We start from the raw sequence: 68,239 nt of genomic DNA on the forward strand, positions 1-68,239 counted from the left end.
GGCTCCTGTCGCCCTCCCAGAGGCCTGACCAGTGACACCTCAGTCCCTCTGTTCAGATCCTGTGCTCACTGTTGGGAAGTACAGGGGCTTGTGGGGTTTTTCTTTTTCCCTTTCCCAAGCCAAGGAAGTGTCCTGGCTCCCATACTCTGCCGTGTGGGGGAGGCGGGGAAGAGAGGGAAAAAAAGATTTCCACCTTATTGTTCAGCAGCCGGAAAATTGTTGTCATCTGTTCTGCCTTCCATTTGCTGAGAATGGAAAAAAAATGTGGAAAATTTGGGGAAATAAATCTCAGTACCCTCGTAGGAACTCTGGCTTTGCATCCCTGTCTGTCTGCTCCGGGCTCGGTCTCACTTTGCTCCCAGGTTTTCTCTGTCTGCTTCTCCTCTGGGCACTGAAGCTGCCGTGGGTTTGGGACTCGGGATGGGCTGGGCTGGGCGGTTCTGGGACCTGAGCAGGGCTGTGTCGGGCTGGGCTACACTGGGCGAGTGTTGAGCTGGGCCGGTGCTGGGCCGGTGCTGGGTCGGGCTGGCCTGGCCCAGCCCGCAGGGAGTGGAGGGCTTGGGATGCCGCTGTGATGTCATTCAAGAATTGCATAGCTGCAGGATGATAAGTGAAGCCCTGGGGACCCAGCTGGCTGGAATTACAGACAGAGTTTTATCCCACTGGCTTCCGACAAGCCAGAGTGAGGCAGAGTGAGCCGAGGGGGAGAGAGGAGGGAGTGGCGTGTGCGCGCGCGCGCGCGTGTGTGTGTGTGTGTGTGTGTGTGTGTGTGTGTGCATGGGCAGGCAGGCGGCACTGGCTCCTCCCACCCTGACAGTCCGAGAGAGCCTGAGTAGGACACAGACAGGACTCGGAGCTGCAGCCGTGCAGGAATTATTGGAAACTTGAGGCACCAGGATCAAATCAGAGCTGTTTTCCCCTTCTCTTTCTCCTCTCGGTCCAGAGGGTAAGTGTCTGCTGGGCAGTTGCTCTGCCTGTGTGTGTCCTTGTGTGGCTCTCTGCTCCATCTGGGGAGGAGGGCGCTTCTGTGCCGGGGGTGGAGGGCCAGGATCTGCCACTACCCACCCCGGGAGGATGTGAGGCTGAGCGGGGCTGTGGCCGCTGTGTTGCCTTTGGATGTGGATGTGCCAGCCCTCACTGTCCTCCCAGAGTTGCTTCTGGGACATATGAGAGCTGCAGCCTTCAGGTCAGAGGGGTAACTGGGTTGGCAGGGGGCGGTGTGTCTGAGTTGTGCTAAGTCTTTTGGGGTCATGATTTATCTTGGGCGGGAATGGGGTGGGCAGAGGGAATGTGGTGGAGGCAGGGATAGCCCGAGCGAGACATTATTCAGGACAACCCCTTCCCTCTTTCCTTGGCCTGAGCTTTGAGCACTCCCAGGGCCGACCATTACCCGCTGGCCGCCCGCGGACTCCCATTCACCGGCTTTGGCAGGGCTCTCAGCAGTCGACTGTCCCCCGGGCCAGGGAGCTCTGAGCGCCCAGGCGGGCACCCTGGCCTGGCAGAGAAGGACTTCAGCTTGTTGTGGGCTCGGAGCTATTTTTACCATCCCGAGTGTGCCCACGATATCTGGTGCCCAGATAGGCTGAGGGCAGGGGTGGGGAGCGCCAGCTCAGGTTATAGTGCCTGGTGTGGAGCGGCAGGCCAGGCTGGAGTCAGCAGGCTGGCCCTGAGAGTTCACATTCGTCCTGCAGGTGTGGGCTGTCGTGTGACCAGGGCAGGTCTCTCACCTTCCAGGGCCCTGGTCCTTCAGGTCTGAAATGAAGGTCACGATCAGGTTTTCTGCCCTTATTCCTTCTCTTTGGAGGGCATGAATTCATATAAGATGGTATCTGGGGAAAATGCCACGCTACTTCCTAAGAAGGGTCGGGGGACACATCTGTCGTCATCACTTGACTGAAGTGCCATATATCATATGGTCCTGAGGTTCTTGGTCTGCAGCCACAGTTGGAGAGTCTTCCAACACCCACCCCCTACAACCCCCCAGCCATCTTCACCCTGACGCACTGAACTTGGAGCCAGAGTCGGTTTTGCACCCCCTTGCTGGGTGACCTTGGGTGGTCCCTTGAGCCTGCAGAACTTCACTGTCAGCCTATAAAACGAGGGGTGGGCAGGGGATTAACTGATCCCCTAGGGCCCTTCAGCTCTAAAAGCCCCAAGGCTCTTAAAAAGCTCTCTTGGCTCAGCCCACCTCCTGGGCCCTGAGAGCTCCTAGTTCTGCCCCCAGAGGACCAGAGCCGCTGGTGGGAGGGGCTCTACCCTTCCTTTCAATCCAAGCTGTCTTCTTCATCTTCAAGGCCTTCAGGCTGAAATTCAGACTGAGCTCCATTTGGACATGGGCCTCAGGCCTTCCTCTTTCTTTCTTGGCAGCAGAATTTGGGAGGTAGCTAGGAGAAGCCCATCTGGGCACCCTCTCTGGGTCTACAGAGGCAGGTTTGTGGGTGACACTGGTCATTAGTATGGGGGACAGAGTCATCTGTAAAACGATTGACAGCAGCCCCAAGAAGAATCTCATTCTTTTTTGTTCACTCTCTGAAAATGCAGGGGGTTCCTTCTGATGTGTGCTATTAAACAAGAAGAAAAGACAGGTGTCAATTTTGCCTCACCTGGACTCATCTGTGCCCTGCCTACAGGGGTCAGGGCCCTTGTGCTTGTCCGTATTCCGTCAGCGGACATCTCTCGACCTGCACCTAAATCCCCTGGGCTGCACCGGGCACCTGCCCGCTTTGTGGTGTCAGGCTGTCTCATCTGTGTGGTGCCCTTCAAAAGTTCAAGGACTTCTCTTTAACCCTTAATTCTGCAGATCTTCCAAGCCCCCCAGGGAGCCCGTTCCCCTTTGGAAAGTTCAGAGCTCTCTGTGGCCTGGGCTGAACAAAGGGCTGCCTTAATCCCCAGCCGGCTGTGGATGGGAGGTCGGCATGGGTGGAGGCCAGGATGTCTCAGGGTCCCCAGTTCTTACTGGAAGCATGGCTGTGGTTCCCCATTGCCCTCTCTGTTCTTATCCCCTCCTCACAGTCTCCTCCCGGGGCAGGTAGAACCCAGCAGTGTGCTCTGGGCTGGGCCACTTCTCAGCTCCTCCAGCTGCGGAGTTTCCGTTCTGTGTGTTCTGTTTCTCCTGGCTGAAGCCTGGCATTCTCCACAGAAGTCCTGGGTAATAGACAGGGACCCCCAGAAGTAGCACCTTAATTTTTAGATGAGTATGTCTTAACTTGGGATCCATAGATGGACTTTGGAGTGTCCATCAACTCCTGGAATTACATGCAAAATTTGTGTTCGTGCATTCTTTTTGGAACTTAGCTTAGAATTTCATCAGATATACCAAAGGGTCTAAGAAAGTTAATGTCTGCTGGACTGAAGTGTGGGTGGGAGGTCTGTGGGGGACACCATGGACTCTGGCTCAACCAAGTTGTAGGAACCTCCAGTGTACCCAGCCTATGCTGCAGAATATGGGGAATACCCCTCTCTCATGTTATTTTGGCTGCATTACCTCTCTTCCCCCTTCTCTTTGAGAGAAGCTTGGGGTCCACCTAGAACCCCTGATTATTCAGTGAGTGGCAGTGGAAGAAAAGTATCTCCGTGGCTGACAGGACTATATAAAGCTCTCTGTGCCACTTAATGTAATGCAGAAACATTTATGGTATACCTAGTATGTGCCAGGCACTGTACTTCCTTGGTTCATCCTGTATAGCCATCCAGGTTATGCAATGGATTTCAAGAGGCACCATTCATGTAGACCATGTTGTGGATGGCACCATCTGGGAACCAGGCCCTAGGGACATAGAGAGAGAGAGAGAAATAAAGGCCATTCCTCAAGGAGCTCTTGGCTTAGTGGGGAATAAGCCAAGGACATGGACATCAAGAATGACCGTTTCTGGGAGATTGGTGTCACAGTAGAGAAATCTACAAGGGACAACAGGAACATGGTAAAGGTTTACTTGAGTCTGGGGACAGTAGAAAAGGGATTAGGTTAAGGCGATCTTCCCAGAGAAGTTCAAACCGAGGCTGACAGAGGAGGAAGAGACTTACTAGGGAGACTGAGAGTTTCATGGGCGGGGTGAGGAAAGGCATTTCATGAGAGGGAACGGCATGTGCCGAGGCACAGAGTAGGAAAGAGCATATAAATAGTTGAGTAAGAATAGAGTGGAGGGTGTTTGGGGTATTGAGGACAGTGAAGGTAAGGCTTCCAAGGCAGGCAGGGGCCAGACGATAAAAGGTCTAGCAAGCCCAACAAGGGGGTTGGGCTTTACTCTGTGGGTGCTGAGAGCTGTTGAGAAATGTCAAGCAGGGAATGGGGAGGGGAGAATATAGAGTGCTTAGACGTGCCAGCCTAGCTCACGTACTTAGCTGCTGAGTGCTGTCCCTCGGCAAAGCTGCAGGTACGCATTCAGATCCTCACCCGACAGGCCTGGAGGCCCGGCTCGGATGGGTAAGTGGTTGACGCAGGCTGACTTGGCCAATCAGGATGGGGACCATTTTCCTGAGTGCGGGTGTGTCTGGCTGCTGAGGTGGTGGGTGGAGGGCACACTTCCCCTCCGTCTCCTCTTCAGAGCCGCATCCCTTGTGGCCTGCCCTGGTCCCTTTCCCAGGCCCTGGTCTCCTGCCTCCCTTCAAGCTGGGGTAGGGTCTGGGGCTAAAGGGCTAACATGTCCGGAACTTGCTTCCTGATGTCCTCTTGGCCAGGCCTCACTTCTGTCAGAGCCCACCTACGGCTGGGACACACATGGCCTGAGATTCCCCACTCCTCCTTTTAAGGAGTTCTGCCCAGGCTGCCTCCAAACTGCCAGTGTCCAGGGTGGGCACGGTGCCTCTTCCTATTGGCACAGCATTGATTTTCCTCCGCGTTGGTTGATCATCACTGCTCCAGGTAATGTATTTTAATGAATTGTTATTTGCTGGACGTGGACCCAAAGGACTTTTTATCATGAAGGGCCCCATCCTGAAAACCTTAATAAATCATTCACTCTTCAAAACAGACCTGCTGGTTGGACAGGGCCTCTCATTGAGTCATTGCCAGTGGAGAAGACGTCTTTCTTATGGTCAACCTAGCTGACACCTTTTATTCTGCATGGTTGGGCCATCTGTCCCAACATCTAAATAAGGAAAATCTCCCCACTTCACAGCAGGATGAGAAGTGGGGGCCCTTGACTTCAGAGCTTCTCAAGGTGCTGTCCACCGTGTGTGTGCCACCACGCCTGGAGAGCTGGCGAAAATGCCGATTCTTGACTCCACCCAGGCCTCTGAGTGAAAATTTTTGGGGGTAGGGCCCTGGGACCTACATTTTTAACAACACCAGGGGACGTTCTTCTGGACGTCAAAGTTAGGAAATAGCAGCCCCGAAGCCATATATCTTTAGCATGCCCTGTTTATTTCTGTTGTTCTTTTTTAAGTGTATTGACGGATGTGTCTCTCTTCCCTCCTGTGTCCTGGCCTCTGCTGTTCTTCTAGTGCCACGCACACCTCTGTGCTATTTACTAGGGGGGTGCCTCAGGGAGTGGGTCCACATCCAAGTCAGCTGGGGATTTTCCTCAGAGCTTTCCAGAAGCATGACTCGCACATCTGGATCACGGCCACCGTGGAATAAGGGCCCCTCAGTGCGATCGGGGCAGCATCAGCGGTGGAGTCTGGGGCTTCCCGCGGCCGCTGAGAAGAGCGGGGAGATGTGCAGATGCAGCACGCAGGGCCCTGAAGAGACCGTGGGCCCTGCAGCTTCCCTAGAGACGTGAACAGGGCGCTGGGCTGCCCAGAGGCAGAAAGGAGGGAGATGGCCCATGAGAGAGGACGTCCAGGCTGACCCGGGCGTGGGGCCTGGGACCTCTCCACCTGGGGCTGCCTGCAGCTGGTGTTTCTGCTGCAGTCTGTCCTTCTACTCCGTTGTCACTCATGCCAGTCCCCAAGGTCCCCGGCCGTGCAGATCCGTCCCATGCCTCCTCCTGCTGGCTGTTCAACTTCCCTTCGTCTGAGATGAAGGCTGTTAGGACTTCGACAAGATGGCTCTGGTGACCCCTTAGCTTATGAGCCTTAAAGCGACCTTCCCCAACCCCCTTTAAGTCTCCTCTCCACCCTCCCACCTCATTTCACTCCTCGTCCGCTCTGCCTGCCTCTCTCTTTTGCCCTTCCTGCCTTGATAGATTGAAACCAACATCATATTCCGGCTTCTTGTGGTCCCGGTAAATAGCTCTTAATGTGGCCGTGGTGGACGGGGAGAAGGCAGTGACGAGTGTGTACCGGTGTGGGGGCTGGGGGCACGTGCCTTCATCTCTGATGGGAGGAGGAGGGGAGCGTGCCCCACAGGTCATGCCCCTATGCTAGGGTTTCAGCAGAGCCCCCCCTGGATGGGCCTGGGACAGGCCTGGGTGTCCTCAGAGTCTCCCTTTGACACAAAGAGGCAGAAAGCTCAGCAGGGCGCAGATGGCCTGGCCTTAGCAGTCCATGGGGCCAGCACGGCAGTCAGGAGCAACTAGCTCCTTCTTTGAGGGCAACAAGAGACGTTTCCACTTGTAGTTAGCAAACAGGATTTAATTAAACAATTTATACCTCTTCGATTTTCTAACTGAGCCTTAGTGGCTTGGCTATTATCGTTCCTGATGTTGTTGCTGCAAACGGTAGCCCATGTGGGGATACATTACATGGCAGAATAAGTTTCATATTGACATTTTCAAAATCGATGCAGAGTGGGGCCTGGCCACAGGGCGATGAAGGGCCAAGATATCAGGTACTGGATTCTCCCCCTGCCTTGGGGACGCTTCCATAGCTCTCATGCTGAAAGCTCTTCTGTGAACCACTATGAGTCGGGAGGGCAGCCACGCCTGGATCTACATCTGAGCAGCCTTTGGGGGTCCAGGCGCAGGGCCAGGGTGGTGGAGATGCAGACAGTTCTCAGCCAAAACCCCTTTCCAGTTCAGAATAGCACCCAGCCCCAAGAGCTCTGGTCCTCTGCAACCTCCTGGCCCTGTGTCACTCTGAGCTGGCTGCTGGCTGAGGTCCCGAAGCCTCAGGAAAAACTAGGGGCAGAGAGGTGATTCTGGAGAGTTCAGTGACTGGGCAGAGCACCTAGCGTGTGCGCGTGCGTGCGTGCGTGCGTGTGTGTGTGTGTGTGTAGGGGGATGCACGTACCTGGTGGAGCATCTCTGTGCGCCCTCTTGGTGACGTAACTTGGCTGCCTGTGGTTCATGTGTGTGTGTTGATCAGGATATTCATGTTTCGTGGTCGTCTGAGCACTTGTTTTTGGCGATGGGCTTCTGTATGAGTGTTTATTTTTGGCGGCTGCCACATCTGGCCTAAGGGCTAATCTTTGCACGTGGTAGGAACATTTGTATTTTCTGAAATGCTTGTGGCTTTAAGTTTAAGTATTTATTTTGGGGTATTCCTGTCTTTTATGTGTTTATTCAACTCTGTGTGTAAGTGTGTGTGATACGAGAGAAAAGTAGCGTGATAAAAATTGCATAGTCTTTGAAGTAGACGAGTCTGATTTCAAATCTCGGCTTTACCAGGTACTATGTGTTTACATGTAAATAGTTCCCCTCTCAGAGCCTCATTTTCTCCATCTTTATAATACGTATAATCCTGTCCGACTCACAGGGTTAGAAATCACGCGTGTGTAAAGTGCCTAGCACCGTGTGTGGCACGCAGGAGGTCTCACTGCATGTTGGCTACTGTCATCACTGTGTGCACGCACACACCCACGCCCGTGCTTTCTGACCGTGGCTCTTGGCGTTGTGTGGGCACTCAGCGAGCGCACATGTCTGGGTGTTTCTGATTTGGGTCGGTGTGCGTGTCTGACCGTCTTTGTGTCTGGCCCTGTGTGGGACTGCTGGTGTCTGGGCTGGAGCTGGTGCAATCTTTGGAAGGGGGCTTTTTCCCTTGCCAACTGAGGGCTGGATTGGAGAGAAGGGAGGGAGGCGTGTGTGCGTGTGTGTGTGTGTGTGTATGCGTGTGTCAGGGCTGGGGGCTGGGCTGCTGACTGCACAGGGTGTGAGGTCACTGAGTTCCTCTGGGCGGGGGAAGTTCTTCGCTCCTGAGTCAGCCCTTTGGCCCCGAGCCACCCAGCGCTCACTTTTTCCTTTCAGAGAAAGTGCAGCTCACGGGGGTCCCCAGAGCTGTCTACAGACAAAAAGACACCTCTCCCTGACAAAGACCTCTTGCTTCTGTGTTTTTGATCCCTAAAGTCCTTCCCCACCGCCCTGGTCCATGAACCCCCTGCATCAGCACCCAGTGGGCCTCCCGGCGTAGGGACTGCTGGTTTGCTGAACCCCGCCATGGCCCAGCCCTTCAGGGGTCCTCGGCTGGCTGGGAGCAGCAGCGCTCTGGACTCCCCTTTCTGCAGGCGGGCTCCCATCCCACCTGACTTACCCGCCTGACCAGGGCCCCTTCCTGGGAGGCTTGGGTGGTATGGGCAGTGCTGAGGGAGGAACTGGGAGAGGCCTCTGAAAATGTGGCAGTGGGTGGGATGAATGGCATTGTACGTCTGAACAGTTCTAGAAAATTCTTTGTGTTGAACCAGACAGACTCAGCTGTGGAGGCGTGAGAGCAAGTTTGTCTTAGAGAGTCTTAGCCCGCCCCAGCCTCCCCCCACCTACCTTGGCCGTGGTGGACCTCTCATGGCACCCTACTGCCCTCCCAGGCTCCCCGCTGATTTCCCTGTGCAGAGGCTGTTCCCAGGGAGGATGGATCTCCACACTTACACCTTCCTGCACACGCAGGGCTACGGCTACCTCTCCTGGCGTTCCGCCCCTAACCCAGGGTGGGAAGTCCAGGAATCAGAGCAGGGGCAAAGCTTTCTGCGATGGGGTGGCAGAGGGGACCTGGGATGCTTTGGAAATCACCATTCAGGAATTAATTATACTCACGATGGCGATGGTTATAGCTCCTAGCTGTTGAGCTGTCACCATGTGCCAGGCACTGGTCTCAATGCATGTCACGGGTCAACCCTTTTAAACTCAAAGCATTATGTGTTTAATGATTATTGGCAATTTCATATAGTTCAACCAGATTCTATTATTTTCCACATTTTACAGATGAGGAAACTGAGGCCCAGAGAGTAATCCACGCCTCTGTGGTTGGGGAGGGAGATGTGGAGCTAAGCTTGGACTGCTCCGTGTTGGGCTCCACTGCCTGTCTCTGAAGCCAGTGGGGGTGAGGGTCCTTTGGTCCTTGTCCCTCTCCCCCACCTCTGAGTGGTGAGAGGAGGTTTTAGGATCCAGGAAAGGGAGCTCTTAGCTCCTTCCCTTGGGAGCATGGATGATGTCCCTGCTTCCCACTGACGTCTGCTCTCTCTTGTTTCCCCTTTGGCTCTGCCCTTGCAGAGGTGGTGGGACACACCCAGGGGCCGTTGGACGGAAGCCTGTATGCCAAGGTGAAGAAGAAGGACTCCCTGCACGGCAGCACTGGGGCCGTCAATGCCACGCGTCCCGTCCTGTCAGCCACCCCCAACCACGTGGAGCACACACTCTCGGTGAGCAGTGACTCGGGCAACTCCACGGCCTCCACCAAGACTGACAAGACCGATGAGCCTGTCCCCGGGGTCTCCAGCATCCCTGCTGCCCTGAGTCCTGAGGAAAAGCAGGAGCTGGATCGACTGCTGAGTGGCTTTGGCTTAGAGCGAGAGAAGCAAGGCGCCATGTACCACCCCCAGCACCTCAGGTCCCGCCCGGCGGGCAGCCCAGCTGCGCCCTCCTCGGGCCGCCATGTTGTCCCAGCCCAGGTTCACGTCAATGGCAGGGCCTTGGCATCTGAGCGGGAGACAGACATCCTGGACGATGAGCTGCCCAACCAGGATGGGCACAGCGTGGGCAGCATGGGCACTCTGTCCTCTCTGGACGGGGTCACCAACACCAGTGAGGTGGGCTACCCAGAGGCCCTGTCCCCGCTGCCCAATGGTCTGGACAAGCCCTACCCCGTGGAGCCTATGGTCAATGGTGGGGGCTACTCCTACGAGCCCGCCAGCCGGGCAGTGCCGGCCCATGTCAGCCACACGGCCCCCATGCGGCCCTCCTACTCTGCACAGGAGGGTTTAGCTGGCTACCAGCGGGAGGGGCCCCACCAGGCCTGGACACAGCCAATGACCACCTCCCACTGTGGTCATGACCCCAGCGGTATGTTCCGCTCTCAGTCCTTTTCGGAAGCTGAGCCCCAGCTGCCCCTAGCTCCAGCCCGTGGGGGAAGCAGCCGGGAGGCTGTGCAGAGGGGGCTGAATTCATGGCAGCAGCAGCAGCAGCAGCAGCAGCAGCCTCGCCCACCTCCTCGCCAACAGGAAAGAGTCCCCTTGGAGAGTCTCGTGACCAGCAGGCCCAGCCCCCAGCCATTAGCAGAGACCCCCATCCCCGGGCTCCCCGAGTTCCCAAGGGCAGCCTCCCAGAAGGAGATCGAGCAGTCCATCGAAGCACTCAACATGCTGATGCTGGATCTGGAGCCGGCCTCGGCCGCTGCCCCCCTGCACAAGTCCCAGAGTGTCCCAGGAGCCTGGCCAGGGGCTTCCCCACTCTCTTCCCAGCCCCTCTCCGGCTCCTCCCGCCAGTCCCATCCACTGACCCAGTCCAGATCTGGCTATATCCCCAGTGGGCATTCCTTGGGAACTCCTGAGTCGGCCCCACAGGCCTCCCTGGAGTCTGTCCCTCCGGGCAGGTCTTACTCTCCTTATGATTACCAGCCATGTCCAGCTGGGCCCAGCCAGGGTTTCCGTCCAAAGAGCCCAGCCTCCTCCTCCTTGCCCGCCTTCCTTCCAAACTCCCACACCCCTCCAGGGCCTCAGCAGCCCCCAGCCTCTCTCCCTGGCCTCACTGCTCAGCCACAGCTCCCACCAAAGGAAGCGACTTCAGACCCCTCCCGAACTCCAGAGGAGGAGCCATTGAATCTGGAAGGGCTGGTGGCCCACAGGGTAGCAGGTAAGAGCTTCAGGGACCATCAGTCCTGGGAATTCCTTCCTAACCCCTTGTTTTTTCTTGCTGGGGGGAGATGTAGGCACAGCTATGACCCCTCAGCAGACGTGGCTTTGGCCCGGGGAAGAGGCTGTCAGGACCCCATGTGTCATCCATCCCTTACTGCATTCATTGTCTATTAAGGCACCACCAAGCCAGGCACTGAAATTCAAAGATCGGTGTCTATCAATTTCTGCCCTCAAGGAATTTACAGTCTGGTGAGGGGATGCGTACCCAGACAGATAATTCTAACAGAGTGCAATGTGTGCTATGACAGAGGTAGGGATGCAAGACGTCAGAGCCTGGGAAAGCAAAGCTTACCACCTAGGGCAATCAGGGAAGGCTTTCTTGAGGAGGTGACTTTGGGGTTGGTGTATACATTTTCTAGACAGAGAGGAGAGTCTGTTATTGTCTGCTGTGCTGTCTATCCTCAGACTTCATTTCCTTGGGGAAAGCGTGAAGAAGACTGGGGGGGTGGGTTGTACACTCAAATTCCCTCTTGTGCTCTCCCAGAGGCCATAATGAAGATTTGGCTCTTCCTAGGGGCCTTTTAGGATATTGTCTTTGAGGGGAGGCCAAGGTCCTCTGTTGGCTTTCCTGTTAGTGCTTGCTTCGGACCAGCTGTGTATGGGAAGCAGGCATTAAGAGATGAAGCTCCTTTTCCTATCAGAGAATGGGCTTATCTTTCTGGAGAGAGGAGGGAGAGGGGACAACCAGAAGAACTTATTGTGAGGGACAGCTGTGGGGCTTCCTTCCTTCCCACTGGCCTAAGCCTCTGAGCATTCCAGAGTCGGCAAAACTGGGTGGGAAATCGTGTGGGTTGATTTTATTGTGGAGGTGAAGCCCAGGCAGGGATGGACCAGAGACTGTGGGGTTAGGTGGGCCTGTGCCCAGCCACTCAGCTGACAGGGTGGTGGGAGCTCAGTGGGGAGAAGAGCAGCCTGGGCAGCTGACTCTGTCCTCCACCCTTTGTCCTAAATTTAGGGGAAGCTGAATCACCATGCCAGCTGCAGGGAGGGAAGGAGACACCCTCCCTGGGGATGGGCTGTGGGTTTGGGGAAGCAGCTCAGGGCAGGCCAGGCTGGCTCAGGACCTGGGTGTGGGGACATAGGCACCCTGCTCCTGTACTTCAGAGCAGAGCGGAGTCCCCAGTTCCACTGTTGACATTGGCCATAATGGGAGTGTTTACACCATGGAAATTGGCCACCAGGGCTTCTCCTCCCTGGGCCAGCTGGTCTAGTGGTGCGTCATTGCTTTTACCTGGGCATCAAAACATAGCATGAGCAACTCTGTAATCCTAGGGGTGAAATGCACCATGGGGTGGTCCAGATGGAGCTTCAACTTATGCTTTCTCCCACACCTGAGCTCCTGAGATAAGAACACCCCCTGGTTGCTCTGTCAGCAGAGATCCCTTTCCTTTTGATTTCATTGAGGGGAGAGGAATAGGGTTACCCAAATTCCCTGGGAATTTAATTTCCCTCCCATTATTTTACAGAGTTGGGGTGGTGGCCTGGACACTAGTGACACTCTATTCTAATGATGGGCAGGATCTGGGAGACTCCTCTCTGGGGAGCTGAATGAGTTTCCCTTCTTTCCTCTCCCTACTGGAATCCTTCTATATAGCTCTCCTGGAGTTTACTCAAGAGGAAGACACAGCCCTAACGGCCCTGAGAGAATGCCCATCTTGTAGTGGACCTCCCTTCAGCCCTTTGTCTTCTACCAGCTTCTGAGGTCTTGACTGTCAACTTCCATATCCTGCAGCCTTTCAGGCTTTGGCTGCCATGAAGTCATAGGGAGGGAAGGATACTGTTGGCACAGGGTCTGTATTCCCTAACCGTCTTACCCATCTCCTCCACCAACTGTGAGTGACTCAGTCAGGAGACAGGATGAGATAGTATAGAGGGGGAAGTTATATTTGGTTCCCAGGGCTATGAAGTGCCTATTTAGTCCAGGCTCTGTCATGAACAGAATTTATTATGTCAGCAGGTCCTGCTTATATACTTCCTTAGTAGCTCTTTAGGGTGTGTCTGCGGTGCTTAAAGGCACACAGGCAGGATCAATGTGTAGAACAGTCTGGGAGCCAGGGAGGATAGAAGTCCAGTACTACCTCTTTTTGCTCATTTTGCATTTTGCTACAATAAGCTGGAACATAAGCTTTGACATGAGTAACCTGGGAAGCTCAGATCTGAGGGAGAACCTCTTCATGGCCATGAAATTGATCTGGTTTCTCCTGGCATTTCTCCCTCAGGTCTGCCCTTTCCTCCTTGGCTATTTTCCATACCTCAGTACTGTGTCCCTGGTTCATTTCACTTTGATCCAACCACCAGTCTGATTTCAGCATAAATCTTAGAGAATGTAGGGACAATTTTCTTAACTTGATAAAGGGTAGGTACCAGAAACCTATAGCACACATCATACTCTCTTGTGAAACATTGGAAACATTCCTGTTATAGCCAGGGACGAAATAAGAATGTCTCTTATCACCACTATCATTTAACATTGTATTGGATGTCCTAGCCAATGCAATAAGATAAGAAAAAGAAACAAGAGCCAGAGTTGGAGAGTCTGATCGAGTTATCTTATGTTCCTGATTCTGTGACTGGACTGATCTCAGATGTCTCTAGAGGTGGATATTTCAATGCATGTTGGAAATAAGATATGGATCTTATCCTTAAGAAGTCTAGAATTTAGTAGAGGAGAAAAGAACTGGAACATTAAAATGAAGTCGTTTATAATAAGAGAGGTATGGAGAAAGTTCTGTGGGAGAGAACTGAAGAAATCACTATGAGCTAGAGAGATTGGGGAGGCTGTTTTGAGTGTGGGTTTTAAACCAAGCCTTGGACGATGGAAAGGATTTTGAGCATGGGTGAAGTCACCAGACGGAGAGGGTTCAGAGTGAAGACAGGAGAGCATAGGAAATATTTGAAATTGATTTGACAAGAGGATATGGGAATAAAAATTTAAAAAATAAATACCAAAAGGAAACGTTTAAAGAATAGTGACTAGATCGAGAGCATATAGGTTGTGTAAGGGAAAGTCAGGAAAGGTAGCCTGGGATCTGTCTCAGGAGGGTCTTAAATACCAGACTAAGGAGCTTGAATTTTACCTAGCAGCAATGCAAGAAGTCCTCACTGTAGGTTAGTCAGGGGAATATGCCATGATCAGAGAGGTAGTTTAGGAAGATGTGTCCGGTGGGCCTGGGCAGGAAGGTTGCTACATGGGAGAGACTTAGAGCCAGGAGATGCTAGGAGCTGATTAGCTAGGCAAAGTGATGGGGGAATGGATTAGAGCACTGTCCATGGGAATGACAAAGAGATGATGCTGAGAAACTGTGGGAGTAGACCCAGTGTGCTTGTGTATTGGTTGGCTGTAGTGGGTGAGGGAGAGGGAGAAATGGAAAATGAATAGAAACAGAGTGGTAGTTCTGTTAACAAGCAGGGTGTTGGAGGAGTGGCTGGTTTGGTGAAAGATGAAGCACTGGTGTTAGGTACGTTGAGTTTGTGGTGGCAGTGGAGCCTCTAGGTAGAGATGGATGGGGAAGATGGTTGAACATCTAGAACTGGAGTTTGATGATTTGGGGATCATTCTCACAAAGGTGAAGGTTAAAGCTTGGGGTGTGGTTGAGATCTCAATGTCAGAGGGCGTGGAGAGAAAAGAACTGAGGATGGAATGGTCATGAGGAGAAGTGGAGGCTGCAAAGGGGAGTGAGAGTGAATGGTCAGGTGGTGGCAGGACACCAGGACAGTGTGTCATTGTAGAAGTCAAGACGGTAAAGGGTTTCAAGGGGGAGGGGCAGGGAGTTAGCAATGTCCGTCTGGTGGGAGCACGAGGAGGAGGACTGAGGAAAATCCACGGGCTTGCCAGTTAGGTGGCCCCTTTGAAAATCATCAAAGGCATATTTTCAGTGTGTGGTGGTGACAGAAACCAGACCGTGAGAGATTGAGGATGAGTGGAGAGGGAATGCAGATGGCAAACTAACTATTCTTTTGAGTGGTTTTGTGATAAAAGGGGGGAGAATGGTTGTTAAAGAGGGTAACAAGGGATTGGGCACCACTTTTTTTGTAAATATAGTAATCATGAGGATGTTTTTAGGTAGAGGAGAAGGAGGGGGGAGGTTGAATATGGGGGGAGGAAGGAGAAGAGAAAGATAGAAGAGAAAGAAAGAAATTGGTGAAGGGTAGTTACCAGAAACCTACAGCACACGTCACACTTTCTTGTGAAACATTAAAAGCATTCCTGTTCCAGCCAGGCACAAAACAAGGACAAGAATAAGGTCTCTAAGGAAATAAGAGGGTGTAGGTTTTGGAGCCCAGGGGGATAATTTAGGCTCAACCAGGAAGTGTGATACCTCTTCATGAAATAAGAATAAAGGATAAATAAAGATGTGAGGAAATATTGGTGTCAAGCTTTGGGAGCTTGAATTGAGAACCCATTATTTACATTTTGTTAAGAGTTCCGGGCTTACTCAATCATTCGTTCAACACCAGCTTCTAATCTATGCTACTTGCTAGTCTAGGTTTTGGGAAAATGGTGGCAGACAAAACAGGTAAAAGTTCTTGCCCTTATGGCAGAGATGGACACTAAACAAATAAGCAAATACATATGTGACTTGTCAGGTGGGTGGTAAGTGCCATCGAGAGGAAAGAGTGAGGGGTGGGGCAGGTGGCTGCGCTTTACATAGAATGGTCAGGGAAGGCTTTACCGAGCAGTGAGGGGATGCGCCATAGGGAGCAGCAAGTGCAAAGGCCCTGAGGCAGGAGTGTGCCTGGTGTGGCAGGAGCAGAGTGACCGAGGGGAGCCTAGTGGGGCATGGAATGGGGGCAGCTCGCAGAGGGTCTTGCAGGTGGCCATTAGAACTGTGGCTTTTACTCTGTGTGGCATGAGAGGCCTTAAGAAGGATTTGGGCCCAAGAGTGGCATTATCTGACTTGTTCTAAAACAAGTCAGGCCAGGATGACAGGCAGGGGGCCAGTGAGGAGGCTGCTGCTCTTGATCTGGATGGGGGCCGTGGAGGTGGGGAGAGGTGCTCAGATTGTAGACAGATCTTGGAGATGGAACCAGCAAGATTTACGGCAGACTAGATGTGGAATGCGAGAAAGAGAAAACGCTCAGGTTTGGGGCCTGAGCAACTGAGGAATGGAGTTGCCCTTTGTTGAGACGGGTAACGGCTGGGAAGGTTTTGCACACACGAGGTGTGGGATGCTCACGAAACATCTGAGATGGCTGGATACTGAGCCAGCAGTGTAAGGGGGAAAGACTGGAGCTTAGAAATGTGGGAGTTGTCAGCATAGGTGTGCCACATAAAGCATGGTGCTGGCCGATTCCACCCGGGGGTGAAGCTAGGTGAGGAGAGGGCCCAAGTTCTGGGTCCTAGAGCCTACTACGTTTCAAGGTTGCAGACAGAAGGAGAAGCCAACAAAGGAACGGGCACGGAGCAGCTTCCGAAGGAGAGGAAAGGTGAAAGGCCATGAGCCCTGGGAGCCAGGACAGGGGCAGTGTTGGTCACTTGTGGGCCCCTGTGGTGTCAGCAGGGGGACAAGAGGATGGCACAGCGGTCCTCCAGTGCAACCTGGCAGGCTTGTCTAAAGGACTTTCTGGTGCTGCCTAGCAGCTTTGTGCGGGAGTAGAAAGGCACGAGGGCCTCCCCAGGAAAGAGGACCACTCACGGGTGGAGGGCCAAGGGCCGGGGGGCCAGGATGCTCGGGAGTGTGACCCTGGGGTACAGGCTGAGAGGGTCACCTGGGGCCAGGGAGAGGAGGGGAGGCCAGGGCTGGACCTGCTGCCTGTGACAGCCTGTCTGAAGTTTCCTGGCCCCAGGCCGGCACCTCTTCCTCCGCCCTGGGGCTAGAAAAGAGAGGGACATGCCACCCTGCTGGCCAGCAGGAGGCCCACCTGCCTTTTGGAGAAGCAGGACACTGGATCCCCCCTCTTCCTGTCTGGTACCCTCCCCAGCCCCTAGTGTGTGGCCAGACTCCAGACTCAGAACACCAACTCATCTGGATCTTCTCTTTGTTTTTGTCTTGTTTCGTCTTGTTTAATGCCTCGTCCCCTGCGTTCCCTGTGTCACCATGTGCGTCTGTCCCCTGTGCCATTGGTGGGGTGCCTCCCTTGCCTGCTGTTGTCCCTTCCCGCCTGCCTCCCATGGCCTGCCGGCTCCCCTGGGGTGGGGTGTGCAGCCTACAATGCCAAACTGCAGGGCCTCGGGCACAGCGGCAGCTTCCGGCCCTCACCTCTGCACCGGGCTTCCTCCCTCTCTGGTGGGTCGCTCTCCTCCCCTCTCCCTTCGAGCTCCTCCGCCTGCTTTTGAGCTCAGTTTCTCTCTCTTCCTCTCCTTCCTCATGTGCTATTCCTTCCAGACCTTTGCCCACCATCTTCCCTCTCTGCTCACTTTGCCATTGCTTCGTCTGTCTTTGCCCTTTCCTCTCCCTCTTCTGCTGTCCTCTTCTTTCCATCTCTTTCTCCTTCTTCCCCCTTTCTCACTGCACCCCCTTTTCTGTCCGCATACCTTCTCCCTCCTCCCTCTCTCCAAAGCCTCTCTGCCTCCTTTCTGCATGAGCCAGAGCTCCACTTCTGCATGGACACAGGCCTCACGCTAGCCTTGGCCTCGCCCGCTGGGAACAGGGTCTGGAATAACTGGTCCAGCCTTCAGGGTCCCCCATGGAGACGCAGGCCTTGCAATAAGGGTGCTCAGTGAGGGCTCTGGACAGCCCAGCACTCCAGCCACCCTGGCCAGACCGCCTGGGCTGCAGGGCCAGGTCTCAACAGGGCTACAGGGCACACGACAGTGGTGTGGTGCCCAGGCCCTGCCGTTCTGTGCACTCTTGAGCGTGGTGCACCCTGGGGACAGTGCACCACCTCTGACCCCACCCCTAATCTCGGCTCCTAGGACCCATGGCCGAGAGTCAGAGGCCCTGGGTTTTGGTCCTGGCCCTGCCTGTCACCACCTCTGTGACCTTGGACAAATCCCTTAGCTATTTAGAGCTCAATTTCCCCATTTGAAAAATGGACAGATGATAGCTCTGTCTCGCGTATTTTACTCAGTGGTTTGACATGTCCCAGGCACAATGGACGCTTCGTCAAGGTCATGTTACTTTGAGGATGATGTCGTCCAATAACATCTACCTTCTGTCTCTTGGACATGCAGGCCCACAGGCTTTGAGCCCTGGGAGGGAATTGCCCCATCCTTTCTCTGCTCCTCTGAACCTGGGGGCTGGGTCAGGGAGGAGAAAGACGGTGGCTCAGGCTTGCCCCGCACCATGGCCTTGAGCAGCTCTAGCTGCTCCAGCAAAGGCTTAGGGTGATGGGAACTGCCACAGTGGCAACATGTGGCACCTCTGCAGACTCTCTCCCCAGTCTATGGATGATCAGGAGAGGCTCCAGCACACGCCCCTTCCCCTTTCTTCTTCCTCATCCCTTCCTTAGCCCAGTGGTGGGGAGCGCAGTGTTTAGAGGGGCCTGTGGGGTTGGGGTAGGTTCTGGGGTGGAGGGTATGCCCGGAGGGGAGCTGGCATGGCTTGCTGTAGGGCTGTTAGTGTGATCACCGTGTGGCTTTCTGGTGCCCTGGCCCAGCAGGTGGCCTCGTGGATGTCCTCGCTTCTGGAGCCCCAGGCATGCTGTCGGACACCCAGCCCCGCCACCTGGAGCTGAGGAATCCAGTCTTTTGGAAATCGGAAGGCTGGAAAGAAGAGTTGGGTCTGTGGGGGTAGCAGTGGCCAGTCTGGGGGGTGTAGAGGAGGTGCATGATGAAGCCTGACACCAGGGTATTTGTCCCCGTGATCCAGGGACAGTGGGCAGCAATGCTCTGCCAAAGTGCTCGTACTGATCTGTGTTAGGGCTACAGCTCCCAGAATCACAGGGCGTGTGTGTGTGTGTGTGTGTGTGTGTGTGTGTGTGTGTGTGTGTCAGATGAAGGGGATGAATTGCCTCAGGTCCTCTCACACCAGGCCAGCCTTGGAGAGAGCTGTCACTCCAGCACAGCACCATCCTGGGCTCGGAGCGAGGACTCCCTGGGGAGCGAGGCTGTTCTGGTGCCCTGCTCCCCAGGTCTGGGACCTGTCCTCGTGAGGTGGCAGGGAAGGCCCAGTGTCGGCCCTGAGTGAAGCAGCCCTTAGGGGATGTGCTCTGGACATAGGGTGTGTTGATCCTAAAGACACTTTCTTGCCTTAAGGGCACCCCACTCCTCAGTCTCCTGGGAGTGGAGTGTGGGACTCCCCAGCCTGGCTGCAGGACCTTCCTGAGCCCCCCGGGCAGCTTCTCTTCCTTCCTTTCTTCACTGTTTGCTTCCGACTGCAGGGTCTTCTGCTGTGGTGGGGGCTGGCCATCGAGGCTCTCAGGGCGACCCAGTGGCCCCACTAAGTACCCCCCTCATCCCAGCATCCTCCCGCCCTTCCTGTCAGGCTACGGCTGTGTGTGTGCGCGTGTGTGCGGGCATGTGTGTTTGTGCAAGGCACCTGCGTCTGCCTGTGTGCACGTGGGAGACAGAGGCTCTGAGAGAGGAAATGAGGCCAAGAGACTGAGAAAGTCCTGGGTGGAGGGTGGTGGCGGGAAGGAAGGACATGGGGAGAAGGCCTACTTTTATTATCGGTCCGTCTCCGGGACATGAGAGAGGGGTGTTCTCTCTTTGACACTGGCTGTCAGCTTGTATCCAGACATCCCGGCTTGGCTGAGGAACAATGGGGCTCTCTTCTCTCCCCTCTGCCATGCCAGCCTTTCCTCCCATAGAGAAAGACGACAGAGAGGGAGCATGGCTCTCCGGGCAGATCTGGGCTTGCCAAGAGGGACAACAGTAGGACACTGTGTTCAAAGAATGTGAGTGGCCCTGACTGGCCACTGGTGCCATGGGGCACTCTGTGGGGGGACGGACTGGCCCGTGGGAGTGGAATGAGGGGTCTTCTGCTTCTGCAGAGAGAGGCTCTGCCCTGCAGTGCCTTAGCTTGTCGTAGGCCATTCTGTCCATCCCCCTGCCTCTAGTCAGAACACGTTCCCACGTGCCAGTCTGTCGTGGTGGAGAGGGGAATTGAGGAGGTGGGACGCACTCTCAGGTGGCTGACTGCCTTGTGCCAGGGGCTCACAGCCTCCACCGCTGGCAAGCCCCTCCAGCACCCTGAGGCGCTGCTACTCTCTGTGGCCCCTGACCATGGAGGGTGCTCTGGGCAGGTGGAGGAGAATGTTTTCTGTTCCTCCAGGAGATTCAGTCAATGTCTCAAATGGAAACAGACCCATTTTTCAAGGGCAAACATCAGATGCCCAAAGAGGGAAGCTGGCCTCCTCTTGAAAAGGCAAAGGGATCTGCCAGAGAGAGGCTCCTGGGGGTGGGCGAGCCTGGAACTGAGACCAGCCCTAATGCATCTCTTTTAACCTTGGGGCTGAACTCAGTTCCAAACCCCAAGAGCCTTTCCTGAACCAGCCTCCTTTGTCACAATTATTATTAGAAAATCAATGGCTACGTCTGTTTCTCTGTAATGTTTTTGCCAGGAATGAAACCGGCAGCAGCTCTGGTCCAAGCTGCCCAGGAGGCCTGAGTGGGGCAGGGGGCTCGGTGGCAGGAGGACAGGCGTGGCTGAGGCCAGGGCACCCGCCGGTGTGGTGTGAGCTGCAGGCCGCCTTTCCAAGGCCTGGGGGCCTGGGATTCTGTAAGATTCCGGGGTGCAGCTCGCTCCTCTCAAAGGCACGCCCTTCGTCCCTCCAGGTGGACCCTCCTAGCAGCTTCAGGGTGGGACTAAGGCGACCCCCTATTTTTTTATTCTGAGGCTTAGGGCACTTCAAGGCACAGGGCTTATCTGCTTTAAGGGAAGCAGTTTGCGGATGGCAGAGCGAAGTCAGAGTCCAGTTCACTGTCCCCATCCGGGGCTCTTTTTTTCTCAGCTAAGATGGCAGCAAGGCTGTCTCTGAGCAATAAAAAGCCCAAAGTGGGGACTTGGAGCACCAGCCACTTAATGTGCAAGTGCCAGTCCTGCTTCTCTCCCGCCGGGGCCCTGCTGGAGCCCCTTAGTGTGGGAGAGCATGAGGACGTGTCTCAGAGTGATTGTGCATGTGCGGGTGAGTGTGTGGCCGCCCCGGCTTGGCAGACGGCAGCCTGCTGTCCATGACAAGTAGAAGGCTTCCCAGCCAGCGCTGTTCACAGCAGCCTTTGTGGCTGTGCCAGGCTGGGAGTGCTGGGGGCCGCCTGGGGCATGCAGTCCCCACGGTGGACGGTAGAAGATGACTCAGTCCGAAAGAGGGTGATTTCTGCCTGGCTGCACTGGCATATCCCTAGGGGCTGGCAGTGTGTGTGTGTGTGTGTGTGTGTGTGTGTGTGTGTGTACCCACATGCATGCACGCATATGTGCGCCATGGGACCGTGTTCCCAGATGTATGTTCAGGGCCCTAGTCCCACGTGACTCGAGACCTTTGGTGAAGGCAGGGTGGAGAATCTCCTCCCAGAAGATATTCAGGACTCAGAGCCCACCCTTCTGGCTGGGTCTTGGCCTCTGGGACCTGGGCAGCAAGTATTCTAGGATTCTGGGAGCTGGCTCAATGAAGCAGTGGATTCCGAGCCCCAGCCCAGCTGTGAGAAGAGGGGGTGGGAAGGAAGGAGGGTGAGGTTAACAGCACCCCCAGGCCTGTGGAATGGGATTGGGATGGGAAGTGCAGAAAAGCAGATGGAGCATGTGACTTCTCCTCGCCTGCTCTTCAGCCAGGAGGGGCAGGGTGGGATCCTCGGCCATCTGTGGGGAAAGACAGAGGGGTAGGTAAGGGGTCAGTATAAGGGGAATTGGAAGAGGTTTCAGAGGTGCCCTGGATGAAGGTTGGGGAGCCCCAGAGAAGGCAAGAAATATCCCAGGGCCCGGCTGGGGCTAGGGACTCCATAACAAGACTTGGTCATTTCTTTGTTTCTCCTTGAGAGCACCATTTGCAAGATGATGCAATTTAGCTCTTTCCAAGAGCTCTTCCCCATGGGCTTGATGTTGCTGGTTGGTTGATGCAGTTGCCTTGGAGACTCTCTTCCCTTCCCCGCCCTGCCTTGTCTAGAAGCTCTGGCCCTCCGCCTCCGGGGTTGGAAGGAGTTGACATCTGTTTCTTGTATCAGTCCTTTGTGCTCTTGGTCCCAGCCCTGTGTGGAGTAGATTCCTGTTGGAGGCTGAGTCAATCTAAGCAGATCCCCCACCCTGCAGAGAAAAGTGGGGGTGTGAGCCGAGCTGGGCACAGTAGGGCTGGAGGGAGATGCTGGTGGGGGGTGGGGCGGTGACAGGCCACCCCTGCTCAGCCCCTGAGCTAAGACATGCTGCCTTCTCTGGGGGGATTGGCCTGGACTGGTCATTTCTTGCACAAATGCTCATTGCCCTCCATGCCCTGATTCCTCCCAGGGGTACAGGCTCGGGAGAAGCAGCCTGTAGAGCCCCCAGCCCCTCTCCGGAGACGGGCGGCCAGTGATGGACAGTATGAGAACCAGTCTCCGGAAGCCACATCCCCCCGTAGCCCTGGGGTTCGCTCTCCCGTCCAGTGTGTCTCCCCCGAGCTGGCTCTTACCATCGCCCTCAATCCTGGAGGGCGGCCCAAGGAGGTGAGTCCGTGAGCTGTGTCCTAGGGCCACAGAGGGTAGGGGAGCCCACCTTTCATCTCCAGGAAACTGATGGCCACCTTGTCACTGACCTATCGGTAAACTCAGTAATTCGTCCCTCCCCACATCCTCACCCAGGGGCTCTTCTCCGGCATGTTTACACTTCCTTCCTTAAATAGCTTCATGCCCCCACTTCTTACATTAATACCGAGATCGAAGTTCCCTTCTTGATTCCTAAAGAGAGTCCCTTAATAGGGTGGTAAGGATCTGGGCTGATGTAGGTGACCACAGTCTTCAACCTCTAAACCAGATCATACAGACTGGCAAATGTGTTTTTGAGACCTTTCCAAATAGGAGTTTTCTTGAGAGATTTCATTTTCATGCCAAAGTGTTTGCATTTCTGAGACATTTCAGTAGTTGGAGGCAGTGGGTCTCAAACTTCAGTATGCATAACAGCCCCCAGGGAAATTGTTGAACCCATAGGTTCCCAAATCTACCTCCAGAGAGTCCAGCATGGTTGATATGGGACAGGACCCAGGAATCTGCATTTTAAATGTGCACCCTGGAAGATTCAGGTGCAGCTCACAGTCTATGAGATAATGTACTATCCTATAAAATCCAGGCTAAAGAATCATTCTAAGTATAAATGGCTTTCGGACATCTGTTCTCTCCTGCCTTCTGGCAAGACCCCAGTTCCCTGCCCCTAGACCCCCTTCTCTTTGGCCCTGAAATATTGCCAAGGTAGATGCTCCTGAATGCTGCCCGTGCTTGACCACGGCCTTGCAAACAGTCACTCCCCTACTCTCTCAACTGCAAGGAGTTGGGGCTGTAAAGGGCTGGGATCTCCCTTTGACCTCTGCACTTACCTGAGCAGCAGTGGGGAGTCAGGCTGCAGAGGAGGTTTGTGGGCTGGTTAGCTTGCTGTCCTCCTGCCCCAAGTCATCTGAAGGTCCCCTCTTTCCTCCCTTGTGTTCCCTGCAGCCCCATCTGCACAGCTACAAGGAGGCCTTCGAGGAGATGGAGGGAACCGCCCCGAGCAGCCCGCCGCCCAGCGGGGGTAAGACTCCCTGCTAGCTTCTCTTCCCTGTGTCCCCCAGCCCCTCATCTCGGCCTTGCCTGGGGAAGTGCCTAGGTTTGGGGGTGGGGGGAGCGTGCCAGCAAAGTGGGGTGGGGCTGGATTTGCGGCTCCTCACCCTGTGGCTCCTTCCACACCCCCTTCTCTTCCATTGCTTGTGGCCATCCTCTTCTCGGCCATCCACTCTCACACATCCGAGCGTGCCAGGTCTACGATCCAGACTGACTGACTGTGGGACCCTGGGCTTGTTCAGGGTCTTCTTACCTTCTACGCTCAAAAGAGCCCATCCTCACATGACTCTTTGTGACTTGACTTTGACCTTGTTTCTGACCCCCATTTCTGTCTGCATCCAGGCACCTCTTCTGTTCCAGGCAAGCTAGGGAAGAAAGGAGGAGAGAAAGGGCCAGGACCCTTGGGCTGCAGAGCCCCCATCTTGTCCATCCTTGGCCTCCAGGTGGGGGCATTTAGTCTGTAGCCCCCAGTACGCTCAATGGGGAGGCAAATACCCAAAGGACAGAGACATGTCCACCCAAAGACGAGACCTGAATGATCCCAGGAGTGGGGAAAGGGCCCCTTTACAGGAGGAGAGACGTGAGGAGGAGCTGGAGGAGGTGGTTGTAGGGAATGAAGTGAGGGAGAAATACCAGCCGTGGGGGACTTGCGGTCCCCAGGGGAGGCCCGGTCAGCATGGAGGGAGAGACGGGCGATGCTCAGGGTCATGCTGGCTGGGAGAGGAGGGGTGGGTGAGGAGGGGAGAGCCAGCCCTGGCTGTGCATCCCCCTGGGAGCTGGCTGTCCTGTGCTGGAGAGGAATGTGGCCATGGTACCTGGCCCATGCACCAGCAGAACTTGTGTCGGTGCCACCTTGGGCACGAGGAGGCCGACCCTGGGACTGGTCCGCAGCCCCTGGAAGCCGCGGCTCTCCCTACAGCAACGCTGTCCAAAGGAAATATCATATGAGCACATTCGTCATTTAAAATTCCCTAGTAGCCACATTAGAAAACATAACAGGAAACTGGTGAAATTAGTTTTAATAATATTTTTATTAAATCCAAAATATCCTCATTTCAATGGGCAAACAAATCAATCTAAAAATATTGAGCTATTTTATAATTTTTTTAAAATGTAGAAAGAGATTAGTGAGATTAATTTTAATGTTTTATTTAACCCCAGCCTAAAATATTACCATTTCAACATGTAATCAATATAAAAAATGTTGAGATATCCTGCATTCTTTTTCATACTCAGTCTTGGGACTCTTGTGTGTGTCTTAGACAGCTCATCGCAGGTCCTGCTGGCCGTGCTCCAAGTGCAGCAGCGTGGCTGCCATGCCGGGTAGCACAAACCTAGAGCAGTCTGCTCAGGAGCCGGCTCTGCGGCTCTTGTGGCTCAGTGGGACCTCTCTCCCAGGCCTTCCCCTTCCATCCTGACACCTGCTCCCACTCGCTGTCAGGTCCAAGCAGCCAAGGGCTGGACATCCCTGTCTGGGTTGGAAGCCGTCCGCACTATGTTAGAATTGAGTTTTGCCTTCTTCTCTCCCTGCTTGGCCAGCTGTGGGTTCCTGCGGGGAGAAGGATAAGTTAGAGGTTTCATAAATACACAGCGTTGGGGACAGAAGACAGAAGGCGGAGAAATGCGAGGAATTTTTCTCTCAGGAAGCCGAAGTCTTGCATGGCCTCAGTGCCGCCCACTCTGGTGCCTCAGAGGGGCCAGGCTGCCTGGGAACTGGGGCAGCGAGGACCTCGCGAGCTGGAGGTGGTGGGGAAGGAAACCAGCAGAGACCCCAGCCCTCTCTCGTCTTCTCACCCCCTCCACCTCCTCTCACGGGCCCACCTGCACCTCTGCTGCACCCACTGGGTGGACATCTGCACACTGCGGGCTGGGGCTGCTTCGCGGTGGTTCCATGAACAGTAGCTGCTGAGGCTGGGCACATTCTTTTATAATTAATTATGTTCAACTCTCCATTCATTTGACAAACATTAACAAGGGCTTGATAGGTGTCTGTGAGCAAGACACCCTGTTAGGAAATGGGGCTGTGGAGGTGGTAGAAACTGAATCTGTTTGCATGTGTGTGTGTGTGTGTGTGTGTGTGTGTGTGTGTGTGTGTATAAAGAGGGAGGACAGACAGACAGAGAAACGCAGGCCTAGATCTGCCCTGTACCTGCAGGTATATGTTTGTATGCGTTTGTCCCTATGCTGTACTTGTCCATTGGACATCTAAGGACAGAGAGCTGGCGGAGCGCAGGGGTCGGCCACCCACCTGGACCCCTGTGCTGTCTCCCTGCTCCCCCCGCATGTGGTTATGCAGCTGCCCCTGCACAGGTACGTTTTGTATGTTGCATCGAGAGGGTATTTTGTTGTTGCTAGTTTCCTGTAGGTCTCACTGTCTGCTGGGAAAAGCAGGAGTGGCCAGGGAGGGGTGTGGAGCTGCTGGGTGGTTCCTGGGTGTCTGAGGGCCACAGGTAGGCTGCTGAGGCCCTTGGGAGGCGGGGAGTGTCCCCAGGGGCTGCGGCCTCTGCCGGCTCCGGAGATCACTGTCAGGAGACACAGAGCTCATTTTTTACTTCACCTTGGAGCAGTGTTGGGAGACGTGGCAGCTGCCACCGAGACAGCTCGTGACTAGGCATAACAGCCACCCTGTGGATCAGCTCAGAGTCTGGCCAGGTGCTTGGCTGACGGGAGAAAGCCCGACAGCCCTTTCTGACCTTGTGTGTTATGTGACACTGGTAACCCAGATGGGCAGCCTGAGAGGAGCCGGGCTTCGCACAGGGAATGGGTGCTCCTGGCCAAGGACTGCGGGCTCCTCCTCCTTCCAGAACACTGAGGTTTGGTGGGGACAGAGCCCCACACTGAGTTCTCTCCTCCTGGGATTCACAGGGGACACACATAGCTGGGGGCCGGCCCCAGGTCTCAGGGTTGGTGTGGTCTGGCCCGCGATCTCCGTCTCCTGCCTCTGCCCTTCACGGGGTGTGTCATCCAGAGCCTCCATTTTCTTTTGTTGTCCTCTGAGTCCATCCAGTGCAGGGTTTAAAAGGGCTCTGTGTGTGTGTGTGTGTGTGTGTGTGTGTGCACGCATGTGTGTTTGGGGGTTGGGGAAAGGGACAGGAGGAGGGGAGAGAGAATATGACGGAGAAAGTCAGGGACGGTCTGAGAAACCTGCATCGTATGCTGTGGCAATGCAAAGGGACGGTAGGGAGAAACCAAGGCCCTGGGGTAGAAATGATTCTCTCAAGGCTGAGGCCAGGGCCGGGACAAGGGCTCCATTGCCTGACTCTTTCCCTTTCTCCTTTAAACTGCTGAAATGTGGAGGCCCCTGGAGACAGGACAGGGCAGTGGAGCCAAAGCGGCCTGGCACCACCTGCTGCCCAGCCCTCGCCAACCCGTGCCCTTGCATGGTGGGTCTGGCCCTCCTGCCCCACCGGCCTGCCTCTCACTCCCTGTGTCTCCCGTATTCTTTCTGACACAGTGCGATCCCCGCCGGGTCTGGCCAAGACACCCCTGTCTGCTCTGGGCCTGAAACCCCACAATCCAGCGGACATCCTGCTGCACCCCACCGGCGGTGAGTGACTGGCTGGGAGGGAGGTGGTTCTGGGCGGGGCCCCGGGCCTTGGGATCTGGTCAGCAGCTGGCTTTGTGCCCATAGGAGCTCAGGCCCGGGCGGGGGCTCTCTGTGTAGTGGTTGCGGGTGACAGCCTTTGCAGCCTTCCTTTCTCCTCCGACTGGGAGATGTGGAGGCCTGGGTCAGTGTCCTTGGAGTCGGTCAGGTCTCTGCCAGAAGCCTGGTGCCCCACATCCCTGGTGCTCAGGCCCTTGTGTACACGCACATGTGTGCACACACACACACGTACACATATGTGCGTGCCCCTGCTGCTCTATGCCAGGGCCCTGCTTGCAGCCCAGCTGGCTCTTCCCTGAGCGTCCACGTGACATCAGAGGCCAGGCCACTGGCATTCGGGAGTTCTCTGGTCTGCCTCTTCGAGCCCACCAAACACTGCCTGAGAAACCCTTGACCGGGCAGCAGCCACTACTGTCTGCACCTCCCGGCCCTCTCACCTGTGGAAGGACCTGCCACTCTCCCTTGCCTGTGCTCCCCCTCCTTGATCCGTCCACGTGGCAGCATCTTGCTCTGCTGCTGAGGACAGGAGCCCTAGCTCTGGGGCCTGAGGCAGGAGGGGGACTGGGACACGGCTGCTCAGCCTCCCTGGGGCCACACACGGTCCTGGTTATGAAGTGGCGGGCGAGGCCCTGGGCCTGTCCCGGAGAAGGTGCCCCTCCCAGCGGACGCCACCTGGGCTCACAACTCCTACTCCTCCTTCCGATGGGGTGGGGGAGAGACAGAGGGAGTCCCTGGGCCTTAGCTGCAGGTTAGAGCTGGCTGAGCCCAGAAAGTTCCTCCCTAGGCTGGTTTTAGGGCCGAGTGGGGACTTTGGGTTCAATGTCACTTTTTTCTTTAGTCACCAGAAGAGTGATCCAGCCAGGTAGGCAGGCAATGGCATGCACTGTGACCCACAGAGACACACGGCGGGGCACAGCCTCCCACCTGGAGTGTCAGCATGGCCGGGGACACTGAGTCACCGGGGAGTTGGTTGAGGGGTTTGGGGGCTGCCACTCACCAGCCAGCACACACCTGCCTGAGGCTCGGCCCACGTGGGCCCTGAGCACAGGGCTGCGAGAGGGTCGGGCTCCGGGGAGCCGAGGTCTCGCCTGGGCACTGGACCTCGGCCCTCTGCCCGGGCTCCTCTGTGGAGAGCCCCGCTGGGCCCAGCCTCACCCCAGCTTTCCTGCCTCCCTTTTCTCAGCAAATTCTCTTTCTCAGGAATAATCCCTGTTAATCAACCTCTCTCTCTCTTTCCTCTGCTCTTCCTCTCATCTTCAACACCTTCCTCTTTCCTGCCTCTCCTCTCCCACCTCTCTTCTCGCCTTCCCTCAGCGGAGGACGAGGGGAAGGTGGCGGTCCAGCCTCCTGAAGGTAAGTGCCAGCTGCCTGTGCTGCTTCCGCGGTCTGGGTCAGGGCATGGCATTTCACGTGGAGCTTGAAAAGGCTGGCTCGGGCCACCCTCTTTCCTGGCTGGGTCTCAGGTGACCAGGCACACAGCCTTCCTGTCCCCAACTCCTGGCGATGAGATGGCACTCTGGGCGTGGCCTGAGTCCTGAGTGGGGAGCCAGTAGCCGCACAGCCAGCGTCCAGGGGCTAGTGCAGCGCTGCCTTGCGGGCAAAAGCGCCCCTCCTGCTGCTTCCTCTCCTCTACGCCAGTCTGCGTGGGATGCTGCCACCCACAGAGGTAGACAGGGAGGGGCTCCCATTCCCTTTCTCAGGGTGTGTGCCACAGGTGTATCTTGGAGCAGGGATTCTCAAACTCAGCATTTTGGCCTGAATATCTGTGCACTGTAGGTTGTCTGGAGGTGTCCCTGGCTTCTACCTGCTAGATGGCAGTTACACTCACCCAGTCATGACAATCGAAAGTGCCTCCACCATTGCCACTGTCCCTGGGGGGACAGTCGCCCCTGGTTCTAAAAGCCCCCATCTTAGAGCCGTGATTTGCCCTCTTGAAGCCCCCGCCTGGCTTCGTATCACACAAATTACCACGTCTGTCTTTCTGGGATCTTGGACACAAAGTGGGGATTTCAGGAAATCTATGGACTCACCCCCTACAAAAATGCAACAGGACACCCATGCACATAATTTCGAAAAACAGTTGCCAAGAGTTGGCATGTCTGTGGATCTCAGCGTAACCCCTGGTTTAGATGGGCCCAGCACTGGGCACTGGGGAAGCAGAGAGGAGGTGTAATTGGGTGGAAAGCCTTAAACGCACTAGCAGCAGAGCTCGAGTGAGGACTCAGGGCAGCAGGTGAACAAAGGGGGTGCAGCCTGGGTGGGAGGTCAGTGTATGGTTCTGGGCACCGGTGTCCCCATCTCCACCAGGAGCGGTGGGACGAAGTGGGAGCTGAGGTGTTCTGTGTTAGGCATTCTGACTTCCCACCTGGGCCCGTGTGGCTTCCCATGGGCCCTGGGCCCGTGTGGCCTGGTTTCTTTAAAGACTGGCTTTCTCAGGCCCACTTCCCAGTTTCCTTTGCACTCAGCACCTTGATCTTCCAACCCCCAAAGTGGGCATGGCCTGTGCCTCTCTAAAGCTGACGTCACCCAGGTGAGATGGTTGGGGTTTCCCAGAAGGCTTGGCCTGCTTCTAACCAGCCAAGGTTCGGGCAACAACATCAGGCCGCTTGGGGGTTGTGAAACGAGACTACTCCCAGCAGCAGACCCCAGGACATGCTCCCTCTGCTGGGAACGGCCCTGCCTGCTCCTCTGCAGCCTCGTGCCTGGGGAAGGGGCTTTCTCCCAGGCTGGAAGCCAACCGCTGGCTCCGGACCCACCCGGCAGTGGGGCTGGGAGGGGAGTCTAGAGTAGACTGGAGACTGGAGCCATGTTCCTGTGCTTCCCACGCCAGACCCTGCAGTAGGCTCTCAGCTCTCCTCCAGGCTGGTTCACTTGAACAGCATGGGGGATCTCGAACACTGTCCAGTGGGAAGGTCCAAGGGGTGGAGTATCCTGCAGGCTGAGGCACCCTGGTGATTGTCTCCCACTTTGGGATGACTTCAGAGGTGCGGGTATCAATAGAACTAAGCTGAGATCTACCAGTCCTGCCTCAGAAATGACTCTCAGCCTACAGGGCCCCAAGTCCTCCAGCTGGAGCCACCGAGTTTGGAGGGGAAGGTTCTTAGGGATCAACTCAGCCACACCCATCTTTGTCGCAGATGTGGAGCTGAGGCCAGCATTGTGGGTGGGGGCAGGGGGTCTGCCCAAGGTCACAGTTGGGAGGCAACAGAGCCAGACTGGAGTCACTGGGCTCCTGTCTCTTGGTCAAGTGGCTGTTTCAAAGCCCTTCTCCCGCCTCCAGGCACCATGCCCCGGGATTCCAGCGTGGGTGGCGGAATGGAGTCGGAATCGCTGCCCATGGCCTGGGGACGGGGCCGGGGGGTGGGCAGGGAGCAAGGCTGTGGGCTCCAGTTCCATATTTCCTGACTCATGTGCCCCTCCCGGGTCAGGCTAAAGTGCATTCTTTGCTGACCCTCCGAGGCTGTGCTCGACTTCCCTGCCGACACTTTGATGGGAAATACAGAAAAAGATCTGTAAGGACAAGTGACCAGAGACAGGATTATTCAGCCAAGGGGAAAGAAAAACTGGGGGTGGGGGAAGGCTGCTCTGTCTAAGCCACTGTGCTAAATACTTGACATTCACCCATTCTTTTATTCATTGCTTCATCGATTCAGGAAACATTTTGTGCACCTACTGTGTGCCAGGCACTGTGCCAGACTCTGGGGCTATACACATGGGTGAGGTGGGTGGGGAGGAGGGAAATGCCAGCAGACATTTCAACGTTAGTTAGAAGCACTGAGCGGGGCAGGAACAGGGTGTCGGAGGAGGGGTGTATGGCCCAAACTGGAAGGTTCGAGATTCTGACTGTCGAGCTCCTGGATCTGGTACCCGGGGGTTTCCGTAGTGTGTCTCTTCTCCCCGGTCTCCCTTTTATTTGGGTGGGTGGGGCCCTTCTCTGCAGGCCAAGACCCTTTCCTGGGGGGCAGAAAATGCCCTTCAGGGTGTGGACGAAGAGCCGACCGTGCACGGGGCTGGAGGAGGCTCACAGCCACCCTTGTACTGCAGCTGCTCTCAGCCGCCAACAGCCACTTGGCCTGGGTTTGGGCTCCCGGAATGTTCTCCATGAAGCAGCACCCTCCCTGACCCCACCCTCCTACCCTTCCCAACTCCCATTGCCTCTGGGTGCAGCTGCACTGGGATTGGAGGAGAGGAGGAAAACAGCAGCAGAGAGGGTGCCAGCGAGGGGTGGGGGGTGGGGCAGGAAGGGGCACAGCAGGATCCAGCCAGCAACAGTGGGGCTGGTTCTAAACACGGGCTGGGAATAGCAAGAACGAGTTATTAATAGGAGGAGATTTCCCGTCTCTTCTCACTCGATCCTAGCTGGGCATGTGGGTCGTCTCATTCCCACTTTACAGATGAGAAAACTGAGTCCCAGAAAGGGTCTAGTAAGTGAGAGAGAAGGGGGAGGGGACCTGCAAGAAGAAGTATATTGCCTTGAGGTGGAGAGGAGAGAAAAAGCCAAGGAGTAGACAGAAAAGGAAGCATTTCCAGCATGGAAATCTGAGTCTGAAAACTTGGGAGCACTAATGTCTGGAGAGGAACTCAGGAAATCAAACAACGTCCCAAAGGTCCTGCCTGCTCTGGGTCCTGAGGAGCGGAGATTGCATGGAAGGACTTCCCTCATTTCTAGCTGATCTGGGACTGCAGGGGCAGGCAGACCACCTGACCGAGGAAGAGGATGCAGTGGGAGAGGAAGAAGGAAGTGGGGGTCCAGGTGAGGGCAGGGCTAGGTGGGCTGGGTCTCTGGGTGGCCTTGGCTAGGCTGGCCACCCAGCACGCAAGGACACTTCCTGACATCGTGGTGGGAACGTGTGCTGCTGCTTCTCTCTGGGTAAGCAGTCCTGCCCCCCCAGGTTCAGACTCCTAGTCCTTTGAGAACTCCTCTGGTATTCTGCGGTTTAGGAGCTGAAGGGTGTCGGAAGGGGCCAATGGGACTGCTGCCTTAAGACCTTGGCCCTCCTATAGCCACCTCAGGGTTTCTCATATACTGTCCCATCAGCCTCTGTGCAAACTTATGCTCAGGCCCCCAGGCTTCAGCTCAGGTCACTGTGTTTAGGCTGCGGCAGTTAGTGGGCACTCAGCCCTGACTAATGGCAAGCAGGCCAAGTGGCAGTCAGGTCCCAGGCTTGGCTGTGTCCTGACTATGGGATGGCGTGTTGTGGCCCACCTTATCTCAGTTTTACTGTTGCTAGAAGGGGTGCTTTTTTAAAGGGATAGAGGATAGAGTAATACAAGTTGCTTACCCAATGTATGAGTCGGGGTTCTGCTGGAAAACTGATGGTTCATTCCAATGGGGCAACGAAGGAGAGTGTAATGGATTATTAAAAGGTCTAGACAGACCAATGAGGGATGGTGACGCACCTATGTGCTCCTGGCAGAGCAGGTACCATCCACCTCCGGGCCTGAAGGAACCAGGAGAGAGCTGGAGGGACGTAGGTGGGAGGTGAACATTGACCTTCTCTGCTCTCTCCCTCTCATTTCCTGCCAGTCCCAAAGGCAAAAGCTATCTGAAGCCACCGAGCAAGGGGTACTGGGTGACACAGTGGGTAAAGGTTGGCCCTCAGGGATAGATCAGGGTAGAGAGTGGATCAGGAGGACGTCAGTGGGCAGGAGAGGAGCACAGACCGTCACAGTGTCACCCATGTAGGTTCAACTTGAACTCCGGGGAATGAGAGGGATGAGTGGACTCTGGCCTGCAGTGTCGTTTGCAAGTCTGTGCGTGAGGCACCCTCTCACCGTCCGTTCTCCCAAGCTGGGGCACCGCCCCAGGGCAAGGAACCAGTTCCCCAAGACTGAAGCTCTCAGCTCCCTGATTCTCAGATGGTCATCTGTGCAGTGGCCAAGGGCAGATCTGGGCCAGACTGCTCGGGTTCCTAGGCCCCCTCTGCCACTTGCTAGCTGTGGCCTGGGCAAGGTACTTAAACCCCAAATCCTACTCTCCTCGTATAATTGTTTGCCCTTTTTATCATTACAAATCGCCATATGGAGTTGGCTCTTCTTTGGCTGATGGGCCGGAGTGCCAGGCAGAGCCAGCTCTGGGTGTCCCATGCGGCTGTGGGCCCCCTCTAGGCTGCCCAGAGCCAGCACTGTGAGTCTGGAGACTGTGGTACTAGTGTCCACAGCCACTGATTGCTGTGTGTCCTGGGGCTCATTGCTCCACCTCTCTGGGCTGAGGAGACACGTTAGATCAGGGGTGAGAAAACTATGGCAGCTGGCCAAATCCCCACCACCACCTATTTTTGTAAAGAAAGTTTTATTGCAACCCAGCCTCACCCATTCATTGACCTGTCATCTATGTGTGCTTTCATGCCACAATGGCAGAGCTGTGTAGTTGTGACAGAGACAGTCTGACCCACCAAGCCTAAGATATTTACCATTAGGTCTTTATCAAACATCGTGCCTCCCTGGTCAGAGGATCTCCACATCGTCTTCTAGTGCCACCAGGTCCTTGTGCATGGATGGCGCGGAAGCCATGCCTTTGATGTGGATTTGGCCTCGGGCTTCTGCGAGGTGGGTGGTGGCCTGGACTGGTGGAGGGAGGCTTTCAAGAAGGCCTCGCTGACTCTTCCCACGTGGACTCCAGCTTTGGGTGCTGAGGTGGCTGGTTCTACATCACCCTGTCCCTGGAACAGACTGTCCCACACCTGCCCCTTTGCAGAAGTTCTGCCCCAGCCCCATCCACTGTCCCTGCTGTTCGTTGGAGGCAGCTCTGTGTGGAGGCCAATGACAGACTGGTGGGCTCTGGCTGGAGCTATACACAGACCCCACCGCGGCCCCCAGGACCTGCTCCTTAAAGGGCCCTGGGCTGAAGGACTGTCCTCGCCCCACACCCAGGGTGGCCTCTGGACCTGGTGTAGTATGTCAGGCCTGGGGGCCACCTCAAAAGCCACACCCGGGGACTGTGCTCCTATGCAGTGAGGGCCCGTGACTAGGCACCTTCCAAATGAAGATTTTCTTTGGGGTGAGGGAGGGAGGTTTCATTCTAGCTGGCTAAACCCTGAGCCTCTCTCCCTGAGGGGCCTGGACGAGGGGGCTCTTCTCCACCTCAGCGACCCTCACAGTCTTGGCTTCTTCCCCAGGGCTGCGCAGACTCTGGGCCCTGCTGGATGAGACAGGGACAGTGCCAGGTTTGGAGGTGGCAGGAATGTCATCTCTCTCCATTCAAGTGCGCTGTTGCTGCTGCTGCTGCCTGTTTAATACGGAGTTAGTTTTGAGCTGGCCTCAGAGGCCGTGGGGGAGTCAAGCACTCTGGGTCCTGGCTGAGCCTCTGGGCCTCAGTGTCCTCATCTGTAAAATGGCCTTTCTGGCTCTTGCCCCAGCCCACTAGGCTGTTCTGAACACCTGGTGGGGGAATGTGTGGAAAGGTTGTCTGTAAACTGCTCAGTGCTACAGAAACTCCAGAGGTGGGTGATGGGACGTCTGGCTCTGCGTGGGGACGTGTTCCTGCTGTGGGTCTCTGGAGGAATGCCGAGTGTGTCTGGCAGAGGTGGGTGGGTGTGTCTTGGCATTCAAGGGGCTAGAGAGTGCGCGGTGGCCCTGCTGGCCATACTACACAGGCCTGTTGCCAGGTGCACAAGCCCGTCTCTGGATTCTAGGCCCGTGTCAACCCTAGTGCCAACCCGAGATATGGGCAAGGTGGGACTGGAGCTCTGGGCCCACTGTCAAGTGCCAACCTTGAGCGGTGCCTGGGGAACCTAGAAGGGCCTGGGGGTTGGATAGTGTGGTCATTGAAGGAAGGGAACAGCTAAAGGGGATGCCACCTGTGGACAGACATCCTAGTTCTTGGAGGGAAGATTCCCTGATGGCCCTGTTCAGAGGCAGAGCCTGGGTCTGTTTTGGGGAAGCCCGTCTGAGCAAGGCCCTGGTTACAGGTTGCTGTGGGGCATGGTGGGTACCAGAGGTGGGAGCCCCAGGAAGGTGCTCTTTGCGTCCCCTGGGGGCTGTCCCCGTGCTCCTTCCCCAGCTGGACTGTGTTCCCGGGCAGGTCGGGTGGCGTCGCCATGCACCCCTGTGCACCTGCGCTCACAGTCTCCGTGCCCTTGCCCCTTCCAGAGCCCCGGAGCTATGTGGAGTCTGTGGCGCGGACAGCGGTGTCTGGACCCCGAGCTCAGGACCCTGAGCCCAAGAGCTTCAGCGCACCAGCTGCCCAGGCCTATGGCCATGAGGCACCCCTGAGGAATGGGACCCTGGGCGGCTCCTTCGTCTCCCCCAGCCCCCTCTCCACCAGCAGCCCCATCCTCAGCGCTGACAGGTAAGCCAGGAGGGGGCAGCGGGCAGGGGCTGAGAGTCCAGGGCTGGGATGGAGTGGGTGAGGCCTCTTGGCTCTGCTTAGGGTGTGGGTGGGCAAAAATGACACACAGATCACGGCACCCTGCAAACCACTCCATCAAGGCGCATTGAGAGCGCATCCTCGGAGTGCTGCATCCTGTGTGGGGCGCCCGGGCTGAGTGAGCGTGATTCCCCGGATGCTTGCAATTCCACCATCCGAAACTACGCAGGAAGGAATGAGTGGTACCAAGGCGCATGTGGCGGGCTCCTCCCAAATTGAACATCTACCGACAGTAGTGACTAGTACATAAGTGGGCACTTCTGGGGCGCCAGGCACTCTGCTAAGTGCTTCATACGGTCACTTAATCCTGGCGGCATTCCTAGGAGATGAGCACTATTGTTGTTCCCACTTTTCAGAAGAGGAAACTGAGGCACAGAGGTGCCATAGCTTGCTCAGCGCTAGCAGCAGCGGGGTTCAGACGGAGGCGTGCGGTTCCGGAGCCCACGTCTCTACCCTCATTCCCAGGCCTGGGCTGCGGCACCCACCTGTCACAGGATGAGAGTCATGTGTGCCCAGAGCTCACCCATAAGTGAAGGGCTGGGAGCTCAGAGCAAGGGCCATGATTTCTGGCTAGGGAGGCAGAGGGGATTTCTGAGGGCTGGAGGTGTTTGTGGGGGGTCCAGAAAGACGAGCAGGAGGTTGACAGGGCATTCCGGAAGGATGGCCCAGCAGGGACAGAGGGCTGAGGTGTGGCTGTGTTGGGAGTGCGGGGCTGGGGGCACACAGCCTCCCGGCGAGGGGTGCCTTGGTGGGTGGGCAGCTGGCATCCATCTGTCTGAGTGCGTTGGACAGAGAGGAAGGCCCAGAGTTGGGCAGGGGAGGGTGGATAGTCCCTGCTGATAGGCTCAGTGGAGGGAGGAGGGCCCCACATTTGGGGTGGTGGGGGAGAAGGCTTTGTGCCACGGAGAGGGGAAGACGACATAGGAGAGGGAGGTTGAGATCGGCTCTGGCAAGGCATCGAGTGCCAGGCAGGGGAGAAGGACCCGCTCTCCCCTAGGAGAGAAGACTCTGCCTGGACCATCCTCTTCCAGCCTGGGATGTCACAGGGCCTGCAAACTCCTCAGCCAGGCCCCATGGACGCAGCGTTGAGCCCCCTCCCAGGTGAGGGTGGGGCAAGCGGCTGGGGCGCGGATGAGCAGAGGCAGCTTCCCTCTGGATTCTAAGAATTCGGAAGCCTCAAGCCAAGCATGTGTCCCCGTCTCCAGTCCACGTTGCCCCATCCTCAGCTTCGAGACGGGGCGGCAGCTGCATTGCTCAGGGGGTCTGGACCTGGCAGGGGCTGCGTTCCCTGTTTTAGAGGAAAGATGATTTTCCTAACTTGCTCCCGCTACCCCTTGCTGACGCTCAGTGAGCCCTGGCGTTAGGATGTTGTTCACTGTTCCTCACTCAAATTCTTCCTGCCCTGGTGTGGTTCCTTCCCAGGAAGCTGGCGTTTCTCCTCCAGCATTAATCTTCCAGAACTCTGTTCTGTGCCCCCCACTCCCACCCTGCTCTGCTCACCCTGGCTCTGTCTCCCATCCCTCAGAATCCAGTTTATTCCAAACCAGGGGGCGGCCTTCTGCTTTGGCCCCCTCTGACCTTCTCCCTGCCCTTGGCTCTTGCCTGGCCCAAGAGCACACCCCCACCAAAACCTCACATCACCCAGGGAACCCGGGTGTAGCCAACCTGATGCAGCCGACACGAAACTTCAGCCTGCAGCTCCAGGTTGGACCCATTGGCTATGTAGACTCCGTCCACGGAGGCGCCTCGTGCACAACCTGCCTGCCACCTCCCTGCAGTTGCTGGTTTACACAAGGCCCCTGTCAACCTGTGTATCTCCTGCCCTGTCATAGATGGATAGACGGTTGGGTCTGGAAGGAGTCAGGGTCATCTAATCCAGCCCCCTTATTTTCCACATGGGGAAACATTAAGAAGCAGAATCCAGATTTCCCAACTCACTGGCCATTGCATTGTATGCCATGCTTCCATCTGTCACTCCCTGTGGACTTGGACTTAACTGTTCAGGGGAATCTTTGACTGTGGCTATTACCTGAAATAGTCTTCTCTGAACTGAATTTTGTCAGAGTCTTAGAATTGGGAGTGATCTCTGAGCTCAACTAATCAAACCTCCCAACAGAGGAAATTCCCTATACAACATTCAGCCCAATAAATCTGTCATCCTATGCTTAAATGCTCCTAATGATGGAAGTCTCATTACCATGCAAGGCAGCTTGCTCCATTCGTGGCCAGATCCAATTATAAGCAGACCTTATAATCAACTGAATTCCCCTTATTGGAAATTTCCCCCTCACCTCCATGGTTCCTTGTCTTTGCATTTTTGGAGCCACCCAGGAGTGAAAGCCCAATTTTAGCACTCTCAGTGTTTAAGGGTGATGATATCATACCTGAGGAAGCTGAGTCAAGGCAGGGCTACCCCCAGTAGGAGCAGGAACAGGAAACTCAAGTGGGAGTTCTGTGCTGCTGGAGGCTACCAAAGGACGGGCACCTTCAGTTTGGATAGGAGAGATCTCTTTGCTTTGATGTACGGCTCAGGAGTCAGCGTGGTGCAGTGGAGAAGTGTGGGCTTTGGAATTGGACATGGCTGAATTGAAACCCTGGTCTTTTATGAGCTGTGTGGTCCTGAGCCTATTGCTTAACCTCTCTGAGCCTCAGTTTCTTCTTCTGATGGTTCCATAAGGTAACATACAGAAGCCCTGCCATTTTGCCGTGCTGCCAGGGAAGCTATTCTTGCTGTCATTAGTGGTTGGAAGGAGAGCTGAGTGCCCCCTGAGAATCCCCCCTTCACCACATGCCATCTGATGTTCCACCTGCCCTCTCTCCCTAGCACTTCAGTGGGGAGCTTCCCATCCGGGGAGAGCAGCGACCAGGGTCCCCGGACACCCACCCAGCCTCTGTTGGAGTCTGGCTTCCGCGCTGGCAGCCTGGGGCAGCCCAGCCCTTCAGCTCAGAGAAGCTACCAGAGCTCTTCTCCTCTCCCGACGGTGGGCAGCAGCTACAGCAGCCCTGACTACTCACTGCAGCAATTCGGCTCCTCTCCGGAAAGCCAGGCCCGGTCTCAGTTCAGTGTGGCTGGAGTCCATGCAGTGCCTGGGAGCCCTCAGGCACGCCACAGGACAGTGGGCACCAACACTCCCCCAAGTCCAGGCTTCGGCCGGCGGGCCATCAACCCTAGCATGGCTGCGCCCAGCAGTCCCAGTTTGAGCCACCGCCAGGTGATGGGTCCACCAGGCACTGGTTTCCATGGCAACACGGTCTCCAGCCCCCAGAGCAGTACAATGACCACTCCGGGGAGCCCTAGCCTAGGCCGGCACCCAGCGGGGGCCCACCAGGTTTCCAGCCTCCATGGCAGTGTGGCCACCACTCCCGGGAGTCCCAGCCTGGGCCGGCACCCTGGGGCCCACCAAGGCAACCTGGCCTCCGGTCTACATGGCAATGCAATAGCCAGTCCAGGAAGCCCCAGCCTGGGCCGTCACCTGGGAGGGTCTGGATCTGTGGTTCCTGGCAGCCCCAGCTTGGACCGGCACGTGGCTTATGGTGGCTACACCACCCCTGAGGACCGGAGACCCACACTGTCCCGGCAGAGCAGTGCCTCTGGCTACCAGGCTCCTTCCACGCCCTCCTTCCCCGTCTCCCCAGCCTACTACCCCGGCCTGAGCAGCCCTGCCGCCTCCCCATCGCCGGACTCGGCAGCCTTCCGGCAAGGGAGCCCAACGCCGGCCTTGCCAGAGAAGCGGAGGATGTCCGTGGGAGACCGAGCGGGCAGCCTCCCCAACTACGCCACTATCAACGGGAAGGTGTCCTCGCCTGTCGCCAGTGGCATGTCCAGTCCCAGCGGGGGCAGCACTGTCTCCTTCTCCCACACTCTGCCCGACTTCTCCAAGTACTCCATGCCAGGTGGGCCTCTTCTCCTCCCACTTCCACCTCTCCTGCTGACAGATTAAGTCCAAGAGTTAGGATATCTGTCCTGGTCTCTGTTCTGACATTCCCTCGACAGACAACCTTGGGTGAATCACTGACTTCTGGCCTCAGTTTCCTTATCTGTATAACAGGAGCTGGAGGTGTCCTCAGAATAAGTGTGCATGGTCGTGGGTGCTGTGATGAGGATGTGGATGCAGATGCGGGTGATGATGGAAATAATAACAGCAGTGAATGGTATTACTGTCCTGATTATCACCCCCATTGTAGCCACTGCCACTTTTTGAGCACATGCTATGTGCCAGGCTCTGAGCTAAGTACTATCTCATTTAATCCTCACAGCCACCTGGTAAAGTAGGTACTATTATCCCCATTTTTCAGAGTGAGGCTTACAGAGGCTCTGTCATTTGTTAGTGGCATACAGTTAGTAAACGGCAGAGCCAGGCAGCTAATCCCGGCCCATGCCATCCCAAAACCAATGCTCCCGAAGTGTAATTGGAGCTGTCGTTATCATGTGTCCATATCTTGAGGCTTGTTGTGATTTAGCATAATCTTGACCATAGCATAAACTTGCCTCCCAAGCCTGCACCTCCATATCTTTTGCCACCCCCATGGTCCCACATCACTTGGAATAGACCTGGCAGCCAGGTGTGGCCTGGCCAAGGCTGAGGGTTGGGCGTTCTCACTGGAGTCCGGTTTCTCTAGACCTGGCTTCACTGAGGCCTGTGCAGGTTTGTGCAGTGCATTGTTTACCTATCGCCCAAACTTGGCATCCGTGCCTCTGCTTAGAGAGCTCATCGTGTAAATGCAAAGTCAGGGCTTCAGCCCATCTGCGGCTTCTGGGGCAAACCTCACACCTGACTGAGTACAGAGCGGCCCTGGGGCGCTGGTCATTTGTGGTAGATTTAGACTGTTTCAGGCAGCTGGGATGGGCCCCAGCTACCCATATTGTCCCTGTGTCACTCCCAGTCCTGCCCTGAGCCTGCCAAGCCGGGACACCTAGAGTGACCCTGCACCCCCTGTTTCCTGCCGCCCACGGGGGACATCTGGTTCCCAGCTCCTCTCCTTGAAGGATGCAAAACTTCTAGTAGTTGGGACACTTCCTGTTTCCCACCATCTTCCCTGCTTAAAATAGCCTTTGGAGTCAACACAGGAAGGCACATGGGACTGCAGCCGCCTCTGACAGCTCGTTAAACAGGCCACAGCAGCGGCGGGGCCTGGGGCTTCGGAGCAGGCAGAGGCAGCTTGCGGCGGTTGCACAGCCCAGCTGCCTAACCCAGAAGCCTTCTTCAGCGCACAGCTGCCAGGAAAGGAAGCCGACCTCTCCCTCAGGGTCCTGCAGACGCAAATCCCAGAAGCCGAAATGAGTGTAAATCACTAGTTGAAATTAACTAAGCACTGGAGACCAGTCCGTGTCGCCTGTCTGCTCCCTTAACTATACAGTGTCTCTAGCACAGGCCTCTGTCTCTGAAGACAGGAGAGGAAAAATGCAGAATTAGAATATTCCTTTTTCCCTCTCCTCTTCTTCTTCCCCCAGCCACCTTTCTTTTTGTTTTCTTTGGTACCGAAAGATGAAGGAAGAGGATGAGGGCTGAACGTGCTATGACCTAGACAGGGAGATAGCCGAACTGGGTGCCAGAGCCTCTTACCTGAGAAGGCTTCCCTGGTCACCATGCGTGACTTGGGCACGTCACTTCCCCTCTCTGAATCTCTCCTCATTTGTCAAATCCAGCAGCTGGGCTCTGGCCTGTCCAAGCTCCATCCAGAACCTAACGTTCTCTGACAGATTCCAAGGTCTGTGCATTGGGGGTTGGGGGACCTGTCTGCCAGAGAAGCGGGGTGCGTGGCACACAGCAGATGGCCTCTGGGTTCTGGGCCAGCCGCCTCCTGTGTGTCCCAGGGTGGGAGCGAGTTTTTGCCCTACGTGGTGCAGAACACAGGCTGTCCCCATGGGAACTGAGGAGGGACTGGAGAGAAGGGAGCAGAAATGGATCTTTCTGCCTCATCTTCACGGTGGTTATGCTGAAGTTAGGAAACTGAACCTGTGGAGAAAAGTTCTAGAAGGCAGGTCTCTTAGCCCATGGGAGAGAAGCTGCAGGAAAGACTTAGTCGGAATCTTCTAGGGAAAGGGGGAGGTGGGGTGGTGGAAGGGCTTCCGGTGGGCTCCGCGTCACCAGGACAGTGGCTCGGCGGAGTTAGTGGGGCACTGCCGGTGGACGAGAAGGCCGCTCAGGGCTGCCCGCGCTTGCTCTCGTGGTGTTAGAGAAGACTGGCTTTCTGTGCCAGTTTCCTGGGGCTGCCATAACAAAGTCCCACACGCTTGGTGGCTTAACATGACGGAAGTGTGTTCTGTCCCAGTTCTGGAGGCTGGCAGTCCAAATTCAAGGTGTCGGCAGGGGTGGTTCCTTCCTGAGCCTCTCCCTGGCTTCTCGTGGCTGCGGCAGTCCCTGGTGCCCCATGGCCCGTAGACGCATCACCCCAGTCTCTGCATCCTCACCTGGCTCTGTGCCATGTCTATTTCTTCTCCTCTTCTTAAAGGACACCAGTCATATCGGATTAGGGCTCACCCTCATCCAGCGTGACCTTATCTTTATTTGTTCACATCTATGAAGACCCTGTTTCCAAATAAGGCCACGTTTTCAGGCATGGGGGGTTACAACTTCGACATATCATTTTTGGTGACACATTTCAACCCATAACACTTTCTTTTCCTCCCCTTCTCGTTTAGACAACAGCCCCGAGACACGGGCTAAAGTGAAATTTGTCCAGGACACTTCCAAGTATTGGTACAAGCCTGAGATCTCCAGGGAGCAGGGTGAGTGCGGTGCTCTGTGGGCCATCAGAGGCCACAGCTGGCTGCTGCCCTCCACCTCTGCCCTGGGCAGGGAGCTGAGGCAGACGCAGTCCTCTTTGCAGTAGGTCGTGGTCTCAGAGAGGGGCCGGGACGGAAGTCAGGCAGTAAGAAGCACCGTCCACCGTGAAGTGTGGGCCGGCAGAAGCAGTGGTTGTAGACGCTCCTTGGAAGGGTCCTTAGAAACAGCAAAGCCTTGGTTTTCCTGCGCAAAGTAAAAGATCAGCCAAGACGCTATGAAACCTCAGCTCTCTATCTGCGAGATGTGGGAGGTTTCCGCGTTGTACAGAGAAAAACAAAGCTGGGAATGTGGGGCCGCAGACAAGGCTCACCCCGGTTCCAGAGGGCAGCGTGCATGGGCGCGGGGCGGGCCCAGGTCTGGACACTGCCCATGTGTGTTCATGAAGTCTCTTTGGAGCTCACCCGCACCTGTTGGCTGACATCCTGTCTGAGGCTGCTTTCGTGCCGTGGTGGCAGAGTGGGGTGGTTGTGACCGAGACTGCGTGGCCTGCAAGCCTGAAATACTCTCTGGCCATCTACAGAGAAAGGATGCCGGCCCTAGGACAGGGGGCCCCTTGGGAGTGTTTGAATTCTAACTTTAAAGAATGTCGTCTCACCCAAGACAGAATGACGCTCCATAGCCCCGATGAGACGTAAGCGAAGCCCGTGCCACCGACTTCTCACTTTCTCTCCTCCCCTCGCCCCTGCCAATCCAGCTATCGCACTCCTCAAGGACCAGGAGCCAGGGGCCTTCATCATCCGTGACAGCCACTCCTTCCGAGGGGCCTACGGGCTGGCCATGAAGGTGTCTTCGCCCCCTCCGACCATCATGCAGCAGAATAAAAAAGGTAATCTCACCTCCCGGCATGGAGCTGAGGACAGGTGGGCTTTACAGTGTCGAACCCTGAGGTTCAGGGAGGCCCCGCGTGCTGAGCAGGACGCTGCTCTCACGGGACTCTTTGGAAGAGCATGTCTTGGGCTTGGTGACAGTTGGGGTCGGAGGGAAGCAGGACTGCTGGGCTGCGTTTCCTGAGGGCTGAGGGAGGAGCGGGGGTCTCTCTGTTCCACGGGGTTCTGGCCATGTTGCCTCTTTGACCCTTTCTCTCGCCTGGCCCTGACCATTGGAGAAGTTATGAAGCAGTCTTGGAGATGGTGGGAGGAAGCCAGGAGAAGTGACTGGTCCTCATTTCCTTCTCTTCATCCCAGGAGACATGACCCATGAGCTGGTGAGGCATTTCCTGATAGAGACCGGACCCAGGGGAGTCAAGCTGAAGGGGTGCCCCAACGAGCCGAACTTCGGTGAGTGCCCCCCACCCCGCTCTGCTGCTGTAGCCTGGCTCAGTCTCTTCCCTGTCCTGGGGTCCTCCGGGGGTCTGACCCCAAGTTCCACCATGGGCTCTGCCAGTCCCCCTGTCACAGACTTAGCAGAGAAAATAACAGTGGCAGCTTCCCTCCCTCTGCACTGTGGCTCCTTACCTCTGCCAAATTCCTTTCTGTATTTATTTGTCCTGTCCAAGGGACTAAGACTTATTATCGTTGTAACTGGAGTAACAATTAGAACAACAGCTGCCTTTACTGACCACCTACTATGTGACAGTCACTGTCTCAGTGCCTTACACTGCTCTGGTCTCACAACAATCCTGTATGGTAGGTGCCGTCAGCCCCCAGTTCACACATAGAAACTGAGGTTCTTCGAAGTCAGGCTTTACCCAAGAACACACAGATAAGTGACTGAGCTGGGATTTGATCCCACAACTCCCTGATACTTCTAATGCACTGCTTTGAGAGGGGCTCCAGTAACTGGAGGGACTGACGGGAGATGTTAGGAGGAACTTTCTGCAAAGGCAAGTTGTTAGGTAACCCTGTGATTGCTAGATGAGCCTTTGGAATCTTGCCCCTTGGATCTTGCTAAAAAAGAGGGGGTGAATTTTCTGCTTTGTTGGGGGATCGAGGGAGAGGTGACTATTCCGTATGGCAGGGTGGAAATGGGCTTCCTCCCTGCCCTCCGCGCCCTCAGCCTCCAGGTGCACTCCCCTGATGCAGTCTCCCTCCCCGCAGGGTCCCTGTCTGCCCTGGTCTACCAGCACTCCATCATCCCGCTGGCTCTGCCGTGCAAGCTGGTCATTCCAAACCGAGGTAGGGACGCGAGACTCCTGCTCACCAAGCACACCTTGCGCTGGCCTCCTTCGTGTCTCGGCCCTGCCCACCGCTCCAGAACATGGGCCGGCATTGGAGGGTTATTTTGCCAACCTGGGGAAACTCAAAACCACTCTCCTTTTTTTCCTATTAAAAAAAAAGAAGAAAAAGTTCATTAAGAAGCTGAACTCCAGGAACATACCTCAGTTGACTTGACAGATTGTTCTGGAAAATCCTCTGCAGGCTTCAAGAAATTCATCCTGAGTCCTCAGGCTAAGCCTCATCCCAGGGAGGCATTAGAAGTCGGAGCAGTCAGGAGAGGGCCGAGTCCTGGAGGATGATGGGAAGTGGGAGGAGGAGGCAGGTGCAGGTGTTGAGGGTTGGTGTGGACGGAGAGAGCTCCGGGGACCTTTCAGAGGAGGAGGTGGCTGGGCTCCGCGTGGCACAGGAGGGAAAGGGCGGGGACCCCCTGTCCCTGGAGTTTCTTGTCTGTGTGGCTGGAAGGGCATGCCGCAACTGGGGGGACACGGAGCTGGGGAGGAGCAAGTCCTCTTTTGATTGTGGGAAGTTTGAACAGGACCCAAGAGCATAAGGACACACGGGGTGGAATTTGAGTGAGACAGCAGGGCTGGTGCGGGAGAGTTCAGTGCCTCTCATAGAGGTGTGCCAGCCCTGGAGGGTGGCAGATGAACGCCCAGAACTCCTACCAGCTCAGGCCTCTATCGCCCAGTCCCCAAGCACACAGGGCCTCCCTGGGGGTCATGGTGCCTGGCCCTAGCTCAAGGTCTAGGCGCTGGGGGCTGGGTTGCCTTCGCCACCTTCTCTGTTCACTAAGTGCCCAAGGCTCTGGCCCTGGGACTTTCTCCAGCCTCTCTTGGAGCCCCTGGAGTTATGCCCACATGTAAAACCTCAGATACTATTTGACAATCTCTATTTATCCAATTCAATTCATTCAATTATTAATGATAATTGACTAATATTATTTTAAAAGTTCAAATACAACTTAAAGAGAATTATTAGCCACACAGATTTAGATAGTAATTGAATTATATTTCTATGGGATTTACTGTAGTAGTTCAGCAATTAAAAAACCATTTGATATTTAAATTGTATAAACCAGTGGTTCTCCAAGTGTGGTCTCAGACTAGCAGCTTCAGCATCTCCTGGGAACTTGTTAAAAATGAGAATATTCTCAGGCCGACCTAATCAGAAACTCTGGATTGGGCCAGAAATCTGTATTTTACCAAGTCTGCACACCAAAGTCTGAGAAACACTGTTATAAACAATACTCAATTCTTAATTTTTTCTGATTTTTTTTTTTAAAATTAATGTATAGTTGACAAATAAAAATTGTATCAGGTATGGCATACACCATGACATTTCAATACATACACATTGTGAAATGGTTAAATCAAGCTATTACGTCCATCACTCAATTCTTATTAATATTGAAATTATAGTTATGTTGCATCAATGGTTTATTGAATTAGGGGAATTAGGGCGCTTATTGATCTACACAAAGACACATCAATGAGAAACAACAGCAACACCAATTGCCTCTTGAAGGCTTGCTGTATGCTAAGCACTGGGCTAAAAACTGTACGTAGGGTGTCCCAAACACTCAGTGACGTGGCCACCATCATCATCATCTCTGTTTTGTGGATACTTAGCAAGTGCTGGGGTGGGGGTTTGAGCTCAGCTCTGCTGGACTCGAGAGCTCTCAACCAGCGTGCTGGATACTGAGAGCAATCGTTCGACATTTGTGCTGAACCCGACACAGGGCCGACTGCCAGGGCCTGCTGTGAAAAGCAGTGTCCCTTGCACGAGGTATTTGCAGAGCTCGCCTTAGGCCCAGCCAAACCTGTGCTTCTTTCCAGCTCTAGGGTTTTAATTCCAGCTGAATTTTTGTCTCAGACCCCACAGATGAATCGAAAGATAGCTCGGGCCCTGCTAACTCAACCGCCGACCTGTTGAAGCAAGGGGCAGGTGAGTGGTCACCTGAGACTGGATCCCTGCCCAGGCCTTTCTTTCGAAACCTCTCCCACCCTGACCCCTCCTGCAGGTGCGGGCTGGACGTCTCTCTCATACCCAAACGTCTCTGGGCAGATCACATTCTATGTGCAGGTGCCTTGGCCCAAGGCTGGCCTGAAATTCACCTGCTACCTTCTCCCTGAGGAAGGGACCTGGGGTCTTGTCCCCACCCACCTCAGCTGCCATGACTCCTCCGTGGGTTGATTTCTTCCAGCCTGCAATGTGCTCTTTGTTAACTCTGTGGACATGGAGTCCCTCACTGGGCCCCAGGCCATCTCCAAAGCCACATCGGAGACATTGGCTGCTGATCCTACACCAGCTGCCACCATCGTTCACTTCAAGGTCTCTGCCCAGGGAATCACTCTGACTGACAACCAGAGAAAGTAAGACTCCTCTCCCTGTGTCTGTGTTGAAGTCTCCTTCATGTGACCCACTCACCCACCCATCTACCCATGGATCCATCCCTCGCACCCGTTTACTCACCTATCCACCCATCCGTCTATCTTACATCCATCTTCCACCTACCTGGCTACTCCTCCATCCATCCATCCATCCATCCACTTGCTCACCCTCTCACCAGTTGATCCATCCATCCCTGCATCCATTCACCCCCTCATCTATTCTCCCCACCCATTTGTCCATCCATCTGTGTCTCCCCCCGTGTATCCATCCACCCACCCATCCACCCTTCTACCAGGATCCGCCTGCGTCGTCTGTACAGCTGTAAACACAGCTAAGACTAAGCCGCTGCTTCCTCGGAGCAGAGCCTTCCTCTTGGACTCTCTCCTAACAGTGTCCCCAGCCCCTTTCCTTCCTCCAGGGCCCCTTCCCCCATTTCTCATTCCTCAGTGCTAGTTTCTTCCTTCCTTTCCCAGCCTCAAGCATTTGGGACATGTCCCTGTGGCACATCTGTCTGTGTCTGTCCCCAGTGAGCAGCTCAGGCCGTCTTACATAAGTGAGAGGCTGGGTGACCCATGACAGCCACAGGTGGTAGAGGGGTGGCCTGAGCTGCCGGGGAGGGAGGGGAGAAGCAGTCACTTGGGTGCTCATTCTCTGTTTCTCTGATGTTTGTGCTGCAGGCTCTTCTTCAGACGACACTACCCCCTCAACACTGTCACCTTCTGTGACCTGGATCCACAGGAAAGAAAGTAAGTCTCTTGCAGACACCTGGCCTCCCACCCGGCTCTGTAACACTGAAGTCTGTGTGTGCATGCGTGTGGGTGCGTGCACGTGCATTCCTGGTTCAGCTGGAAGAGCTGCCAGTGTGAGGAGTTGTGTGGGGCGTCTTTTGAGTAGTCCCACCTCAAATGTGGAGACCCTCGTGGGGACTCAGTGCCCACTTCCGCCCCCTCCGCCGCTCTCCGACCCTGAATCTGCTTTGCGCTACGTTGGGGAGGGCACCTGGGAGGCCGCAGCGTTCTCTCCGCCTTGAACGCCCCCCTTGAACGCCCCGCATGCCTGGGAATGGGGCACTTCTGCCTCCCGCAGGTCAGGCGTGGGCGGGCTGGGCTCCGGGGGAAGGGATCGCGATTTACCTGTGATTTACTCTGCGCTGTCCTCTCCACAGGTGGATGAAAACAGAGGGAGGCGCCCCTGCTAAGTAAGTGTGGCTTCTTTACCGGACCCGGCGGGCCTTTGTGTGTACAGGGGAGCAGGGGGCAGGTTTAGGATCCAGGGCCGGTGGGCAGGGGGATGGCAGAGAGGACCTTTGTGTCAAGGTCACTCAGTTTTGGAGAAAAGCTTGACAAGGCAGCCAGGCCTTTGGCCACCTTCTCCTGGGAGCAGAACCAGCAGGGATCCTGGGAACTGAATAGAAAACTAAGTTTTGTGAGAGGTGGTGACTGTGGGGAATGGGGTGTTTAAATGATCTTTTCTGCCCAAATCCTTGCTGCTTTTATTTCTGTTTTTGCTTTCTTGGTGGGCTTCTGTGCTTCTCGTGGCTGGGCTAGACCTCCTCATCAGAATGCGGGCGCCCGTTTCTGAGTTCTGGGGATGGCCCTGGGGCCTGTGGGTGGGTTGTTTCATCCATTCGGCATATCCCAGGTATATCTGAGGAGCTCAGAGCTGCCCGGGACCCCGACTCCACCCTCGGGAGTCCCACTGGCATGGCAGATAAGACAAGCGTATAAACAGCACTAAGATGTTTCTGTGGTTTTCAAACTGTGTTGCAAGGAACCCTAGGACCCTAGGGTTGCAACTGCTCGGAAGGGAGGGAAAACCCTACTACTACTATCAGTAAGAACCAGGATTTTCTCAATATCACAAACCCCAAACCAAATACCGGAATAACCCGGGGTCTGAAGCTGACATGAGGCTGTCACTGTGATTTGTAATTCACATTTCACTTCCTTGGGCTCATCCCAACAGCCCCATTTTCCTCACTGATTTACTTTATGGTGGGTAAATATTGTGCTTTCGAATTGATACATTTGTAGCCATAAAATACTTCTTTCACCTTTATATATTTGGACTTCATACAAGATTATTTTGGAAAAAGAAAACTTTCACTGTTATTTTAAAAAACGAAGCATTGCTGGATGAGACATGGCAGGAAGTGTAGCTCCCCTCTGGGCGCTGATGCAGGAGCCCACGTCCGGCAGGGAGAAGGTGGGAGAGGTTTGGGGAAAGAACAGGTATTTTTAAATGGATCTTAAAAGACAGGTACGATTTGGACAGGTCAAAATGAGTGTGGAAGGAGGACAGAGACTGTTTCGGGGGGCGGGGCTCACAGCAAGCCCCCTGCAGGCAGGAGCGTGTCTGGCTCATGGGAGGCTGATAAATATTTGTGGAATGAAGAAATGAGGGAACAGAGACTGCGCAGGGGAGAGTCAGGAAGCGGCTGCAGGGAGGCCTCCTTAGAATGCATGGGACGGACTAGCAGTCTGTCGCATGATCAACCGTGGGGATTTCAGGGGGGCCACATGGGATGGAGCGGGGTCCAGTTAAGGGGTCCAGTCCCGGCATCTCCTTGTGTCTGTGCCGGCCAAGCGGGCGGCCAGAACTTCGTGTTTGAAGGTGCTCGGGCTCCTGCCTCCGTGAGGGGCAGAGGTGTCAGGAACAGAAGGGAGCTGGGCCCCAGGCCTGGAAATACCTCTTTTTTTACCTTCAGGAGCTGCTTTTGGGCTGAGCTTCCTGCCAAGGGGGCTTAGATGGGTGGGGCAGAAGCTGCACGGACAGGCTGAGGGGACAGAGGCCTTGAGCGTGGCAGGTGAGGGACTAGGGTGGGGCGAGGGAGGGATAAGCTCTCAGGCCTGCTCCCTGGCCTTGGCGGCTGAGCTTTCTTGCCTGGATCCACCCGAGGCGGATGACAGCGTTGGGCGACTGTTGGGTCAGGTCCTGAGAGCCTTGGAGCTGCCGAGGAGATAAACAGAAGGGAGAGCAGGTGTGTTCAGGGCCAGCGTGGCAGACGCGTCTCCATCCTGGCAGACACCAGCAGCTGGGGGGTGCTCCTCCCCGCTGGGGGCTGGGAGGTGCCCCTCGCTCCTCCCGACCGCCCCTGGCAGCACAGGCCTGAGCCAGCCCAGGAAAGGAGGTGCTGGGGGCTGCTCGCTGGACCCTGCTTCCCCACACCCAGGCGTTACCCCAGGCCTTTGGTCCTGTGTTCCAGGCCCTGAAACAAAGCTGTGAGAGCAGAGCTATAGGACATGCAGGGTGGTGTGTGTGTGTGTGTGCGACATGTATAGTGTGCACATGTGTGTGGGATGTGTGTGTATGTGGTGGGTATATATGTGTAGCATGTGTGTATGTATATATGGTGCATATGTTGTATATGTATGTGTGTGGTGTATGTGCATGGCATGGTATGTGTTATATGTGTGGTATGTATGTGCATGTGCTATGTGTGGTGTGTATATGTGTGATATGTGTGTATGTGGTATGTATGTATCATATGTGTGTGGTATGTGTGTGGTGTGTGTATGTGTGTGGTATGTGTGTGGTGTGTGTATGTGTTGTGTATGTGTGTATATGTGTATGTGTATGCTGTCGTGTGTGTGGTGTGTGTATATGCGTATTGTATGGGGTGTGTGTTGTGTGTGTGTGTGTTGTGTGTGTGAGTGTATGTGTGTGTGCTATATGTATGTGTATGTGTGTGGGGTGTGTGTTATGTATGCGTGTGGTGTGTGCGTGTGTTGTGTATGCGTGTGGGGTGTGTGTGCGTGCAAAAAGACACACACAGCAGCCGGCAGAACCCAACCTTGCTAATTGTAGCTGCCGTGGTCCGGTCCTAGGGAGAGGGGTTTCCATCGGAATCTCCAGCTGTCCTGATTTCCCCATCTCACTCTAATTAGCAACACGCCGGCTGGGAGGGGACCTGGGCTCACATTCTGTTCTCTGCCCTCGTATTTTTAACTCTGTTTTGCAGAGGGAATGCTAGGTCACTCTAGCTGCGGTGCGGGTGGGGGACGAGTGTGGGGGACGGGTGTGGGGGACGGGTGTGGGGTCCACCTCCCTTCCTACTCTCTGGGATTCCAAGCCTCTTGAGCACAGGAAAAATAAGTGCATGTGTGTTGAGGGGGTGATCTGCTTGTCCTTCTGTGTCCCTCTGACCTTGTGGTGTCTGAGGAGGCCAAGCCCTTTGCAGGCAGATGGCATTCTCTTCTTTCGCTTGTGTGCTGTGTGGGGGAACAGTCAGTACGGGTGGGGCTGGGGTGGGCAGGAGAGAAGCCCGTCTAGGAATGTTCCCATTTTATTCTGGTCTCCTCCCCATCCCTCACTGTCCAGTCCCGTCACTCACATCCAGCTCCCCTCCCACCCCTCAGAGTGGGACTCTGTGGTCAGTGGGTGGAGAGAGGAGTCTCTCGTGGGCCTCCCCCGTCCCTGCTGCTCGGCAGGCAGGAGGGATGGGCTGGCCGAGCCCTCTCGCTCACCTGGGCTGCTCTTGCCCCCCTCACGCCGCCCCTCCCGCCCCCACAGGCTCTTTGGCTTCGTGGCCCGGAAGCAGGGCAGCACCACGGACAACGCCTGCCACCTCTTCGCGGAGCTTGACCCCAACCAGCCAGCCTCTGCCATTGTCAACTTCGTCTCCAAGGTCATGCTGAGTGCTGGCCAGAAGAGATGAGCCCACCCCTTGCCCTGGGCCAGTGCAGTGGGGACGGGGCCCATGGGGAGGGGACCCAGGAATCCTGACCACCCTTGAATCCAGAAGGAGGACTTTGGGCCAAGTTTGGAGAAGGAGAGAAGAAAGTGCAACGTGGGGAGAGGGAAGTGAATTGCAGAGGGGAGGGGGGGAGAGAGGGAGACAGAAAGAGGAAGATGGCGGAGAAGAACTCAGATTCCCCTGGGTGATGGAAACTGCAAAAACCCAAAGCCTCCAAAATTAACCAGGTCCCCCAAACTCCCCCTTCCCCCCTCCCAGAGGAGAAGAAACAAGCCTCCTTGGGGATCCATATTTTTAGGGGAATGGAAAAGCCCCATCTTCCTAACCCAACTGCTTTGCAAGGAGAAATCAAGCTTTTTCTGGCCACCTGTAGGGTAGGTTGTCAAACCAAACAGAACCAGTGTGGGACATCAAGTGGTGGAACTTTCTCTTTTCAAAGTATCTCAGACCCAAGGCACCTCAGGTCTCTTTGCTGTGCCTCTGATGTATTGCTGTGTGGGTGTGTGTGTCTGCACCCACACCTCACGTGTTGATTCGTACTTGCCTCTGTCGGCTAGATTTATAAACAGCTGTCCTCGTCTGTGTCCCATGTGTTTGCAGACACAATGTCCAAAGAAGGTTAGGGTTGGGGGCGACAGGGCAGCAGGGAGGGACAGAAACCCTCTTTTGCAGGAGTACCCAAGCTGTGGGTGACAGAGGCTCTCTCTCCTGGTCCCTGCACCTGCACTCTCGTGGCCCCTGGTACCACCGGCCTTTCTCCTCTACAAAGACCCCAGCAGGAGTGGGGGTGGCCACCCCTGCAGCTTACCCTGTTCTGCCTTAACTGAGAGGCGGGAGCTTTGGTTTGAGGATGTGGAGATACGTGTGTCTGTGGCCTCGGGAAAGAGCTCTGCCAGGAAGGGCAGCTGCTGAGCTCGGGGCCTCTGCCCTGAGGTGTGTAGCCCAGCAGCAAGGAAGGCAGGTCACCCCGGTCGGTGGCCTGGACTCTGCCTTAGCTCCCACCTCTCAGCCCGTTCTTGGGTTTCATGCCCCAGAACCAGCCTTATCTCAGACTTGCTTATCTGCATGATGCCTTTTTGGGGGCTGGAGAGCGAGCCTTCCTGCTCTGCCCTGCCCTATTCTGTCTGTCCTACAGGGTCTCCATGTTGGGGTTCATCCTGGGAACCTGTTTCCCGCTCAGCAAGGCCCAGGGGAGGAGCCTGTAGTCCTTTTCCTCCCCTCGGTACATGTTCTGCGGTCTGACTTTTGCAGGTCCCTTTCTGGCTGGGCTGCCCAGGGTGACATCAGAGAGGTCCTGGGGCTGCTACCTGTGTGCCACATGGCCTACCTACAATGCCAAAGCCTCACTGTTCCCCATGCTGCCTTGGTTTCCCCAGCTGAGTCACGCTGCCCATGTAGCAGTGGGGCAGAAGACTTGCATTTAGGCCAAAGGGCCTTGGGCCCATTTGGACAGTTGGGAAAAACCCTGACCACCACCCAAAGACATTAAGCCAGAATGGAAAATTCACCAGGACTCCATTCTTAAGCCTAGAGGGGTTCCCTAGAGAGAGGCATTGTACTGATATATAAATATATATAATATATACATGAGACATACTGACAGAATCTGTAAGCTAATAAAATATAAGAAAAGGTAAAAAAAATAATAGGTAAATTGACAAGAAGTATTTATTGTTTTCCCATATTGCTTTACTGCCTTCCTTGGGCATAAACCGATTCTCATTCCTTTTTATATGTCTAAGGAAAGCCTGAAACGTAGGCAGCCTCTATCCTTGGAGCAGCCGGGGGTCTCCTGGCCCTGGCCCTGGCCTTCCCTAGACTTTGTCAGGGCTCAGTGCTGGGGGGCTGCTCATGTTCCACCTGTTTGGCCCCCTTATTTTCTGGCAGACCAGAGGCCTGGCGGTCAGCTCCCAGGACGTGAGTGTGTGAGCGTGTGGGACGTGACTATGTGTGACACACAGGGCTGTGTGTGCATCTTTTGTACTTTTCCTCCTCCAAGGAGCCGGATCAGTGTGGACATTCTGTTTCAGGGAGTTGGAAACGACAGTGGGGAGAAGGCAGCAGGGAGCAGGGGCTGAGGCCCCACCGGCTGCCGCTTCTCCAAGAGTGAAATCTTGTGCTTGGTGACCGAGGTCCCTCCAAAGTGCTCTTCCTTCTGAGATATTCAAGCCCCAAACCTGGATTTCCCCTTCTCCTCGTTCCCCGGCTAACCCCAGTTCTCTTCCAAGATGGAAGGAGATATGCTATCCCTTCCTTTGTAAATATCTTCATGCCCCCACTGGACAGCCCAGGAGCCGCCTCCTGGGTGGGACGTTCTCTCCACACTTGTGGCTGGATGGGGCGTCCTACCCTTCGGTAGCCAGACTCAGCCCGGGACTGAGTCTGGGATCAACCTTCACACGCATGACATCCCGCCACCGCCCACCACAGCCCACCTCGCAGGCATGGCGGCCCCTCCACGCCAGGCCTGAGCCGTGTGTGACCCTGCAGGAGGACCCGGGTCGATGCTGGAAACCTGGTAACTCACTCCCAGCATCCCTCTGGAAGGAGCCGGTTTCTGAGAGTTTGGCCATGCCAGGAGAATGATGGGGAAGTGTCCCCAGTCTCCACGGTGGCCCCACCTTTGGGCCCCACACCAGAGCCCTCCTGTGTCTCACAGGTAGGCGTGCACCCATGCACACACCTACGCACACACACCACTCAGCTCTGCAGTATATTCTTGCCAAAGATTTCCTTTAAAAGAAAGCACTTTTACTAATTATTGTTATTATTTTATAAATGTTTATCCTCTTTGTTCCTCTCCCTCCCTCAACCTATTTTGCTGTTGTTTATTGTTGAATCTGTTTGTCAGCCAGGAGAGTGCTGTCTGGTCTTGAGTCTGGCCTGGGGTGGGGAGAAGCTGGCAGGAAAGAGCGGGAGAGGCGTGGCCATCCCGAGATGCAGTGGTGCAGACCCCACAGGCTCTGGCCCTGGCCCCAGGCCCTCGCTGCCTCTAGCTGTCCAGCCAGGTGTCTGTGGCAGGCCTGGGGCCTCGCCCCAGCTGGCTCTTATAGGGTCTGGAGGCAAAAGGGCAGGGAAGGGACATCTCTGATTCAGCTAGAAGAAGGGCCCAGTGAACTCCATGTGGCTCTTTCCAGGGGAAGAAAGAGGGAAAAATTGGACATGGGAACAATGGAGAGATTTCCCCCCGCCCCCCCCCCCCCCCCCACATCACGGTGTCCTGGGTCCTTTATTTCGCCAGGTGTTCAAGGGAGAGACACATCACATCCTAGGTTTGGGAAGGGCCTTTGACCCATCTCCTCTGAGCCTCTCTCCAGCAGCTCTGAAAAAGCCCGTGGATTCCTTCTCCCCTGGTTTTCGAGGAATCCCTGGTTGTGTCAGAGACTGGCCAGGATAGGGGTGGTATCATCTGGTGGCTTATGACAGCAAGGGGGGCAGCCCGCTGCACACGTGTGATCCTGCTATAAGGGCTCTCAGGCAGATGGGGAGTAGGGGATTCTTTTGCCTCGTGCTGATGGGCCTGCGCAGAGATGGGGCAGGCTCTCATGCTGCCCTGGGGTGCAGAGGGGTCGGTGTGTGTGACAGCATCTGTCCTCTCTCCGACACTTGTCCACCACCCCTGCCTCCTGGGTCCTCTCCCCCTTCCCAGTTTGTTCCCAGCTTCCGAACCTAGAGTTCAAGTGGGCCAGTGCCCCAGCCAAGGAGCAGCCCACCCCTACCACCACACTCAGGGTCCTTGAGGAGGTTGGGGGCCAGGGTCCCAGACCCACCTTTTCACCCAGGTCCGGGCCCTAGAATCCTGAGACTCACGTTTCCTTGGCCAGTGGTAACATAGGACGTGCGTGTGTGGGTGTGCAAGTGTGGATGTACGCGTGTGCGTAGTATTTTTCACTCGTCTCTTTAGGGAACTTGGGGGTGGGGGCTGGAGGTGGTGGGCAGTGGGCGTCAAGTCCAATATCACCCAGCAGCAAGGGGAATCAGGAGGTGAGGCCTGCAGGGCCACTGGTTGGTGCAGTCTCAGTGTTGGGGGGGATCGGGCCACAGGACTCAGGCACATCTGGTCCTTCTTGACTCCTCTGTCCTCCAGTGTCCAAAATGTTGGAGGACCTCTGTCTATATCCACACCTGGGCTCTTCCCAACAGCGAAGGTATTGTAAAGGGATGTCTCAAGTTTGTTTTCTAATCAGTGTTAAGCCATTTGAAACTCTCCTGTGTGTCCGTGTTTGGTGTGTGCGTGTGAACGAAAGAGCACGTCAGTGCATGCATGCTGTGTGTCCCCGTCTCTCTCCTCCCTTCTGACCTGTCATTCAAAATAAATGCAAGGAATTCCTTACACCACCCTCCCTGCCTCCCAGGCCCTCTGCAGGAAAAACAGAATAACCCAGCATCCTCCCCGTGGCCTGGCTGTGTATTTATATAGATGGAAATATACTTTATATTTTGTATCATCCTGCCTATAACCTCCACCACCTTGTATAAACCCTGGTGTATGCTACTTGTCCTGGACATGAATGTATTGTACACTGATGCTGTCCCCTCCTGTACAGCTGCTTTGTTTCTTTGCGATCCATTGTATGGCTTTATAAATGATAAAGTTAAAGAAAAATCTGTGCTGCTATCTAGCTGTGTTGTTTGGACATGGGTATGCCACGTCTCTGGTGGGCAGAAAGGGGCCTCTTCCAGGCACCGGTGGGCTTCAGTGATGCTTCTGGTGGGCAACTCACCCCAAATCCTCCCAATGGCTTCCCCACCAGCCAAGTCTTAATAGAAGCAGGAATTTGTGCCCATCGCTTGGTTCTGAGTTGGCTTAATTCTCAGGCAAGCTGTCCCCAAGAGGTGGTGCCACCGGATGCCCCAGGCTTTCGTGCCACCAGCTCGGCAGCTCCAATAGAAGAGGGCTCTTTTCTCCTGATGTTTTCAGCAAAAACCTGGGGCAAATCTCATGGGCTCTGCTAGGCCCTGCTCGGCTCATATCATTAACTTGGAACCAATCACTCTATCCAGATCTGGGTTACACCACTGCCTCTGGAGCCTTCTGAGACCACAGGGACTGAGAATGGGGAGTGTTGGTCCCTGAGGAGGAGAGGTTTATCAGAAGAAGGGGGACAGAGGCTGTCGGGCAGAATCTACAGGTGCCCGTCAGGTGGTACGTGTGTAGCTCGCTCATACACCAGGCCCAGTGGTCCTGGGTGAATTCTTTGGAATTCGGAAAGTTTGGGTGTGGTATGCCTAGCACAGCTCAGGGGTTTCTGGGAGACACAAAAATACACAAAGAACATGGCTCCGGTTCTCCAGTGTGGCCGGGCAGAGGCTCAGATCAGCTGATGCAAACAGGTGTGGGCTGAGCGCCCCTCAGTGGCCAGCACGGCCCTTGTACTGGGGGCAGCTTCTCACACGGTTGGGTCTCAGGACTTCCTTATGCTCTTAGGAATTATTCAGGACCCCAAAGAGCATTTGTTTAAGTGAGCTAAGTCTTTCGATCTTTACCATAGTGTAAATATACATTAAAACTGAGAACATTTAAAACATACTTATTAATTCACTTCCGTGAAAATGAATTCACTACCTGTTAACATAAATAGCATTTTTACGAAAAATAATGACATTTTCCTGAAACAAAAAGGATTGGGTGAGAAGGGTGACATTGCTTTGCATTTTTAAAAGGCTTTTCATGTTCTGCTTAACAGAAGACAGCTGGACCCTCCTCTCTGCTTCTGCAGCCGGTCTGCTGTGAGGTCACACATCACGGGCTGGTGGAGAACACTGTACATTTGTGAGAAAATGAGTGGAAAAGACAAATAATGGCTTAATATTATTAAGAAAATAGTTTTGATCTCACAGAACCCCTAAGGGGTCTCAGGAACCCCCAGGGGCCCCAGACCATACTTTGGAACCTGCTGCTGTCAGGGACACAGGACACGGGAACCTCAGCCCCTGCCTGTGGTGGGGACTTGACATGGGTCGCATCCTGCTCTCTGAGGGCATTGTCATGCTCAGTCTTCCCAACAGACCCATGAGGTAGGTATTGTTACACACAAGGGACACGTCAGGAAACCAAGGCTCTGAGAGGTCACGTAGCTTCTAACTGGCAAAGCTATTAGTAGTACTCAGTGTCGTCACTGCCGGTGACGGCTGGCACCCAGACAACACTTGCTAAGTGCTGGAGTCTGTGCTAAGCACTGAGGTGTGTTTTCTCATGCGCATGCACCTGGGAGAGAGGGTTATCCTTGTCCTCATTTTGCAGGGGAAGGAACTGAGGTGCAAACGTTAAGACACTCACTCAGAACCACAAAGCTGGGGTGGGTGGGAGATCCAGGCTATGAACCCAGGCGCGCTGACTTCCCAACCCTTGCTAGCTCACACCTCTCTCTCTGCTCTTGGGGCCAACTTTCGAGGGGACACACAGACCCTGGTGGGCGATGGGCAGGTGGGAGAACAAACGAACATGAACGGTCAGATAGGTGGTCGGGGTGGGCCGTCGGGCTGGCTTCCCAGGGAGTGGACCAGGGCGCCTGGGTGTGTAATGGAAGACAGAAGGTCATCCTCCAATGCCACGCAGCTGTGGAGGGATGCGGGTGACCCGGGGCTGGGCCTGGCTCAGGGGAGGAGCATCAGATGAGAGAGGTAGTCCAGGGCCTGTGAGCTGAGCTGACACAACCTGCCTTTGAGGGAACTCAACAGCGAGGTGGGGCTGGCTGTGCTCCCGGTTCCCCGACTGGGAGGACATGGACTGGGGCTGCAGGAGGAGGCTCCGGGTGAGGGAAGGCAGATCTCCTGACACCTCATTACACAGACGACCCAAAGGACCATTGTGTTTTCTACACGAAGTGTGGCCCATGCACGGTCTGCGGCGGCATCACCTGGTACGTGTTAGAAGGGCAGGACCTCTGACCCACCCAGGCCTGCAGAGTGACCTGCGTGTTGACCAGATCCCCAGAAATCTGTGTAAGCCACTTGGGTGTGTGTGTCTAGAAGGCACGGCTGAGATGCTCAGCCCAGCATCTCCTCAGCACCACCTGAAACGTGAGGAGCGGGAGCTCTCGTCTGGGTGTCCGCGGGAGGTGGGTGCCTTGCTGACGAGATGCTGGACTCTCTGCTGCCTGGGGCTGGCCATGGCTAGGCAGGGGCAAGTCCTGGCCCCAGTGAGCAGAAACTCTGGTTGTACCAGCAGTGCAGGGTGTGAATAGAGTCCGTTCTGGGAAGAGGCAGGGATGACAGCCAAGGGAGGGCAGGAGGGGCAGAGGGACGGTGCTGGGGGAGAGTGGGCCAGGAGTCTCTCACTTGTCCTCAAACTCGGCTGAAAAGTACGGAAGCCTGGGCCCTACCCCGGAGATTCTGAGTGAATCAGTCTGGGGTCCAGCCCGGATGCTGGGATGTTTTTTATCACTCCCAGGTGATTCTGTGCACAGTCAGGGCCAAGGACCACTGTGGGAAACTGCAGGTTGGATTCTGCCATGGCAGGCATGTGTGGGCAGGCCATGGGTGTGCACTGGACAGGGTGCCATGCTGAGAAGGTGGGGAAGAAGGTGGAGATGGGAGAAGTCCCCTCCGGACTGGCTTGGACCCCCGCCTCTCCTTCTGGGGGTGGGAGAATGCTGTCCCCTCCCCTCATGAGTGGAGCCTCCCGGTATTTTAATAAATTCCAGGCCTGGAAGGGACCTCAAATGTCCCTCTTCCTGCATCCTGGGGGCGGGGCTCTCTGAGAAAGGAGGGGAGTGGCAGACTCTCCCGGGACTCACCCCAGAGGGCATGAAGATGCTGGGTGGGAGGGGTGGGACAGAAGGCCTGGAAGACGTTGTAAAGGCTGGCGCTTTACCCCAGGGGCTCTGCACTATCTCCTCGTGGGTGCTGAAATCAAGTTCTGCTTTCCTCTTAAGCAACTGGATTTTCTGGGATGTTCCCTGTTAGTTAGTGCTTAGCAGTTCACATGCAGTTCAGAATACGGAGAGGATACAGCTCATTCTAAAAGCACTGACAGTAGGTGTGGGACCAGAGACGCAGGTCTGTGCACGTGTGCACCCACACATGCCCAGGTGCACATACACACAGACACACAGATGCACACACACAGACACAGGAGACCTGGCCCCTTGGGCTGTGCTGCGTCTCCATGTAGGCACCTCCTGTCCTACCTCCTTCCAGCCAAGCATCCTGGTGTCCAGCCATCTAACTGGATACCCAACTGACTGATGGGTTCGTTTCAGGGCTTAGGGGGCCATCGACGGGGCAGGGAAGTTGTCTCACAGTGAGCGACCCCCTACAACACAGGAAGAGTGGCAGGATCAAAGGAGGGGAAGCTCTGCGGATCAGACCAGCCGAGGGCCTGGTGTGCACTGGACGTGGGATGTGGGCGAGCTGGAGTGTGGTGGGAAAGGGTCGGAGCCCCGGAGCACTCGAAGTACCTGAGAGCTCTGCTTGCAGAAGACGAGGCCCATGGAGGACAGGGTGCCAGCCTCCGGTGTTTGACGGCCTCTGGGGGCGTCAGCATCCTCTGGGCTCCAAATGTAACAGGTGAGAGCTGCAGGGAGGCCAGAGGCGGGAGGAGCTGCTTGGAACGGAGAGGGGTGCTTTGAGACGGGTGAGCTCCTGTCCCGGGAGGTGTTGCAGCTGGAGGCTGCAAAAGGCCCTTTCCAGGCTCCGTCCTGGTTTGGCTGCAGGCACATGCTAGCAGAGCCTCCTCGTCCGTCTTGAGCTGAGAGTGCAGATGTGGCTGGGCCCTGAGACCTGTAGAAGAGTCCCTTTGGAGTATGACCTTCCTTGAAAGGCACTGGCTTCCGAAGCAGGCATTGCTGGGTCTGGTTCTGGCTTTGCTGGGACCTCAAGAATGTTTTTCCCTCTTTGGGCCCCAGTTTCCTCGTCTGTAAAATGGGATAACACCTACCCCGAGGGCTGGCACTAGGACGGAGACCCCATGGCCCCTAGCATGGCATGGCGCTCGGCTGCCGGCTGGCCCTGCAGGCCTTTAGGAAATCTGCACTTCCTTTCCGTTTCTGGTGCCTCTGGCCTCCTCCACGCCATTTCCTTAGGCCTCTTGGGAAACTTGGCAGCAGAAAGGAGTTGGAGCAGAAAGCCTCCTGAACGATATCGATCTGGCCGGCTCTGGACTCCAGACCACAGCGCTTGGGGATGGTGGTGCAGCCGCCTCCACGGCTCCAGCTTTCATGGGGTTTGAAAGATCATCTTTGGCCATCAAGACAGGATGTCCGGGTTCTGGGCCCCTCCTCTCAGCCTCTGCTCCTTTCCCTGACTCCCAGACGGGTCCTGGGAACCCTCCATTCCGGGGAAACCAAGGGGTGCCCTTAGGGCCACCAGCTCTCTCCCAACCCCAGTCCTCCCTCAGCCCATATCCTGCATTTGTGGAATCTGACCTGGCCACACTGTCACCCCTCCCTCAGGGGACGCAGGCTGGTTTGGGATATCAGGGGCAGGGGGTGCATGGGGCAGGGGTAGGAGACCACCAGGGAAGGACGGAGAGAACTTCAGAGCCACGGAGCTTTAGAGCTGTGGAGACCACAGGCTTACCCTGGGGTAAATCAATCAATCAATTAATCAATTGCACACATATGTTCGGGCACCTATTGTGTACAGGCACTGTGCTTGGCACTGAGCAACATGGGCATGTTTGTTTCTCTTATGGTGCTTTGGGTCTAATGGGAGTGGGGAGAACATATAAAGAACCAACAGATATATAATCACGCTGTGAGAAGTGCGCTGGAGGAAAGGTATTTCTGCAGCGAGAGTATGGAAATGGATTCGGGTGGTCTAGGCAGAGAAGAGAAGGTGTCCCTTAGAAAGTCACACACTGGAATGTTAGGGTCCAAAGCAGGAACAGGAGTTGATTGGGCAAAGAGGGGAGAACGGGTGTTTCAGGCAGAGGGAACAGCACATTAGCACATGCAAGGCCCAGGGCAGGAGGTCTTGGCATGTCTGAACCCCCCAGATATCCCCTTGGCAGCACGTTTTACAGTTGTAATTTGACATTCATTTAACGGCAAGACAGAATACTGGTTAAATGCACAGGCTGTGGTGTCAGACCACCTGGGTTCAAGGTCTTACTCCATCCCCATTAGCTGTGTGACCTTGGGAAAGTTTCTTGGCCTTGCTGTGCTTCTGTTTCCACATCTGTAAATGTGGGATGATAACAGTAGTACCTAACTCAGAGGGTTGTAGGAGCGGAGAACTTATACCTGTAAAAGCAGATTGGAACAGCATCTGGTAGATAGTAAGTGCTCAATAAATGTTAGCTATGCTTATTATTTATTTATTGAACTTCTTTTTCTTTCTCCCTCACTAGACCTTAAAGGTCCCAAGAGTACGTAGCCAGGTCGGCCTGTGATGCCTCAGCACAGGGTCTGGCTGTGGCAGGCCCTCTTTCCATGTTTGTGGAGGAGGAGAGGTGACTTCAGGGTCAGTTTGGCCAAAGAGGGCCAGGGGGAGGCTGGGGAGGGTTGGGCTATGGAGGGTGGATGGGTTAGGCAGGGCTTGGTCACAAGAAGTGATTGGTGTTTGTAGTAAGAGAGTGGAAATGTTTGAAGCTTCTGCATCAAGAGGGATGTGGGATCAGGTTGGCATTTTGCAAAGACTGGGCTGTTGGTTTCAACATCTGTTAAATCCCAACTATATGTCAGATGTTGTATTAGGTGTTTTATTAAATGTTATCTCATTCATTTAATAAAATGATCCTAGGAAATAGGTACACAGCTAAGGAAACTAAAGCTTAGAAAGATTAAATAGTTTTCCCAAGACTTCATAGCTGGAAAGTGCTACAGAAATGGACTGAAGATCTCTTTAGCTCTGCATCAGTTCAGCTTCTATAACAGAGATTTCAAATTACCAAACACTTAAATGTGAAAGTTTATTTCTCTCTCAAGTAAAGGCTCTCACTTATATCACAGCTTTCCCGATGAAGTTGTTCAGGGACCCATGGTCCTTCAGTTTTGTTGCTTTGCCATCCTCAATATGTGGTCCATTATGGTTGCTCAGCTCTGGCCATCACAACTGCATTCCAGTCAGAAGAAAGCAGGAAAAGAGGAAGGAAAGGGCATGCCCTTCTTTTTTAGGATATGGAACATTGTTTATATTGTACACATCATTTATGCTCAGATTACAATGGCCAAAACTGTCACATGGCCTCAACTAGCTGCGGGGAAACATCACTTTTGTGCTACGCAGGCATGAGTGCAGCCATACTTCTGCGGACTTATTACTAAAGGAGAAGAGGAGGGTGGGTATTGGGAAAAACTGGGAATTTCTGATTCACACTCCAACACGTGTGAGAAAAAGAGCTCCTCTGTCCTTCCAGGGGCAGGAGGTGAGGGGCTATGTGGTGTTTCTTTCTGGGGCCACATTCAAAGGACGCTAAGGGGGTAGAACTGGAAATGCACAACCACTGCTTGGATAGTGGAGGGTGATGGGAGGAGAATCACTGAGAACCACTGTACATTAGTAACACACTGAGTTGAGAAATACTGATTTGGGCAGAAGGTGTCGTGCCTGGAGCTGAACAGTTGAGAGGAGTGGCTGTGGGAATTCCACGTAGGGGAAATGTCCACTTGGCAACTAGAAATGAAGGGTCCAGGCTGGAGGGAAAGATTTGGAAGTTATACTAGATAGCAGCTTGGGTAGCGGAACAGCTTAATTGTCCTCCTCTTTCATGGGAAGGGCCTGACATGTGGGATGGCCCCCAGGGGCCATGACTGTGTACTGGGATAACCTGACCACTTCCTCCAGTTACACAGCAGACTGGTCCAGGGATGAGTGCAGGACTCAAGTTGGGTCAGTCCAAGTGCCTCCCTGGACTGGGGAAAGGAGAACAGAAAGGGAATGGGGTTGGGATGGGTGTCTGCCTGGGCTTTGCAGGCAGAGAGGTGCCCACGTTTATGCATGGGCTCTGCCCGTGTGCTTACTCTCTGGGTCTGCAAGGTCAATCTGTCCATCCCCCTGTATCTCAGGCACAGAGCAGGAGGACTGGGGCTGCAAGGCAGAGCTTCCTGTGCTCCACGTGTGGCCCCAAAACTGCAGACAGGGCAGCTTAACTCATAGGGCCACACAGACCAGATGATGGACATCTCAGGGGGTGACCCCGGGAACAGAGGACTTGAGGGCCAGATGGGCTTGTCTCAACACCTTGGCACTACCCGAGCTCCAAGTATTAGATACAACTTAAAGTATCTTGCTAGCTCAGTGGAGAGGGTTATGTAATGTAGAAAATAAGTTGAGTCACAAAAAGATTGCTGTGCCTTTGCAGGCTGCAATTCATCCTGACATGGGGCACTGCAGAGAGAGGAGGGTTGTGGATGGAAACAGGAGATGCTGATGAGTAAGGGACGGAGGAGGAGAGACTCCGTGAAGAAGACAGAGATCTCGGAAAGGAAGGAGAAGCTAGAAGGAGTGCTGTCTTGGAAGATAAAGGGGGGATGTGAGGGAGAATTTCTAGAAGAAAACAGTACAGTAACCACTGTAGGATCCAGTTGAGTGATCCCTGGGAGAAGGTCCTTGAATTTGGCCATGAGGAGGTCATCCTTGTCCTTTCCTTTGGGAAAATAGCGACGGTAGCATGGAGAGGTGCAAGACAGAGGAAGTGGCTTAGCACAGGGACATACTCATAAAGTCTAACGATATTTGCAGAATTGGTGACTCCGTGATTGAATAGGAGGCAGAGAGACAGCAATTGTAGACAGCGCTTTCAAAGACCTTGATCCCCATCCACCCCACAGCTTCTGTTCCTGAGCTTTACTCTCGGCCTCGGTTGGTCACTTCGGCCTAGGGTTTCACCTGCACAGAAGTCGGGATGGGGAGGGCGGAGACCAGGAAGGAAGAGGATTTGTCCTGCAACGCTGAAGCCCCTTTGGGGCAGCCTTTCAGAAGAAGACGTCTGATACCTAACCTCGATCTTTCCTGCTGTGGTATCAGCAGGTGTCAGCTGGGGAAGGAGAAGTTGTTTCTGAATGACCGTCCTTCAGAGACTAAAAACAGCTGAACTCTATCCCAAGTGGAGATAAGAGGGGTGAAAATCAGGTGAGAGCAGCAGCCGAGGAGTAATTCAGAAGGGCAGCGTTAGCCTTTGTGAGCGCCCGGTGCTAGATTACAGCATCTTACCGCACTTCCTCTTCTCCGGTTCCTGCTCCAGGATCTCGCCCTCCCAGCCTCTAATAACCGCGATCCTGGATCGACATTTGGGAGACTGGGGCTGGGCCAGGTAAACAAGGCATGCTGGGAGCCACAGCGGACACCAGAGGGAGGGGTGGGCCCCCCTCCGGATAGATGTTTGGGACCTGCAGAAAGAGCCAGCTGGAGGTGGCTGAGTTAGATTTTCCATCCTAAGGGCTCCCCCTTGGGGTCCCCTCTCTCTCTCCTGTTTAGCTCCTCACCTCTCCCTGTGTGTGTCCCCTCTTCCCTTCCTATCCTGTCTCCTTGCTTCCCAGCTCATCTGTCTTTTCTGTCTCCCCAGCAAACCCCCAGTCCCTGCCCAGCCGAGGCGCAGCGGGCAGGGCTTTGGCGCCGCTGCTGACAGTGGTCCTCCACGGAGGATGGACGCCAGGGGACCCTCCCTTTCCAGGGACCTCTGAGAACAGGAGGGGCCTAAGCTTGGGGTGTGGCAGCTACGGGAGAGATTTGGAGTGTCCAGACGGGGCCGGATTCTGTGACCCCTTGGTTTTCTCTTCCACCCTATCAAGTCCAGCCGGGGGAGGGCTTCCCAGCGCGGTCACGGGCGTACAGCTCCCCCCAGTGGCCGACTGGGGAGCCGCGGCCGCGCGGTGCCCGCTCCCAGAAGAGGTCACAGTGGGCTGCAGCCTGAGCCAGCTTTCCAAGGGTCTCAGAGACATGATTAATTGAGAGCCGGAAGCTGAGGGCAGTTGGTCACTTAGAAGCCGGCTGTTTATTAAAAGCTCCAGGGGAGCAGTGAGGACAGAGATCCAGTGGCCTCTGTTCCCATCATCACTTTCCCCTCCCGGTGGATTGGAGCTGGCCCTGAGCTCTGCAATGACTAGGCCCGTGTGGGGGCCTGACTGAAGACCACTTCGGGGGGGCAGCAATGGCAGGAACCAGTGAGGCCTTGGCCCCTGGGTGTGGCTCCATGGAAGGGGCGATGGACATACTGGGGCTGGGCAAGATAATTCCCCTCTCAAAACCTCTGCATCCTCTTCTCTAACAGAGGCCTAGGGGACCGCCGCTGTCTCTGGGGTGTCTTCTCACAGCCCTGCATGGTCTACACCTGTGCGCTTGCTCCCTGGGTCTTTAAGGCCGAGCTGTCACCCCCCGCAGGTGGCCTGCTGCGCACCCTCTGCGTCCACCTGCAGACGAGCCACCTGTGGCAAACCATGCAGCGCTCGGTTCCACTGGACCTTTCAGATGCTCAGATGCCCTGGAAGTTCTACTCCACTCGCCCTTGTTCTTCCCCTCTATGTGCGCACATTTCTGTGCCAGCCCCGATGGAGACGGAAACGCTGCTCTCCCTCCTCGGGGCTCTGTCTCTGAGAACCTGGAATTCCCACCTCTTTTATTCCCCAGGCTTGGTTATTGGACTTCTCCCCTTGTCAAAGTCAACGGCCCCCACAGAGAGAGAATGAACATCAACCTTCTCTCAAGAACTCCCAGGCCTCTGATGTCACAAAACTGCCCCAAGTCTCTATGCAAGTCTTTATGAAGCTGAATCTGATTGAAAATAAAAATTAAAAAGTGAACAGGCCTCTTTTCCCTGAAAGGAGTGGTGGTGAATGCTTCTGCAGAGGCAGGATCAAGGCACTGATAAGCCAACTGGAAAACAAAGATAACAGAACACTCCCCTTTAACCTGCATGCGAAATGTGGAGGGGGATTAGCCAAGTGCATCCGACTGGGGCCTGAGTTTCACCTCTGCTACTTCCCTGTTCATGCGATCCTAGGACAAGTTCTTTGACCTCTCTGTACCTCAGTTTCCTTGTCTGTAAAATGCGACAGTAATAACTAGCTGACAAAGTTACGTGACTATCAGCGATTATGTGTGTAGAATGTCTAGCCCAGTGCTTGTATGAAATAGTGGGAGGGAAGTAACATTTACTGATTGTCTAGATGTGTCGGGTCCTGCAGGAGACGCACAGGATCTCATTTACAAACGACTCAGAAAGGTGGCCATTATCACCCCCATTTCACAGATAAGAAAACCAAGGCTCTGAGAAGGTAAGTGACAGTTCTGTTAATAAGTGCCTCATAAGGATTTGAACCCACGTCTATTTGCTTCTAAAGACATTAGGCTTATCCAGGAAGATGTAGTCAGGGTGGAGGCAGGAGTGTGCTGAGGGGAGGGTCCTGAGAAGGCAGAAGTCCTTGTGAGGTCAGAGAAGAGTGAGAAGGGGGATGGGGGTGGGAAGGACAGGCCTTAGAAAGAGGAGACTCGGGGCTCAGGAGGTCCTGGTGACCATCTCGTATCACTGCACCCTTTGCAGGTGAGGCAACAGATAGCCTTGGCTGGTCCAAAGATCCAGTGACACAGAATTCCAGAACAGTCACCAAGAGGCTGATAAGGCTGGACAAGGCCTCTGAGGTGTATCTGGGAGGGACCCAGGGCCTGGCCACGTGTTGCACAGGGAAGCAGGGCCTTAGAGGGCAGCAGGACACCTCAAAGGGAGGATGGTGGTGGTGGGCAGCTGAAGGCCAGTCAACGTGGGCCATTCCTGACCAGCCCAGAGCAGGACGAGCCCCAGGAAAGCACCCAGGAGCGCGCAGCTCACTCAACTCCGGAGGGCAGGGATGTTTCAGGCCCAGTAAGAGAGTTCAAGGCGGTGCAGGCAGGAGGGAAGGAGAACACGGAGAGGCAGCTCACGCCCCGGACGCCCAGCTGTGGCCACCAAAGCCAGTCACCTACGCGGCATCCCCGCCCTCCTCTGGAAGGGGGTGTGGGGAGTCAGCCTCCTTCCTGGGCTGCGCTGGCGCTGGCGGAAGGAGCAGGTTTTAAGCACGGAGGCTGCAGAGGCACTGGAAAGGGGACGCCGCCCCCTTGTGGCGCCCTGGCCGCGGTACTGCTATGAGAGGCGGGAAGACCGGAGGACGTGTCCATGCAGCCATAGCTGCTCAGGTCGATGAAACAAAACGCTTGCTAGTGTCTCTGATGAGCCAGGCTCCATTTTGTGACTCTTTCTCCATTAAGTACAACGATAATGTTAGCTGTAGGTGTTTTCTAGATGTTTTTTTTGTCAAGTTGAGGAAGTTCCCCTCTATTCCTATTTTTTGAGTTTTAATATTTATCGTAAGTAGGTGTGAATTTTGTCAATTTTTTTGTTCATTAATTGATATTATGTGATTTTTCTTCTTTAGCCTGTTAATACAGTAGCCTACATTGATTGATTTATAAATACTGAACCAGTCTTGTATCCCTGGAATAAACTCTACTTGGTTTGCTGTATAGTTTTTGAATATATTGCTGAATTTTATTTGCTAATGTTTTGTTACGGATTTTGGATTTTTTTTTTTTTAGGGATGTTTGTTTGTTGTTTTCTTGTGATATCTTTGTATGGTTTGGCTTCATACAATGAATTGAAAAATGTTCCCTTCTCTTCTATTTTCTAGAAGAGATTGTGTAGAATTGGTGTTAATTATACTTAAACATTTGGCAAAATTCTCCAGTAAAATTATCTGGGCTTGGAAATTTCTTTTTGGGGAGTTTTAAAATTATGAATTCAATTTCCTTAGTAGTGTTAGAGCTATTAAAATGACCTGTTTCATAT

General features: G+C 55.0%; 1 protein-coding gene across 1 annotated transcript; it reads left to right on the plus strand.

The window, feature by feature from the left end:
• Positions 1-8,660: 8,660 nt before the first annotated feature.
• On the plus strand, positions 8,661-53,172 carry LOC105825304 (tensin-1). The gene is made up of 18 exons (XM_012663067.1): positions 8,661-8,718; positions 9,300-10,877; positions 22,255-22,451; positions 23,430-23,505; positions 26,989-27,081; positions 27,977-28,000; positions 28,453-28,491; positions 35,230-35,428; positions 38,331-39,400; positions 42,150-42,236; positions 42,989-43,120; positions 43,479-43,571; positions 44,331-44,408; positions 46,323-46,394; positions 46,654-46,822; positions 47,519-47,587; positions 48,007-48,039; positions 51,354-53,172. The coding sequence occupies exons 1-18, from the start codon at positions 8,661-8,663 to the stop codon at positions 51,496-51,498; spliced, it is 4,212 nt and encodes a 1,403-aa protein (XP_012518521.1). The 3' UTR covers positions 51,499-53,172.
• The last annotated feature ends 15,067 nt before the right edge of the window (positions 53,173-68,239 follow it).

The sequence above is a fragment of the Propithecus coquereli genome, unplaced genomic scaffold, assembly GCF_000956105.1.
Source record: "Propithecus coquereli isolate 6110/MARCELLA unplaced genomic scaffold, Pcoq_1.0 Scaffold792, whole genome shotgun sequence".
Classification (NCBI taxonomy): Eukaryota; Metazoa; Chordata; class Mammalia; order Primates; family Indriidae; genus Propithecus; species Propithecus coquereli.

Coding starts and splice junctions, on each gene's coding strand:
- LOC105825304 (XM_012663067.1), top strand. CDS start 8,661: ATGGATCTCCACACTTACACCTTCCTGCACACGCAGGGCTACGGCTAC. Junction 28,492..35,229: donor GGCGGTCCAGCCTCCTGAAG/GTAAGTGCCAGC, acceptor TGCCCCTTCCAG/AGCCCCGGAGCTATGTGGAG. Junction 35,429..38,330: donor CCCATCCTCAGCGCTGACAG/GTAAGCCAGGAG, acceptor CTCTCTCCCTAG/CACTTCAGTGGGGAGCTTCC.